Below are 72,089 nucleotides of genomic sequence, written 5' to 3' on the forward strand. Positions count from 1 at the left end.
AAGAAAGAAAGAAAGAAAGAAAGAAAGAAAGAAAGAAAGAAAGGAAGAAAGAAAGAAAGAAAGAAAGAAAGAAAGGAAGAAAGGAAGAAAGAAAGAAAGGAAGAAAGGAAGGAAGAAAGAAAGAAGGAAAGGAAGGAAGGAAGGAAGGAAGGAAGGAAGGAAGGAAGGAGGAAAGAAAGAAAGGAAGGAAGGAAGGAAGAAAGAAAGGAAGGAAGGAAGGAAGAAAGAAAGAAAGAAAGAAAGAAAGAAAGAAAGAAAGAAAGAAAGAAAGAAAGAAAGAAAGAAAGAAAGAAGGAAAATGGAAGGGAGGGAGGGAGGAGAAAGGAAGGAAGGATGGAAGGAAAGAAAGAAAGAAAGACGGAAGGAAGGAAGGAAAGGAGGGAGGGAGGAGGAAGGAAAGAAAGAAATAAAAAAGGAAGGAAAGATATAGAGAAAGAATGAAAACACCTACACTGAGTCTGATCATATCAGGGAATGTTTGATGGTTTGGTTGCTGAGCTATTGGACTGGCTTCAACTTGATTGTTAGATTTCAGCGTCCTGAGTAAGTAAGATTCCTAAGTGTGGAACCCCACTGTCTTGTGTGCCTCAGGTGGGGGTGTAGGTGGTGGTGGTGGTGGTCCCCCCTCACAGCTTCAAAAAACAATAGCCATATATTACTTCTTTTATTTTGCCAGACTTGGGACTTGAACCCAGTGTGTGGGCACTGTCCTTGTGCTTTTTTTTGCTCAAGGATAGCTCTCTACCACGTGAACCACAGTGACCCTTTTCTCTTTTTCTGTTTGTGTGCTGCTTAAGCATTGAGCCTAGGGTTTTATGCATGGTAGGCAACCAGTCTACCACTAAGCCAAATTCCCAGCCCAGGCCATTAACTTCTATGATATCACAGCCACCTTTCCCATGGCAACAAATAGGTGTCAAGCACTAATCTTGTCCTATAGTGGACTCAGCTACCCAGAGAGGCAAAAATAATGAGAGGAAATGACAGCTAGCTACCAGACTACAGCTTGATGAGTTGTCCTGACTGGATTCTAAGATTACCAGAGCTGAATCAGCTTCAATTCCACAAAATTCTCCTTTGATCTAAAAGACCAGGGACTACTGCTGTCTTTGGAGAGACAAAAGTGAGTGAAGTGCCTCCATGCAGCTTTCACACTGGAGAAGACAAACAGAAATCACTATGATAATTTCTGTAAATCACAAGCATGAGGTTAGTGATGTGGTGGGAATAACTTCACAGTAGGGATGAGAAGAGACATCCCTGAGGAGGAGACATTTGATCTGAGAGCAAGGCCATCATCCATGCAATTATTCAGGAGCAGGTTTTCCAGGGAGTGAGAACAGCAAGTAAAACCCCAATGAGGGGAATGGACCTGACTTGCTTCACAAAAGGTAAACAGCACTGACATGCTGAAGCTCACGAAGCAAGAAAGGAATGGTACAAAAGAAAGAAATAGAACAGATGTGAAGACAGGAATAAATTAGATAGATATTGTATGCTACAAGTTACAAGGAGAAACAATTGATTTTGTTCTAATTGTTTTGTTACCCACTGCAGCCAATGTGCTCAAATGGTAGCCACACATATCAGAAAAAACTAGAGAGTACTTTTTAAAAAATTTTATTGTGAAAATAGGGTACAGAGGGGTTGCAATTAGTTGGGCAATGTAATGAGGACATTTCTAATCAAGCATTGTTGCCTCCTCCTTTGTTTCCTTTTCCCATTCCTTCCCATCTCCCATCCCGCACCCCCACCCCCCCCCACCCCCACCCGACACCTGGCGAAAGTTGTAAAGTTCGTTTTTCCACATAACGACTGTACCTCAGATTGCTGCAATGGGTCCATCTACATTCAATGTGATACCTATCAATATCCCAACCTCATTCTTCAAGGAAATAGAAGAGGCAATCCAAAAATTCATATGGAACGATAAAACATCCCTAATAGCAAAAACGCTCCTCAACAGAAAGAACAGTGCTGGAGGAATATCAATACCAAATTTCAAACTCTACTACAAAGCCATAGTAATCAAAACAGCTTCGTACTGGCACAAGAACAGACCTCACGACCAATGGAATAGAATTGAAAACCAAGAAATGAACCTAAAGACATATAGCCATCTAATCTTCGGTAAGGGAGCTAAAAAAATAGAATAGAGAACAGTTACAATGTGATTCTAGCCAAGTTAACGTACCTCAAACCTGGAATCCCACCTACTCAGGAGGCTGATATCTGAGGATTAGATTTTCTTTTTGGCGGGGGGAGTCTGGTCGTGGGGCCTGAACTCTGGTCCTGGGTGCTGTCCCTCAGCTCTTCAGCTCAAGGCTAGCATTCTACCACATGAGCCACAGCGCCACTTCCGGCTTTTTTTCTTTTTGCTTATGTGGTGCTGAGGAATCGACCCAGAGCCTCATGCATTCAAGGCAAGCGCTCTACCACTGAGCCACATTCCCAGCCTCCTGAGGATTAGAGTTGAAGCCAGACCAAATAGGAAATTCAATGAGAATCTATATTCAATTAAACACCAAAATTTTGAAGTGGAGTTATAGTTCTAATAGTAGAGAACTAGCCTTGAGCAAAAAAAAACAAAAAAAACAAAAACAAAAACAAAAAGTCAGTGACAGTTCCAGGGTCTCCGTTCAAATTCCAGGATAGGGATGAACAAACAAAATGTGACTCTGATTCCTTATGCTTGGGGGTTCTAGTTCATGAGCCCTGGAAATGATATCACTACCAAATGCTCTCCTCCCAATCCTGCTTCACAGACACTTTTCAAGGCTCCAGCATCACCACTGTCTCCTGACAGTTAGCATTAGCAGTCTACCACTGAAAATTGGAAGCCACAGCACCACTTCCATTTTTCTGGCAGTTTGATGGAGATAAGAGTCACAGGGTCTTTCCTGCCAAGGCTGGCTTTAAACTGTGATCCTCAGATCTCAGTTCCTGAGTATCTCATATGACAACCATGAGTTACTGGCACCAGCCAAAGATACTTTTCCATGCTTTCATCCTATCTCCTCAGGAGACTAAGATCTGAGGACTACAGTTGGATGCCACCCTTGGCAGCAAAGTCCATGAGAACTCTTTATCTCCAATTAAACACCCAAAAAAGTTGGAAGTGGAGCTGTGGCTCAAATGGTAGAGTGCTAGCTTTGAGCATCAAAGATAAGGGATAGGACCCAGTCCCTAGTTTCAAGCTTTTTCTATCATACACCCACCCAAGAAAAGGAAGCAGATGAGCACACGGGAGCTCAAAGCTCACACATAATACTTAAGCCACCTAGAACAGACCCCATCCTGCTCTGATTCTCTATATTCTATGTCCTATATCATGGCGGTCTTAGATGGGAAAGACCATGCACCAAGTTAGGACGTTCAAGTACAATCTCATACTGAGGATCCCCTGACCTTATCAAAGACTCAGGATTTCTCATTGTCCTGCTTGGACACTGGGCAGTGATGTGAGGTCTAGTTATCCAACCACAGGATGTGTGAATGAAAGGATTTCTCAGCCAATGGACGCAGATTGGAGGGCTCTAGGTCCCTCTCTCTCAGGAAGGAGAAAAGGGCTGATCCATCCCAGCAATGATCCTGGGTTGTGAGTATCCTCAAAGAAACAACCCTGCTCAGAGCCCAGGGCCTCTTGTTTTCCCACCAGCCTCTACCCAACCCTTCCCCACCTTCAGTTGGCCCTCTCTGCATCCCAGATCTGCCATCTAGACTAAAGGCTGAGCCAGAAAAGAGACCCACCTATGCCTCTGAGAATGGCAGTTAAGGGGTCCTAGTGGCTCCTAGAGGAAGTCTCGGGGATACACGGGTCCCGACTCCTGCCCTCATTCCCTGGCTGCCCTGTGCCAGTGGCACACTTACCTCTGTCTCTGGTGGAGGAATGAACACCGGTGGTGTTGTGAAGCCTAATTCAGGAATCCTTACCAGAGACCGTCACCAAGCCAACGGTTACAACACTTTTTATACACTTTTTTAGGGAAGGCAGAGTTTTGCATACATCATAATTTCTTGTAACATATCACTATAAACCACGGGAAAAATCATAAAACAACTCTATAGTATGATTGGCGCACTACAAAGTGGGAAAGGACCAGAAACAAGTTGTTGGTTAGGTCATGGGTCCCGATGTTCTTTAAACTGTGGCTTGCACCACCGGGGAGTCTCAAGAGGATACATGATAAACTGCAGAGCTCCTTTCTTAAACGAACACCACCTGTGGCCTGACTGCTGGTTCACCAAGCCCTCCAGCACCTGCCTGCCTGTGGTTTTACCAAGGATTGTTTATGTTACTAGTCACCTGGGAATTGCTTCTTCCCAGGTAGGGTTCATGGTCAGCTGCATAACTCATACCTCAGAAGATGCTCATTAACTCAAGATGGAGTCACCCAGGCCTCAGGCTTCTCAAGGTCATCTTCAAATTGAGCTTGGGAAAGTCCAAGTCCCCAAGCATCCTGCAGCAGATGACAGCCGGGTGGTCAATGGTGAACCCAAGGTGCCAGGACTTTTAATACCCATGTGGCTGGGTTGAAGGCTCTATCAATAAAGGTCTAGGTTTCAGGCAAGGTCATGGCTCCAATATCCTGACACACCTGACCTGGGATTGTCCTCCCTCTTCATCTTCCTGCTTGTGCCTTGCCCCACCCCCCGCTTGACACTCCCTCACCCCAAAACCTCCCTAGCTCTTGGACCAGAAAATAAACTTGTTGGGGCTAGGGATGTTCAAAACCTAGAGACACACTCTGAGCTCTAGGGTCTACCTGAGGCTGCTTCCCTCTGCAGTCGGTGACCACAAAGCTCTTGGATGTCATGAAGTTGCTGAGGGGTCAGTGGCTTTGTCCTACATACTGGCTTTAGGCTCTGAAACTGTCCCCACAGAGATTGTGAATGGTTGGCTCCCTTGATACAAGGACTCCAAACCAAGGCTCGTATACTCCTTTCTTCCTTCCTTTCTTCTTTTTCTCCCACCATCCTTCCCTCCTCTCTCACTCTTTCCTTTCTTTCTCTGACTCCTGTGCCTTGAACTCGGAGCCTGGTTGCTGCCCCTGAGTCTTTTTACTCAAGGCCAACAGACTACGGATTGAGCCACACATCCACTTCTGGCGTTTTCTTTTTGGCAGTTAGTTGGAGATAAGAGTCTTACAGGCTTTCCTTCCCAGAATTTAAGCCTCAATCCTCCCATCTCAGCCTCCTAAGTAGCTAGGATGACAGGCATGAAGCACCAGCAGCCAGCTCAAACCAAGTTTTCTTCATGTGTTGTGGAACCAGCACTGGAAATTTTCATCATCTATGACTCCCTGGAGCCTGGTGCACACTGTAACTCTGTTGGATAAATAAATGAGCATCTATCTACGACAATACTACAAAAATGTCCCATCCAATTCTGGCAAGCATCTTGTGTGGGGGCAAAGCCTCATGTAGCTCTCCCACATTTCTCCCTACTCCCTCTTCCCGCCTTTCTGGTGCTACTGCACTTAACTTTTTGACTCCGAGGACATAAGCCACGATGTACTCACTGGATTCTGAGGCCTCTTGGATGCCTGTCTTCCCAAAGATCTCTGTCCAGCGGCTGAGTAGCTTTGTGGCACTCAATTCCCCACTCAGGTGTGAACAAGTTTGCTGTGAGCTGAACGCCTGGCTCAAGGGGCCTCCTTTCCGCCCCTGGGGCCAGACAGGATGGTCCACCATATCCGGTTCCCAAGTTTCATGTTGCAGAGAAAGGATCCTTGAGGCATCCCGGGTCTCTGAACCTCCCAGAGTCCAGTACAGGTGCAAGGAATCATCTCTGCTCAGAGCTGGCAGGCTGGGGAAGGTGAGGTCACAATCTCTGCTCCCCATGATGTCCTTGACTGCGGTGGTCAACCTAGAGAGGGCCAGAGGCTAATCAGTAGCTGCTTGAGAAAGGCAGTCAGGGCACAACGTTCATAGCAGGAGAGCATCTGGCTTGGGAACTCTGCCTGTGCTGCTTTGAACATCATTGTTTGGCAGCTGAAATGGTCGGTCTAATTTTACCCATAATCCCAGGTGTTAGTGGAAATTGCCAACTTCAAGAAAAAAACCCTGGAAAAAGTGGCATTTCACTTTTCCCAATCAAACTTTAAGGGTTGCAAAGTCAGTGGGCCCTTTTCCTTCCAGACAGCCCTTCAGCAGGCTACAGAAACTGGCATTCAGAGAGTCCTAGCTAACTGCCATGTCCTCATACTGCGTAGGCTCCAGCAGGGAGAACGCACTTGCCTACCACTGCCCAGCTGGAAATGGCCTATTCGGAACACAGATTTGAGTCTACAGGACTCCAGGGAGGACTGCTCAGGAGTGCACTGACACAGAAGGGAATCCACACCACCAGTGGGGGCCTGGAGCCCCCGCCCAAATGTCCACGGACAACATTAATGCCCTGGGTAAGGTTCCCCTCTCATCCTCTGTTGTGGTGAACCATCTGCCATATCACACCATTCGCCACTTCCCAGACCCTCCTAGCTGCACAGCCCCTGCCCTACCCCCTCCATCTCATTCCATAATTATGTTTGGCAGACACATTCTCAACCCTTGAATTAGTTCCAGCTATACACAGGAGAGCAGAGTGTCTGACTGGAAGAGTGTGGCTGTGGTCACACTCACCTCATGAGCCTTCTGGCTGAAGACAGAAGGACAGGTGTCCAGTCTGGTCTGCGGTTCACACAGGCCACCTATGGGAGAACCACACAGGCCCAGCAGCTACAGTGGGCTATGGAAAAGGGCTAGAGGGAGGTGGAAAGAAATGGAAAGGAAATCTACTGAAAACTTCCCCAAAGGAGCCATAAAACTTTGAAGGAGAAAACAAATTGTGGCTGGGCTTGTACTGGGTATTCATAAAAAAGAACAACAAACACACACATACACAGAAATAAAACCCTTTTGCTCTTTTTAGACATGGTGACTTAAATATATTTTCATTGTTCTCATCTCCCTACTCTCCCAACACACACACACACACACACACACACACACACACACACAAATCTAAACCGGTGACAGAAGACTCATGCAGCACCTGCCATTTGCCAACTGATCATTTACCTGAGCACAGTCAGGCTGTGATCTCTCTCTCTCTCTCTCTCTCTCTCTCTCTCTTTCTCTCTCTCTCTCTGTCTCTCTCTCTCACACACACAGACTCAGATAAGTGTCTCTCCCGAGTTAGTTGGTTCCTCATCTGGGAAATGTACAAGCTTGAGCTTGGGGGTTCCCTTGTCAGAACCAGAGCTCCTACCCAAGGGGAACATTGCTCTAATAACGCAGAACCACACTGCCTTGCCCTTTCTCCAGGGTCAGACCCTACCCCTTGGGAGCAACCAGCTTTGACTCCCCATTCACTAAAACCCTAGGCCAGGACGCTGGGTGAAGGAGTCCCGAGACAGGTGGCTCCTCAGAGCTGGGAGAGAAAACAAAGCAGGGGGTCATGGTGCCTCCAGAGGGGTGTCTGACCTGGACTGGGGGCATTGTTGGGGAATTTGATAGGGTCCTAAATGCTATATACATGGATGTCCTGCCTACTTCCATCCTAGGTGCTTCTAGGTGACTTTGTGGATTCTTGGGGAGAATGAGGAAACTAGATGGACTAGCAGAGATGGCAGAACTGGGAAATGTGATCACCCTGTGAGAACTGTTAACAGCTGGAGTGGGGGGTGAACAGGACAGGTGTATGTGTGTCGGAGAGGGTGTGTTCCTCTCAAATATTCACTTCCTATCTAATCCAGAGTGCCTTTACCTCCCCACTGGGCTCTTCTGGGACGCTCCTCAGGTGAAAATATGACTGAGCAAAGAAGACAAGGGCTCCTAAAGCAACGGGGGCTCCATGGCGGAGTCCTCTACGTGGTCAGGAACCCTGACCTCTCCTTTGGCAGTTTCAAAACTGTCTTGAAGTTGCAATTCTTCAAAACCTTTCTGCTCCTCCCTCCTTTCACCCATTTCGGAGCCTGAAACATCTGAAGTGGCCGTGGTGTCGGGGGGCTCAGCCTGTGCTGGCATCTGGAGCATGCTGTCCATGCCTTCCCCTGCAAGGAGCAACAGCAGCTCCCACAGCTCTCTCTTCTTCTCCATCTTCTCCTAGGAGAGCTGGCAAACGTGCTTAGCTTTCTCCTGACACAGCTCAACCAGGACAAACATCTGCTCTTTACACGCCACGATGGACTCTGCTATGATGCAAATGTGTGCCAACAGCTATCTGCATGTATGGTGGAGTTCATCCGCTGGACTATGGATGTCCACCTCATCATGCAGGTTATGAACGAAGAAGATTTTCTTTTCAGATGTCCACGTGTGCCACATCCTATCTCCACCCTTGCTGTGGTGGAAGCTCACGGGGTAGGGCGCCTGTGGCTCCAGCTCTGTCTGGCACTGAGCTGCCTGGTGGGCCCGGCACCTACACCAGTGTCGCTGCTACTGCATCAGGAGTTTCTGCCTGTGGATCTCAGCCTTTGAGAGTGCTTGCAGAGCCATGTCACTCTAGGTCTGGGGCATGTCTCCAAACTCTGCGATGGTTACGTTGGGAGGAGTCACCTTCTCACATTTTGCTTCTCCAGGGCTCACACCTTCCCCTCTCCAGGGAAAGCCAGGAGGCTCAGTTGGGCCTGCAGGTGCTCCTCTTGTGGTCTGGTCACTTCCAGGCACTTGAGAGTGTCCTGCCACTTTCGGGTCACCATCTGTTCCCCCCAGTTGCTTGGGCCCTGCACTTGCTTCAGCTGCAAAAGCAGATGGGTCTGCCTCTGCAGGTGCTATTGCAGGGCCTCCTTCTCAGAATTCAGCCACATATTGGAGGCAATGTGCTGCTCACAGGTGGCTCTGAGCTCTGGTAGGTTGACCAGGGACTGCTCCTGCCACTCCTGCAGCTCCCAAGCCACTTGGCTCTCTCTCTCAGCCACCTCTTTCCATTCCTCTATCTTCTCCTCTGGGTAGTCTAGCTGTTCCAACAGATGTTTCTTCACCTGCTAATGTGAGTCCAGGATGCTAACGAGCTCCTCCTTCTCAACGTTCACACTGTGGAGAGCATCCCACAGAAGAGCCAGCTGTTCCTCTTGCTATGGGTTGCACACACATGCAAACGTGGGATCTCCAGGATCTCCTGCAGATCCTTGACCTTCTCCTCTAGTCTCCATAGTTGCTACTGCTGCTCTGCATTCTGGAGACAGAGTCTCTGGTTTTCCTTGACCTGGATGTGAAGTTGTTCCTACAGGTTTTTCAACTCCACCTGCGTGTGGTAGGCCTGGGGCAGCCACTGCTGCTTGGCCTGAGATGGTTCTGCCGCTTCCTTCTTAGTTCCCCCAGCTCATTCTCTTTGTCCAGCACCTGCCTCATCCTTCGCTGCTTCTCCTCTGTCAGTTGGTTTACCTGGTCGGTGAGCCACTGAACCTCCTCCTTCCATGCAGACCTCTCAATGCTCAGATCCTCCGTGATGGTTTCTCTCTTCAGATTTGCGGAGGTCACCATCCAGCTCATGTTGTCCAATAGTCCCTTCAGTACACATGTCTCGCCAGCACTTGTTGGAATTTGCAAATTATGTTCTTCCTGTTACTCTTCTCTGTCCAGAACACTTCCAGCTTCTCCTGCAACTCTGTATTCACTTGCTCCAGGTCGTCGAAACTTTCAGTCTTTTCCTAGAGCTGAAAGGTCACATCTTTCAGTTGTTTGAAGAACATTTCTATCTCCTTCTGTTCAGTAGTGACCACAGAAGCCGCCATTTCCAACTCTGCCATGCGCCACTTTGAGACCTGCAGGCAGCTGGCAAGAGCTTCTCGCTCCATTTCTCTGCCATTGGCAGCGTGCTTGACTTGGGCCGGTGCAGATTGTAAATCGCTTTCTGCTGAAAGCAAACTGTATGGGTGGCTTGTGGATCTCTAGCTCTGATTTTGGTGCTTTGTGCACCGGAGCTATCTTCTCCCTCTCTTTCTCCAGTCAATCCCACAGGTCTGTCTTTTCCTGCTTCAGTGGTTGGATCTTGGCACAGAGTGCCTGGTTTCTTTTGCTGCAGTCCAGGGTGGGCATCACGTGTCGCTAGCACCTCTGCAGATCCTTGGTGGTATCGGGAATATTGACACTCTGGACCCTGGTGTCTGTGACTGTGTCAAAAGGCAAGGGAGGCCCGCAATCAGGATCACCTTTGGCCAGACCCTCCATTGAATCACGCTCCCCAGTGGTGTTTGTCTTGGGATCCCTCCCTTTTTCATGTTCTCTGTTTTCTTGATTGTTGCAGGTCTGATGGGAGGATTCTTCCACTGGTGTTCTGGCAGTAGTTTCTTGTCCCCAGCTCTCTCATGGAGTCTTGTTTCAGACATCTGAGCACTGGAAAGATGGGCTGGCCACATTCCCAGGCTCTGGGAAATCCTCTATTCTCCCACTCACTGACTAGGACATCAATTTCCAATTCTAATCCAAAGTCTCCTCGAGTCTCCTGCTCCCCTCTACCTTCCTCAACTGCTGGTGGTAGTGTCAACCAACTGAGGGAATCCTGGTGGTGGGCAGCATGGAATGTGGGCATGGCTATGATTCTTGTATCACATTGATCAGAAAGATCCATGAAAGAATGGGGGTGTGGCCAGAATTCTGTGATGCAAGCACCATGGGCGGAGTCAAGCTGACAGCGCCTTCCCCAGTTCCTTTCCCAGGGAACTCGGTCCAATTCAGTTGGGTACAAGAGGGTGACCTGCTTTAGACGGATGGCTGCACAGATTGTTGTATATATCTGTTTGTTGCCAGTCCTGGACCTTGAACTCAGGATCTGGGCACATTCCTTGAGCTGCTTTTGCTCAAGGCTAGCCCTCTACCACTGGAGCCACACAGCTCTACTTCTGGCTTTGTTGGCACTAAAGTTGGACAGGGGTCTTAAGGACTTTCCTGACTAGGGTGAATTATACCATGATCCTCCTATCACAGCTTTATAAATATCAAGGAGGACTGCTGAGAGCCACTGGTGCCTGCCTAATCATTGATCTTGCTGTTCTTGGACATACCAGTGAGTACCCTATCCTCAGGTTTAAGTGGTGGGAGCTGGAGCCCACAGTTGGAATCCTGGTCCTGCCACCACCAAATGGCAGGAGAGCCATAGAATCTCATTTCTATCTATATGAATACCAGTGGAATGTGATGTTTGTTATGACTGAATAGGCAGTTCTTGAATTATTCTAGAATAAAATTATACACAATTTTATTATAGGATACTGATTGAGTTCAATCAATACTTTATGAAGCATTTAAACAATCACATTCATTGAATGTAGGCATAATGAAATACCTAAGAATTGGGTGTCACATAGTAAAAAGGTGCCAATTTTTTCTGCCAGAACTGGGATTGGAACTCTTGGTCTGCGTAACTCTGTTGCACTGTGTGGGTAGGGGAAGCTCGCTTCCTTGATGTCAAGAAATTTATGTGTGCTCCTTAGATCTGAAACGATCCCCAGCAGTAGATAACATCCTATTCATATACATTTTAAATATATGATATATATTTACACACGTATGTTGACTCCATATTGCATTCAGTGTATTCATTTTATGTTTCATTTCATTCATGTAGTGACTGTTTATTTTATTGATTATTATAGCACATAGAACATTGATTACATTGATTACATAGGATATAGGTCTGCATATGTATTACAGTTATACCTGACACCAAGGACTTTCACAGGAAAGGACAATATGTGTCACCATCAGCTTCTTACTCCACGATTCATTGTTTGAACTTATGGCCTATAGGGCTAAATTCATGAATGGGTGAGTGTCAGCATGCCATTCTTGGATAAATTGAGCTGACAGGCAGTTCCCAGGACCTGAAATAGAGCCCCAGGGTTTGACAAAATATGAACAGATTGACATTCAGATTGCAGTACACTAATAAATATATATGTTTATAGAGTGCCAGAGATGTCTATACATTATTCAGTTATAGAGACTATATTCCTACCAATTCTTGGGTATTCATTATGCCTCCATGTAATTAATGTTATTATTTTCATCCTTAATAAACTATTAAGTAAATTAGTGTCCTGAAATTATTGCATTCCTGTGAGAATTAGTATTTTTAATACTTCATAAGATAATTAAATAAAATCAGCCAACTGATATCACAATGTCTAATTTTATATGAGTATCATTCATGAGCAACTTATTCAACCGTGACATTGATAACATTCCATAGTTATTCCTGTGGATGGGAACGAGTCTCTTAGGATCCCCCACAATCCAGAAGTGACATGACTGGGATTCGAACTGTAGGGCTATGTTGCCGTGCGGGACTATGGCTTCCCCAATAGCCACAATTAAAAAAAAAATTTAGCTCCCTGGTTCAGAATTCGTGCAATTTTTTCTGCCAGGCCTGGGATTTGAACCAAGGTCCGGGTAAATATGCAGCACTGTGAGGGAAGGGAATCTGACAATTCTTGAAGACAAGAAATTCAGGCCTGTTCCCTAGGCCAGAATTCAAACCTCCGGCCTGGAAAACATACTCCTTATATCCAATTTATAGATAGGATTTATACTTCCATACAGATATTCAGTCCATATCGTGTTTGGTGTGGTTATTCATTTTATTTCTTGTTTTATTCATTTATTTACCATTTATTTTATTGAATCTGATGACACCTCTACCATTTATTACATTGTTTACATCCTATCACATAGCATCCAGATTTGTAGATATGTTCTTCATCATGCCTGACACCCAGAACTCTCCTAGAAAAGGAAAACATGTGTCACACTCGGCTTCTTATTCCAAGATTAAATTTTTGGGAGTGCTGGGATCTGAATTCAGTGCCTAGCAGGCCCAATTCATAAATGGATGAGTGTGAGCATGGCAGCCTCTAGCCAATGAAGCTGTCGGGTGGTTCCCAGGTGCTGACATCCAGCCCCAGCTTTGGCCAAAACAGTGATACATGGATATGCAGAGGGTGGTAACAAATAAATATATATGGGTAAAGAGCACCAGAACCGTCTATCTATGATTGAATGACACCTACTTCGTTCCTACCAACTATTAGGCATGTATTATACGACCATTGAAGGAATATTATTCTTTTCATGGTTAATAAACTATTAATTAGGATCAATCAGCTTCCTAGGATTATTGCATCCAATTTTAGACTATAACAAAGCATGACCTACTCTTTCAATTGGTATTCCTATGCATAGGAACAAGTCTCTTGTTATCTCCTGACATTGGTAGGACCAGGATTTAAACCCAGGGCCTATGTTCACAGGTTGGCCTACGGCTTCCCTAATAGCCCTCCAACTTCAGCAATGGTAAGTCAGGTCCACTTTGTAACTTTGTCATCCAGACCCAGGATGGTCACTGCAAAGAATACAACGTAAAACCCCCAGCCTTCTGCAGTTCACCACGTTTTGTTCTATACTACTTTTTTTCTTCCTGCAAGCCCTGTGGGCTTAGGATCCCAGGATTGGCTATGGGTCCAGAGGCTGCACTCCAGCCTAGGGAGATTGAAACTGAGGCAGAGTTGCCACTAACTGAGTTCAAGCCCCTTGTTCGCAAAATAAAGAATAAATTAAAAATTAATTCATTATTTAACTAAATTAAAAAAGAAATAAAAATCCCTGGTTGGGAATTTCTGCCAGTTATGTTTCCTAACCTGGGATTTGAATTCAGGGTCTTGGTAAACATGTAGCAGTGTGTGGGAAAGTGCAGAGTTGCCACTTCTTGAGTTCAAACCCGGTGTAAAGCCAACAATAAAAAATTAACTCACTGAGTTCAGCAGGGGGAATAGATGTGGAGATGGGAGGAAAGGGGTGGTAGGTGGAAAACAAAGGAGACAACAATGCTCAAAAGGAACTATACTCATTACTTTGCTCATTTAACTGTAACTAACCCCTTTATACAACATTTTTACTATAAAAAATGAAAAAAAGTAGTGCTCAGAGAAGCAGTTCGGGGGTAAGGGAAAGACATCTGAATAGATGTACAAAATTCTACACTGCTTTTATTTTAATGTTCAGTATGGAACTGAATAAGCATAACTACTTCCATTAAAAAAAAATAAGTCTCTGTCTTGGAACTGGGGCCAGAATTCCGGTCAGTGCTGGGATTTGATCTCATCATCCAGTTAACATTTTTGCACCTTGGGTGAAAGCAAACTCACTGTCCTTGAGGAAAAGTAATTCAAGTTAGAGTTACCAGGGTCTGAATGAAGGCCCTGCAATGGAAAAATATTTCTATATATGTGTAATATATGATATATTTACGTATGTATGTTTATAACATATTATGATTTGTATTATTGAATTTGTATTTATTTTAGTTTTTACTTGATTCATTTATTTTAGTTTTTACTTGACTCATTTATTTATTGTCTATTGTATTTAGAATTATTATTTTTTGGGGGGGGTCCGGTCGTGGGCCTGAACTCTGGACATGGGCGCTGTCCTTCAGCTCTTCAGCTCAAGACTAGCACCCTACCACTTGAGCCACAGCACCACTTCTGGATTTTTTTTCTGCTTATGTGGTGCTGAGGAATCAAACCCAGGACCTCGTGCATTCAAGGCAAGCGCTCTACCACTGAGCCACTTTCCCAGCCCCAATTTAGTATTATTGTACACATAATATTTAATACATTTTGCACATCTATTATAAAATTATACAGAATAATATAGGACATTGACTCATTTTTTATTAATACTTTTTAAGTGTTGAAACATGATACATAATTAAATGGAAGCATTTGCCACAGTCTTCACATGTTTAGAGTCCCTCCCAAATATAAGCTGTGTCTTCTGTATATTTGGACACTTTCCTATAGGGATTTCTTTAAATGATTTATACTCAGAAGCCTTTTCTTGAGGACAGGCAAGCTGAGGGATAAAATTGTAAGGGAGGGGCTACAAATGTGGCTTAGTGGTAGAGAACTTGCTCAGCATGTATGAATACCAGGGTTGAATCCTCAGTGCCACATACAAAGAAAAAGCCAGAAGCTATGGAGTGGCTAAAGTGGTAGAGCGCTAGCCTTGAGAAAGCGAAGCTAGATACAGTACCTAGGCCATAAGATAAAGCCCCATAACTGTCAAAAACAATAGGCCAGATGCCAGTGGCTCACAACTGGAACACTAGCTTCTCAGGAGGCTGAGATCTGAAGACTACAGTTCAAAGACAGCCTAGTCAAGGAAAGCCTGTTAGACTCTTACCTTCAATGAACCACCAAAAGACCTATGTGGTGTTGTGGCTCAAGTGGTAGAGTGTACGGCTTGAGATGAAGGGCTCAGGGACAGTGCCCAGGTTTGAGTTCAAGACACACAACTGGAAAAAAAAGAGGGTTAAAGTACTTTTTTTCTATTTTCTAAATAGGAGAACATTCTCTGGAAAATGAATGCTGATGTACACCAGAATTGGAGTCAGAGCTCAAGGTTAAAGTGTAGCAGATCAAGATGCCCAGCCTCTCAGACTGTAGCATTATAACCTTGTGTCCTACAGGGTTCTGAAAGATCCAATGTTGAAAGGGTTAATATACTCCCCAAGCCCATTGTGATGAGTAGTTGACTTGTATTGTCCATGACATTACAGTTTTGAACCTAGCAGAGCACCAGTAGCTCATGCCTGTCACCCTAGCTCAGGAGACTGAGGTCTGAGGGTCACAGGATGAAACCAACCACGGACAGAAAGTCTATGGGACTCTGACTTCCACTTCTGAAAAGTCAGATGTTCAAGAGCTTCCTGGGTTTCCCTTGGTGATATGTTATTTGCACTCTAAATGTTCTTAGACTTCTTAAGCTATAGAAGCAGGAATGAAACATTATGTACCAATCCTGGGTTCAAATGAGGTTCTCAGGATCTGAGTCCTAGCCCTATTAGCAGGAAGAACTCCGGTGTAACACTGTATTTGAAGGACAGGAAACAGTTTCAAAATCCAGACTAGGAGAAGAGACCCAGGCCTGCAGGATTAGGAGGCAGAATGTACACACTTAACAGGGAATTGTGCTACAAAACCACTTCATTCATTCCAGGAACGCCAGCAATGAGGGGAAACCTGAAACATTTGTTAGAGTTACACCACGGTCAGGCTTATCTCAGCCTCTTTAAACAATGACTAATTAACCTTTCTCCTTCAGGTGAAGGGAGCCTCAGGCTATCTTTGTTAACAATAGACTTGGAAAAAATTATATTAAGTGAAGTAATCCAGGCCCAAAGAAACATAGGTTCCATGGTTTCCCTTATTTGCAATAAAGTAGTATATGTCCCAGTAAAGCAGTAAAGGTCAGATAATTTGATGTTGTGGAATGAACCCCAAGATAAGTATTCAAAAATTTTTTTGTTTTATTTTCTTTTCACGCATTTGTTTCTAACATATTTATAAGATGATTTCTATGTTGCTTTGTATGTTCCTCCTCCACGGTACATACATATATTTACATACTTTATAGAATAAGACAGATGTCTATATATAATTAAATATACCTCATGTGTCACTACCAATTATTAGGTATTTAATTATGACTCCATGCAAGTTTTATTCTGTTATTGCTTAATAAAATATGAATAAAACTTAATACACATCCTATAATTATTGTGTCTCATTTTATCTAGAATGATTCACTAATTCAACCATTCATCATTTATGGTAGTGACAATTATTCCACCTATGACATTTATTACATTTATGACATCCTATTACATAGCATATAGATTTGCATCCTAATTATACATCCTACCTGACACCGAGGACTTTTGAAGAAAAAAAAATGTGTCATGTTCGGCTTCTCACTCCAAGAATACATTTTTGGCAGTGCTGGAATCTAAACTCAGGGCTTAGAAGTTCACGAATGGGTAATTTTCAGAGCATCAGCCTCTAGCCAATTTAGCTCCTAGGCAGTTCCCAGGCCCTGAGATGGAGCCCCATATGTTGACTCCATATTGTGCTTAGTGTAGTTATTCATTTTATTTTTGTTTTATTCATCTATTTACCATTTATTTTATTGACTGTTGTTACACATGGAATATTTATTACATTTATTACAGAAGTTATAGATTTGCCTATGTATGAAACTTCATACCTGATACCCAGGACTTTCACAACAAAGGAAAACATGTGTCACCATAGGCTTCTTACTCCATGATTCAATTTTTGGGAGTGCTGGCATCTGAACTCACAGGCTACAAGGCTCAATGCATGAATGGGTGACTGAGCCTGGTGAATATTGAGCTGACAAGTAGTTCCCAGCACCTGAGATCGAGCTCCAGGTGTTGAGAAAATGAGAACAGATTGACATGCAGATGGTAGTACACAAATAAATATAGATCTTTATAGAATGCCAGAAATGTCTATACAATATTCAGTTATATATGCTACATTCCTACCAATTCTTGGGTATTTATTATGCCTCCATGTAATTAATATTGTTTTCATCCTTAATGAATTATTAATTAAATCAACCACTGTCCTGGAATTATTGTGTCCATGTAATTAAAAGTATTCTTTTAATGTGTCAAAAATATTCAGTAATATCCATCAGCCTCCTAAAATCACTCTAATTTTATAATAGTATCATTCAGGAACAACTAATTCAACCTTGACATTCATAAACTTCCATTGGTATTCCTATGAATAGGAACAAGACGCTTAGGATCTCCCACCATTGGTAAAGGTCAGGACCGAGCTTCAAACCCAGGGCCTATTTTGTCCTGTTGGCCAATGGCTTCCCTGGAAGCCCACCAGCCTTCAGCAATGCCAGGTTACCAGCACTTTTCATGTCAATCAAACCCAGGAAGGTCACCTTGCAAAGAAAACAAATGTAAAACCTGCAGCTATCTGCAAGTTGCTGGGGTTTTTTTTTTTTTCCTGTTTTGTTTTATTTTATTTTTTCCTGTCAGCCTTTGGGCCCAGAATCCAGGTTCGGCTGTGGGTCCAATGGCTGCACTCTAGCCTAGAGTTATTGAAGCTGAGGCAGAGTTGACACGACCTGAGTTCAAGCCCTGTCTTTGACAAAATAAAAATACATACAAAAATACATACATACATTTAAAATATTTTTAAAATTTTGAGGCTCCTTGGTTTGGAATTCATGCCATTTTTTTTTCTGCCAGACCTGGGATTTGAACTCAGGGTTGGGTAAATCTGCAGCATAGTGGGGTAAGGGGAAGCTCACCGTGCTGGAAGACAAGAAAGTCAGGCCTGCTCCCAGGGCCTGACTTCAAGTACTACCACTTGTATACATTTTAAATACATGATTTATATTTACATACACATGTTTACTGCATATTTCAATTAGTGTATTTATTCATTTTATTTTGTGTTATATTTATGTATTATGTATTTTAGTGAGTATGATTACACATATAATATTTTTTACATCCTATTTCATAGGACATAGATTTGTATATGTATTATGCATCATTCCTGAGACCCAGGACTTTCACTGATAAGGAAAATAAATAGGACAGTTGGCTTCTTCCACAAGGATTAAGTTTTTGGCAGTTCTGTCATTTGAACACCAGGCCTAGAAGGCCCAATTTATGAATGGGTCAATGTTATCCCACAAGTCTGATGCAAGTGAAGTTGTTGGCAAATTTGAGGACTAGAGATCAAGCCCTAAGAGTGGCCAATATATAAACACATACATGTGTAGATTGCAGTGTGTGTGTATTTACATGTGTATATGCATATATAAATGTATACAGAGACAGATAAACATTTATGTAGATTCTAGTGTATAACTCTATATAAAGAGTGATGTCTATATTTTATTTTCATATATTCTATTACTACCAATTATTTGGTCTAAAATTATGCCTCCATTAATTAATCACAGTAGAAGACTTAATAAATTATTAAATTAATCAATGACCTGTATTATTGCATACAATCTTATATTAGAATGACTAGCTAAGTAGTAATTCAATTAGTACATTTCAAACATTCTATTAGTGTTCCTATACATAGGAATGAGTTTTCTAGGATCTTCAGCAGTGTGTAGGTGCCATTCCCAGGATCCAACTCAGGGCCTAGGTTTGTGAATTGGGCTCGAGCTTCACTGACAGCCCACCAGCATTCAGCCAGGCAAGGTCACGTTCTATTTTCAAGCTGAGTCATTGAGACCCAGGATGGTCAAGTTCAAAGGAAACACAGGTAAAACGGTTGTGTAAAACTTCTTGGTTTTTTTTCCTTCTCCATTTGTGTTGATTTGATGATTTTATGCCAGTTTTGGGAGTGGAACTCAGACCCTAGGATCCCCGGATCATCTGTGGGTGTAAAAGCTGCATCCAAGCCTAGGGTAATCATAGTTTAAGACACAATAAAATGCTTCCTTTAGCAAAAAGAGCTCACGGAAAATGTCTAGGCTAACAGTTCAAGCCTCAGGACCTGCCACACAAAAATAGAACCAGTAACTCCATATGTCTATGTATGCATGCATGCATTTCTATTGGTGAACATCCAGAGTCTCTCTGAAGAAAGCCACCCAGTTCGGAAATTTGCTTTGAATAGAATGATTTCATAGTACAGAGAGTGCTTTCAAGACAGTGCATGTTCGGGGCTCCCCTCACTGTTCCCGGTATAGCCTGAGTGTTTCCCCACACCTCAGGCTGCTGGAGGAAGTCTGCCTCATTGTTGGAACAGACAGACAAAAAGCCTCACTCCTGTACAACTGTGTAACAAACAATTCATCCAGGGGCAATTAGTGAGGATGAATGTGGGTGGGCTCTGAAGTCCAGGAGATAAAGGCCTCTTTGTACTCCAAGCTCTTTCTCTCCCCAGTGCTCTGTTTTGACAGGAAGCCTTCATTTATGTCACCTTCCATGGCAGGCCAAGTTCCTTGTACTTATCCTGTCTTTGTTAGACTATGTCCCATTGTTGAAACAAACTGCTACAATTAATTCAAGAGTCCTTCTGGCAGACAACTGGGGAGCTGAACCTAATGAAATGATTCACCATTGGCAATGGTGCCTCACTTGGTTTCCAGAAGCTTGGTAAATCTAAGTACATGTGTAATATCACAATGCTTCCAGTCATCTAGGGCTGGTGAAGCTCATCAGGTTTTGAAACCTTTGACCTCTCCTAGTTGGGCCCTGGGTGGCTAGGTTTTGAGGTTGAGCACAGGGCCAGGGTGCTGACCATGAGCTCCAAGCAGAAGCTCTTTGCTTTACCATTTGGTGTCACAGTTTCATTTCTGGTATCCTTATCTGTGTGTGTGTGTTTGTGTGTGTGTGTGTGTGTGCATGTGTGTTGTGTGTGTGGTGTGTGTGTGTGTGTGTGTGTGTGTGTGTGTGTGTGTTTGTGTGTGTGTGTGTGCACCAGTCCTGGAGCTTGAACTCAGGACCTGAGTATTGTACATGAGTTTCTCCTGTATGAGGATAGCACTCTACCACTTGAGCCACAGAGCCACTTCAGGCTTTTTTCCCCCTAGGGATGTGGTACTGAGGATTCAAACCCAGGGTTTCATATATGCAAGGCACTCTACCCCTAAGACACATTCCCAGCACTCCACTTCAGGTTTCTTGCTTTATTTTCTTGTAAGTTAAAGGAGTTGAAGTCTGGGCCTGGGTGCTGTCTCTGAGCTCTTCAGCTCAAATCTAGAACTCTGCTACTTGAGCTACAATGCCCCTTCAGCTTTCTGGTGTTTCATTGGAGATAACCGTCTCAAGGAATCTCCTGCCTAGGCTGGCTTTGGACCCTGATCCTCAGCTCTCAGGCTCCTGAGTAGCTAGGATGAGAGGTGCAACTCACCGGTTCCCAGCTTCCACTTTAAGTTTCTAAGTGGTAAATAGGAGATAATAGTCTCATGGGACCTTTTGTGTCTGGGATAATGTTGAACCCAGATTGTTAGATCTCAGCTTCCTGAGTAGGCAAGATGACAGACCTCAGCTACAGATGCCAAGGGTCGTTGGCTCCATGTGATAAGACACTAGCCATGAAACCAATAGGGAAGGGTCAGTGCCTAGGCCCTGAGTTCAAAATTTACAACCGGAAAAAATAAACCAAGACAATTGTCTGCAGGAGACAACTCATTAGATTTCAGAACATCCAAAATTTTGGCCCTGACATGGGACATATTTGAGCCTCAACTTTCTCATATGCACAATCATCTTACATGTGGAGCTCTTACAAGGACCAGATGAAAGAATGCACCACATGAAGGAATCAGCACATAACACCTCATGAAGGACTAATCACATAGCTCTATCCCACAAGCTTTCATTAGAATTAGGGTGTTTTCATCAGTATCGCCTTTTTTTTCAGAAACACATCACAAACTCCACTAACTTCACATCTAATGGTTTAATGGGGTGAGGTTTTTTAGGGGGAAGTTAGCCACGAAGATTGCACTCAAAGGTTGGGGCTACTGTCCGAAGATTTTAGCTCAAGGCCAGAGCTCTTACACTTTGAGCCACAGCTTAGAGTTTCACAGACTTCCTGCCAGGGCTGGGTTTTAAAACCACCAGTATTAGATCTCAGCCCCGGAGTATCTTGGATGATAAGGGTGAGTGAGCCAGCAGCATCTGGTTCCGTGGAGCTAGGTTGCAGCAGTTTACCTCTGGCTAAATCAGGTTAGATGGCAACTGTCAGCACCAGACTCCCAGCTTGCTCTGTGATGAGATATTTGCAGTCCTATCCTTATATCGTTGAGGTCAGACCATTCTTTTTTTTCTTTTTTGGTGCCAGTCTTGGGTCTTGAGTAAGGGTCTAGACACAGTCCTGAAGCTTTTATGCTCAAAGCTAGTGCTCAACTGCTTGAGCAACAGCACAACTTCCGGATTTTTCTGTGCATGTGGTAGCCAGAAATCGAACCCAGGGCTTTGTACGTACTTGGGGAGCAGTCTACCACAGAGCCCCAGGAGTAACAAGTGTATAAACAGATAAATGTGTAGATTGGTAGATGGATAGATAGATAGATAGATGTATATGTATAAACTAAGGGAAATTTCTATATTATGAAATTGCATATATGTTATTACTACTAATTATTGGCAACTAAATTTTTCCTTCCTTTTTTAAGTATCATGATTGAATACATAATAAAGTATTAATTGAAAATTAGCCAATGTAGTATAATTGTGTATAATATGAAAATCATACACTACTAATTTGTTACTTTTATAACAATCCATTTGTATGGATGTATCATCAGAATGTATTTCTTAGAACCTCCCACCATTCATTAGTGACAGACCCTGGATTAAAACTCCAGGCCCAAGTTGCCGGTTTTGGCTATGGCTTCCCTAATAGCCTGCCAAATATCAGCAATGCAAGGTCATGTGCACTTTCTGGGCCTTGTCATTTAGACCCAGGATGGTCACAATACCAAAGGAAAAAAAAAGTAAAATCCCTTTCTTGAACTTCTCAGTTTTATGCTTCTCCTTGTTTTTGTCTTTTATTTTTGCCAGCCCTGAGATTTGAACTTGGGTCCTAGGATCCCTGGGTTGGTTGTGGCAGAGGTGCCAAGACCTAAGTTAAAGCCCTGTGCTGGGTCAAAAAAGAATTAAATAATAATAATAAGGCCCTGGCTTGGAATATGCACCATTTTTCTGGCAGGCCTGGGATTTACACTCAGGGCCTGGGTAACTCTGTGACATTGTGGGTGAAAGAGAAGCTCACCATCCTTGAAGACAAGAAATTCAGACCAGTTCCCAGGGCATGAACTCAAGTCTCAGCACTTGGAAAAAATAATATTCATATATTGTATCTATTTACATACATGGGTTTACTGCATATGACCTTTATTACCCTTATTTATTTGGTATTATTACACATATAACACTTCATTTATTACATCATATCACCTAGAATATATTTGCATACGGATTATACATCATACTGAGACTTAGGACTTTATAAGAGAAGGAAAAAAAAATGTGTCAAAATTGGCTTCTTACTCCATGAATAAATTTTTGGCCATGCTGGGATTTCAACTCCCTGCCTGCTATGCCCAATCCATACATGGAGTCACAGTATTAACACACCAGCCTCCAGCAAACTGAGCTGCCAGGAAATTCTGAGGACCTTTGATCAAGCCACAGTAGTTACCAATATATACATTGATAGATACGTATATGTATATGTGTATATACATATATATATATATATATATATATATATATATATATATACACATACGCACACACACACACACACACACACATATATATATTCCTTCTCATATATATATATATATATATATATATATTATATGAATGAGAAGGAATGTGAGGATATTAATTTATATATATGTATATTATTACCAATTATTTGTTATTACATTATGGCACCATTTAATGAAGTATCATGGTTGAATACATATAAAAGCATTAATTAAAAATTAGTTAATATCCTTCCATTAGAGGAATCATACCATGGTGCTAAAATGGAAAATAAATCCAATAATATTTGTGTGGCAATTCTAAAATAGAATCATGAATTAACTGCAAATTTAATTATTATTTTATAGCATTCCATTAGCATTCACACGAGTAGGAATGAGTTCGTCAGGATCTCCCTCCATTTTTAGGTAGCAGTCCTAGCATTCGAACTCCAAGCCTGGGTAGTTACTTCGAATGCAAACAATTAGAATGACACCATGAATATTTTAGATTGTCACTATTAAAAAAATAACAACAAGAAGAAAAGAAAGCCAGGTGTCAGCAGCTCCTGCCTGTAATCCTAGCTCCTCAGGAGGCTGAGAATGTAGAGAATGCCAATTTGAATTCAGCCAGGGCAGGAAAATCGGTGACACTCTTATTTCTAACAGATCACAGGAAAAAAAATGAGTGGGATTGTGTCTCAAGTTGCAGAGTGTTACCCTTGAGCAAAAGGAGCTCAGAGACAGAGCATAGGCTCACAGTTCAACCCCAGACTTGCCTCCCCACCCCCCCCACCCCGAATAAAAAAGGCAGCAGTGACTTCATGTCTCTGTGTATGAAAGGATGTTGTCTGGATGATGGGCATTCAGCAGGTTGCCCATGCTCAGCCCACCCATCTTGAGCAAGCTGGGACAAGCCCTCAGAGTTCCTAGGCTGTAGGAGTGGTGGAAGGTTCTGGATCCATATTCTCTATCCCTAGACCTCTAGGGCCTGGTGGCTCTCACTCATTCATCATTCCTCATTGCAGAGTCAAAGACTGGTTCCAAATCTAGGCAAATATATGAAATAGTCAGCAATTTCTATGCCTGAAGGGATAAGCCAATAAATCTCACCCTCATAACTACTGTTAAAAGTCAGCCTTGGGCTGCGAATGTGGCTTAGTGGTAGAGTGCTTAGCTAGCATGCACGAAGCACTGAGTTCGATTCCTCAGTAATACAGAAACGGAAAAAAGGCAAAAGTGGCATCATGGCTAGCCCTCAGGAAAAAAAATCTAAGGAACATGCCCAGACCCTAAGTTCAAGCCCCAAGACTGGCAAAAAAAAAAGTGAGCCTGGTGAGACATATTCTTCTGGGACTCAAGAGGGCTGAGGTTATAGGTAAGAGATAGAGGGCAGCTACTTGTGGCTCACCCCTGTAATCTCAGCTACTCAGAAGGCTGAGATCTGAGGATCATAATTACAAGTAGGAAATTCTATATGAAAAACTTTTCTCCAATTCAACACCCAGAAGTAGAGCTATGTTTCAAGTAGTAGACTGCTACCCTTGAGCAGAAAAGCTCAGGGATAGTGAATTCAAACCCTAGGACTGGAAAACACACACACACACATACACACACACACACACACACACACACACACACACACACACACACACCAAGATAGAGCATTTGCCAGTAAGCCTGCAAAAGTTCCACCTCAAGAGAGAGAAAGGAAGGGAAGACTTGCTCCAGGAGGTGATATAATCAGTGCCAAAATTCCACAGGAGTTCTAAGGTGTGGAACAGGATAGAGAGCCTCAGGCAGAAGGTACAGAATAGGCAAAAGTCCTGAGGTGTGGTATAGAGCAGGTGGTGTGGGTGGAATGTAGGTTTTGTGGCTTCAGAAAAGACTGGCAGGGCATTCAAGGCTGGGTCAAGGTTTGTACTTGAGTCACAGGTTTGGAAGAGGGTGGAGTCCCAGAATGGGGCCCAGGGGGAAGATTAGCTTGGCTTTTCACCATGGACCCCAGCCATTTCCTGTGGCTGGAAGTCTATTTTTCACAGCTCCTGACCATTGGGCCTCCTTTACATTGAGGAGTCAGGGCAAATGCAGGGAAGAACCCTTGCTTAAGCAAAGCTTCTGGGCTGGGAAGGTGGCTCAGTAGTAGAGCACTTGCCTTGCATCCATGAGGCTCTGGGTTCGATTCTTCAGCACCACAAAAGCAAAAAGGAAAAAGCCAGAAGTGTCGATGTGGCTCAAGTGTTAGAGTGCTAGCCTTGAGCTGAAGAGCTGAGGGACAGTGCCCAGGCCCAGGGTTCAGGCCCCAGGACCAGAGCCCCCCCTCCAAAAAAGAAAAGAAAAGAAAAGTTTCTACCCCAATGCCACCATTAGCTCCCTCCCTTTAGCTACTCAGGAGACTGGGATCAGAGATCATGGACCAAAGCCAGCTGAGGAAAGGTATGTTAGTGAGACTTTTCTTGCCAGTGAGCTACCAAAAGCCAGAAATGGAACTGTTGCTCAAGTGGTAGAGTGCCAACCTTGAGGGAAAAACTTAAGTGACTGGAACCAGACCCTGAGTTCAAGGCCAGTAATGACATAGAAAAAAAAAAAAAAAGAAAAGAAAACTGTCAGGAGCTCCTAGTTCACTGTGGTGAATGGCCAGATCAGCTGGGCGCCGGTGACTCACGTCTGTCCCCCTAGCTCCTCAGGAGGCTGAAATCTGAGGAGCTTGGTTAAAAGCCAGCCCCGGCAGGAAAGTCTGTGAGACTTTGATCTCCAAGGAAGCACCAGCAAACTGGAAGAGGCACTGTGGCTCAAGCGATAAGCTGAAGAGCTGAGGGGACAATACCCAGGCCCAGAGTTCCAGTCCCATGACCAACTCCCCTGGCCTGCTTGGAACTCACTCTTTGGCTCTAGCCAGAGTATTTTCCAGTGGGCCCCTGAGTTTCTCCCAATGTCTAGGTGTCCTACAAGTCTTGAGAGCAGCCCATTTGGAAGACTTTGCTACAGAGCAGGCCACATTATCAGAGAATTTTCCAGCCTTGGGGAACAGAGGTCATTGGCTGGGTCATCAGAATGGCATCTGTCATGGGTGCAGTGTGGATCTGAGCAGGTAATCAACTTCTCAGACCACGGGTTTGGGGCAAGGAGGGCCAGAAGTTGGAACTGGCATGGCAGGTAACAGCCGCTCAAACGGGTATCACAAGAGTGCGAATCTGTCAGGCACACCTCCAGTGGGTGTTGAGTTGGGCTAATGAAAGTCTTGTAGGCTCACAAATCCACAGCCAGCTAGCTGGCTGCTGCTCGTAGCAGTCGCTATCGCAGGAGTCCCAGGGCTCGGATCCCTGCTTTCCTCACCAGTGCTCAGGGCTCAGTCTGCAAATGGGGGCCAACTACAAAGTTGCATACACAGTGTCCTTTCCCTTGCTCCTGTGGTCCCATGGATGGTGGAGGTCAGGAGCTCTAGGCTCCCACTCATCATCCTGGATATTCGGGAGTCTGAGGTCTGATGGTCATGACTCAGAGCCAGCCCGGGCGGGAAAGTCCATGAGATTATTATCTCCCATATACCACCTGTCCCGCCCCCAACCCACACACAAAAAAGCCAGATATGGTGCTGTGGCTCAAGGGGTAGAGCCTCAGCCTTGAACAAAAGAAGCTCAGGAATAACACCCAGGCCCTGAATCCAAGCCCTAGGACTCACACAATCATAATAAAATAAATGAACAGTGTACACATTTTATCTGACTACCAAGAAAGATGAATTCAGTCTTTGATCTGGTTGGTATTTTTAGCCAAAGTTAAGGGGCTTCCCTTGATGTTCCCCTAAACCTCTCCTTCTCTCCTTTATCTGTCCAGCCTTCATTTGTAGGACAGAATTCGGATCATCCCCCTGGATGTGACCTTAAGTACCCTCCCCCATCCACCTTCCTTGGGGTCAGGATACTGGATGCACTTCCTGCTGGGAGGATGAGGCACCGCAGAGAGGACGGTAGGTATCCCCGACACTTACACACAACACACACACACACACACACACACACACACACACACACACACACACACACACACCCTAAGGCCAACTCAGACTAGCCTTTTCCAAAGACACTTTAGTGACACAGCTCCTGATCCACAGCCCACATCCAGAATGAGAGGGCCACCTTGGGTTCCAGCCACATGGGGATGCTAGGCCACCTCTTCCAGCACCCATTCAAACAGTTCCAGTTCCAGAGAGAGAGAAAGAGAGGGAGGGGGAGAGAGAGAGAGAGAGACAGACAGACAGACAGACAGACAGACAGAGACAGAGATAGACAGAGACAGAGACGGAGAGGGAGAGGGAGAGAGGGCCAGAATTACACTTAAGCCAGTTGCTGGTGACTCAGGCCTATAATCCTAACTACACAGGAGGCTGAGATGTGAAGATCATGGTTCATGGGTGGCCAGGGCAGAAACATCTGTGAGACTCTTATCCTCAAAGAACCACAAGAAAAATGGAAAAGACATTGTGTCTCATGAGGTAGAGTGCTAGCCTTGACCTGAGGAGCTTGGGGACAGCATCCAGGCCCAGAATTCAAGCCCCACGAATGAAAAGAAGTGGACTTCACACCACAAGAAGTGGACTGAATAATACCCACTGTCCTAAGGAGCATGGCAGAGAAGTCAGGCTGAGCTTCCTGTCAGCTGGGGGTCATGAGTAGTTCACCCAGCTTCTCCATGCCACGTTTTCTCCAGCTGCACAACTGATTACAGTGAAGGATCCCCTTCCTCATGGGGATAGAGTAATAATGAAAGACAGCCATGTTTAGTTTCATAATCCCACACGTGTTGCACAATTAATAACAGGCCCCATCTGAGCCCTTTCCGAGTAACTTCCTGTCATATGCTCACAGAATTGCTCACATCCGTATCTGACAGCCGCGCCATTTGTGGCTGGCCCTGCTCAGGAGATCCCTCTGTATAAGTTCCTTATTTTTCTCACAACTCTCCCGTGAGGAGACTGAGGTCCGATGGTTGACGTCCAACCCAGAGCTTCACCTGGGTTCAAGAATCAGCTGCCATGGACTAAGAGTTTGGGACAATCCATCTAAACCAATGACTGAGCATGGCACTAATGCCTACCATCCCAACCCCCCCCCCCCCCCCCCACACACACACCTCCACAGTCCTTTGCAGGCAAAGATATTGTACTTTCTTTTTGTTGGTTGTGGTGCTTGAACTTTGGGCCTGGGTGCTGTTCTGGAGCTCCTCAGCTCAAGGCCAGCACTCTACTACTTGAGCCACAACACCACTTCTGATCTTCTGGTGCTTTGTTGGAGAGAAGAGTCTGAGGGTCTTTCCTGCCCAAGCTTGCTTTGAACCGTGATCTTCAGATCTCAGCTCCTGAGTCCTTAGGATGACAGCCATTAGCCACTGGCACCCGGCCAAAGATGCTTTTCCATTCCTGTCATACTATCCCCTCAGGAGGCTGAGATCTGTTGCCTGCAGTTGGATGCCACCCTTGGCAGCAAAGTCCATGAGCACTCTTATCTCCAATTAAATACCCAAAAACCTTGCAAGTGGAGCTGTGGCTCAAATGGCAGAGTGTTAGCTTTGAGCATAAAACAACAGATGAGACCCAGGCCTTAATTTTAAGCTTTTTCTAGCATAGACCCACCCAAGAAAGGGAAGCAGGTGTGCACACAGGAGCTCAAAGCTCACAAATAATACTCAAGACTCACAGAATAGATCCCATCCTGCTCTGATTGTCTGGATTCTATGTCCTAGATCACAGCAGTCTTAGATGGGACTGACCATGCACCAAGTCAGGATGGTCAAGTACAATCTCATAATGAGGATCCCGTGACCTCATCAAGGACTCAAGATCTCACTGTCCTGCATCGACACTGAGCAGGCAGGTGAGGTCTAGTTATCCAACCACAAGATATGGGAATGAAAGGATTTCTTGGCCAAGGGATGCAGACTGGAGGGCTCTCGGTCCCTCTCTCTAAGGAGGGAGAAAAGGGCCGATCCATTCCAAGAATGTTCCTGGGTTGTGAGTATCCTCAATAAAACAACCCTGCTCAGAGTCAGTGCCTCAGTTTTTTCCACCAGCCTCTACCCAGCTCTGCCCCACTTACAATCAGCCCTCTCTGAATCCCAGATCTGCCATCTGGACTAAAGGCTGAGCCAGCAAAGTGACCCAACTCTGCCTCTGAGAATGGCAGTCACAGGGCCCTAGAGTTCCCTAGAGGAAGTCTCGGGGCAACACGGGTCTAACTCCAGCCCTCATTCTCTGGCTGTCCTGTGCCAGTGGCACACTCACGTCTGTCTCTGGTCAAGGAATGAACACCGGGGGTGTCATCTTCAGATAGAGCCAGCAATAATCCCAGTCCCCAAGGATGTACCACACAGGCATCCTGCATCGGATGACAGCCAGCTTGTCAATAGTGAAACCAAAGTGCCAGGATTTTTAACAGCCATGTGGCTCGGTCGAAGGCTCTATCACTGATGGTCTAGGTTGTCAGGTGAGGTCATGGCTCCAATGGCCTGACACACCTGACCTGGGATGGTCCTCCCTCTTCATCTTCCTGTTTATCCATTGCCCCCCTCCTCTTGACACTCCCTCAGCCTATACCTCCCTATTCCTTGGACACTTTCTTCTTATCTGACCAGAAAATAAACTCGGAGGGCTTGCGGAGACTGAAATTTGGTGACGCATCCTGAGCCCTAAGGTCTACCCGAGGCTGTTTCCCTCTGCAGTCGGCGAACACACAACTCCTGGATGTCATGAAGTTGCTGAGGGGTCAGTGGCTTTGTCCTACATACTGGCTTTAGGCTCTGAAACTGTCCCCACAGAGATTGTGAATGGTTGGCTCCCTTGATCCAGGGATTTCAACCAAGGCTTGCATGCTCCCTTCTTCCTTCCTTTCCTCCTTTTCTCCCTCCATCCTTCCCTCCTTTCCTTTCTTTGTGTCACTTCTGGGCCTGAACTCAGATCCTGGGTGCTGTCTCTGAGCCTTTTTACTCAAGGCCAACAGTCTACAGTTTGAGCCACTCATCCATTTCTGGCATTTTCTTTTTGGTTGTTTGTTGGAGATAAGAGTCTTACAGGCAGGCTGGGAAGGTGGCTCAGTGGTAGAGCACTTGCCTTGCATGCTCAAGGCCCTGGGTTCGATTCCTCAGCACCACATAAGAAAAAAGAAACAAGAAGGAAGTGGCGCTGTGGCTCAAGTGGTAGAGAACTAGCCTTGAGCTGAAGAGCTGAGGGACAGTGCCCAGGCCCAGAGTTCAGGCCCCACGACCAGACCCCACCCCCCCCAAAAAAAAGAGTCTTACAGGCTATTCTGCCTGGGAATTAAGCCTCAGTCCTCCTATCTCAGCCTCCTAAGTAGCTAGGATGTCAGGTGTGAAGCACCGGCATCCAGCTCAAATCAAGATTTCTCCATGTGCTGTGGAACCAGCACTGGAACCTTTCATCGTCTATGATTGCCTGGACCTGGCACACACACTGTAACGGTTTGTTGGACAAATAAATGAGCATCTCTCTATGACAATATTATAGAAAACTCCCATCCAACTCAGGTAATTATCCTGGGAGTGGAAGGATTGGTGGGGGAGGTGTCAAAGCCTATGTAGTTCTACCACAGTTCTCCCTTGTCCCTCGTCCTGCCCTCCTGGTGCCACCGCACTTAACTCTGAGTTTTGGCTCTGAGGATGTGAGCCACGATGTACTCGCTGGATTCTGGGGCCTCTTGGATGCCTCTCTTCTCAAAGATCTTTGTCCAGCAGCTGACCCACACTTTGCCACTCAGTTCCGCCCTCAGGTGTGAATGAGGTTGCCATGAGGTGAACACCTGGCTCAAGGGGCCTCCTCTTCTCCCCCTGGGGCCAGACAGGATGGTCCACCACATACGGCCCCCAAGTTTCATGTTGCAGAGAAAGGATCCTTGAGGCATCTGGGGTCTCTGGATCTCTCAGATTCCTGTGCAGGTGCTGGGAATCATCTCTGCTCAGAGCTGGCAGGCTTGGGATGTGAGGTCACCGTCTCTGTTTCCCATGTTGTCCTTCACTGTAGTGGTCACATTAGAGAGAGCCAGAGGAGGATCAGCCTCTGCTGGAGGAAGGCAGTCATGGTATGATATTCATGACAAGAGACGATCTGGCTTGGGAACTCTGCATGTGCTGCTTTGAACCTCATAGTTTGGCAGCTGAAATCCTCCATCTAATTTGACCTATAATCCCAGTCATTAGTAGTAATTGCCAGCTTAAAGAAAAAACCCTGGAAAAACTGGCATTTCAGTTGTCCCAATCAAACTTAAAGAATTCCAAAGTTGAGGTGATGTGTCTGCTGTGCCAGCTCCATATGCTCTGGGCTCCTGGCCAGGACCTTCACTTCAATTGAGACCTCAGACAGCCACTGAAGCTGCTTCCTCTTGTGCATGTGCTCGCTCCTCTCTGCTCTCTCTCTGTCTCTCTGTCTCTCTGTCTCTCTGTCTGTCTGTCTGTCTGTCTGTCTGTCTGTCTCTCTCTCTCTCTCTCTCTCTCTCTCTGCCTCCAGTCCTCTTGTGGGCAGCCTAGCCCCCTCCATGCATGCGTGCCTACCACTGAGAGACCCTGGCCACTGCTGCCACCTGGTCCATGCCTCCTCCTCCCCTGGGCCCCACCCCCTCCTCTCCTCAGCCCAGCCCCCCACCCTTGACTACAAGAGCAGCTCTGACTGGGCCCTAAGGCTTCCAGGCCATGGGAATTTCAACCTCACTTCAGCTCAGCACTCCCTGCCAACCCTAGCAATTGCTCGGGAGATCGAATCTCCCCTCAGCCCCACCTCTGTAGGAGACTCTCCTCCATTCTTCTCTACTCCACACATCAAGCAGGTGCACAGTGACCCCTGTGTGTGTGTGAGAGAGAGAGAAAGTGAGAGAGAGAGAGAGAGAGAGAGAGAGAGAGAGAGAGAGAGAGAGATTGTTGGGGATAACTACCTCAGAACATAGCACCCTTTGGGATGACTCAGCACACAGCACACTTCAGAAACCAGCACAAAGCACCCTGCGTAAAAGACTCAGCACAGTGCACCCTTTGAAAGACTTAGCATATAGTAACCTTTGGGATGACACAGCACACAGCTCCCTTTGAAGGAGGAAGTCCATAGCACACAGTGTATAGGACACAGTGCATGGCAGGCTTTGAAAAGCCCAGCACATAACACTCTTTTCCAGAACTCAGTACATAGCACCCTGTGTGAAGACTCCACACACACACCACTCTTTGAAGGGCTGAGTATGTAGCACCTTGTGTAAAACATTCAGTGCACAGCACCCTTTGAAAAACTCAGCACATAACACAGTTTTGAAGGACTCACACATACCACCCTGTGAAAGGACTCAGCACACAGCACCATTTGAAGGACAGTACAGAGCAACGTGTGTAAAAGACTCGGCATACAGCACTCGAAAAACTCACCTTGTCCCACTCTTCTCAAGGATGCAGCACATTGCAACCATTGGAATGATTCAGCACACAGCCTCTTTTGAAGGACTCAGCAAAAGTACCCTGTGTAAAAGACAGCCCACAGAAACCATTGAAAAATTCACCTGTCCCTCCCTTTTCAAGGGCTCAGCACATAGCACCTTTTGGGATGAATTGGCACACTGCACCTTTTGACGGACTCAGCATAAAGTACATTGTGTAATGGACTCAGCACACAGCACACTTTGGAAAACCCAGCACGGCCCACTGTTCTCAAGGACTCAGAACATAGCACCCTTTGGGATGACTCAGTACACAAAATGCTTTTTGAGGACTCAGCACAAAACCCTCATGTGGGAAAGACCCAGAAAACAGCACCCTGTGAAGGACTCAGCACATAGCTGTATGTCACAAGTTCAGCTGTAATTAGAATTAGGGTGCTTTCTTCTGTATCACCGTTCTTCAGAAACACTTCACAAATCCTACTAGCTCACATTTAGCTAACCTATGTTTTATGGGTGAGGGTCAGCTGGGGGTCTTGAACTCAAAGCTTGGGGGCCCTGTCTCTGAGCTCTTTGGTTCACTGTTAGAGCTCTACCACTTTGAGCCACAGCTCCAATTTTTTGGGGAGGTTGTTCTTTGACAGGCATTACGGGGATCAGGAAGGGCAAGTTGGGGTGTTCGTGGACAAAGGCTCTTAGCTGGGCCTGAAGCTGACCTCTCCCTTCCTTGTGCCCCTGGGAGCTGGGCCTCCTAGAGTTCTCTTGGCCTAGGGTGGAACAGATCTGCTCTGGAAACAGCATTCAGGGTGGGCAAAAGTCAGCTTGGCCCTGGTCACTTCCCCCAATTGAACTCTACAGGACAATAGTCCCCGACAATGGCATGAGGCCACATGTCCCACATCCAGCTACAAGGGCACAGGAGTCTCCCACCATAGGGATTATACCTGCAAGTTGTGTTTACTCTTGCTTCCCTGAGGCCACCATTATGCTTCAAAGCCACCCTGGACAGGAAAATCCTTGAGATTCTTACTTACAATTAACCATCGAAAAGCAATTGGGGCTGTGGCTCAAGTGGCAGAGCACTAGCCTTGAGCAAGAAAACTCAGGATAGAGCCGAGGCCCTGAGTTCACATACACACACACACACACACACACACACACACACACACACACACACACACACACACACACTACACACACCACATGCATGCAAAATCAGATTTCTCCACTGCAATCTTTGGATATTCTCTACCTTTCTCCACTAAGCCTTTTGGCGTTTGATCTAGGTGTTTCATGCATACAACACCAGGTGACATCTTTAATTTTGGGGAACAGAATGGCTAGAATATCAGCCTTCCCCCATCCCAGCTCCTTGATTGAGTCAAGGTCTATCCAGGCCCTTTGGAGCTCCTTTTACAGACTTGCCAAGAAGCCTTCAAAAGGTATCACATGCTGGGCACTGATGATTCATGTCTGTCATCCTAGCTACTCTGGAAGCTGAGATCTGGAGGATCACAGTTCAAAACCATTCTAGGCAGGAAAGTATGTGAGACTCTTATCCTCGATGAACCATCAGAAAACAAGAAGTGGCACTGTGGTTCAAGGGTAGAGTGCTAGCCATGAGAAAAAGAACTCAGGGACAGTGGCCAAGCCCTGAGTTCAAGCCCCAAGACTGGAAGAACAAATCTTTGTTGGAGGCATGTTTTCCCTTTGAAAACAATTCATTCTTTGTGATAAGCATAACATGGGCTTCTTCCCTGGCCACCAATCGTCCATTAGATGGTACTTGAATATGGACCGCCTCCTGGCAGCCTCTGCCCTACCCGACCCGCAGTTTACCCTTCCCATCACCTGTCAGATAGAGGCCTGAGAGAAGGGCACCTGACCACCTACTTGTGGTGGCTGCTGAGGCTTTTGAGAGTCAGTATGTCACATAGAGGGTCATCATCCACATCTGTCTACAGAAGAAAGGGAGGGAGTGCTCTTCACCTGAGCCCTCGAACTGTGGGCGATCTGGATGTGGTGCTTCTGTGGCAGGATGTGCTCCAAGGGGGAGTCCTCTACGGGGTAGGGGACCCCGACCTCTCCTCTGGAAGTTTCCACACTGTGTTGAAGTGGCAATTCATAAAATCTTTCTGTTCCTCACTCATTTGACCACCCTGGAGCCTGAGGCGTCTGAAGTGGCGATGGTGGCGGGGGACTCAGTCTGTGCTGGTGTCTGGTGCCTGCTGTCCATGCCTTCCTCCTAGAGGAACCACAGCGCCTCCTACAGCTCTCTCCTCTTCTCCACCTTCTCCTGGGACAGCCAACACATGTACTCAGGTTTCTCCTGACACAGCTCATCCAGGACAAACATCTGGTGTTTAAACGCCACAAGGGAGTCCTCAATGGTGCTGATGTGTGCCAACAGCTGGCTGCATCGATGGTGGAGCTCATCCTCTGGACTCTGGAAGTCCACCTCATCATGCAGGTCGTGGATGAAGCAGATTTTCTTCTCTGGCGCCCACGTGTCCCAATTCCCATCCCCATGCAGGCTGTGGTGCCAGCCTGTGGCTCCAGCTTTCTCTGACACTGAGCTGCCAGACGGGCTGGGCACCCACAGTAGGTCTACCACTCTTGGCACAGGAGTTTCCCCCTATGGATTTCAGCCACCGAGAGCGCTCACAGATCCACATCCCTCTAGGTTTGGGGAACGTCTCCATCCTCTGCGATGGTCACGTTGTGAAGAGTTGCCTCCTCATCTTTTGCTTTTCCAGGGCTCTCATCTTCACCTTCCCCAGGGAAAGCCAGGAAGCTCAGCTGGGACTACAGGCACTCCTCCTGTGATCTGATCACTTCCAGGCATTTGAGGGTGTCCTGCCACTTTGGGGACACCATGTGGTCCTGCCAGTTGGTGGGGCCCTGCATTTGCTTCAGCTGCTACAGCAGCTGGGTCTGCCTCTCTAGGTGCTGCTGCAGTGCCTCCTTCTCGGAGCTCAGCTGCTCATTGGAGGTGATGTGTGGCTCACAGGTGGCTCTGAGCTCCTGCAGTTGGGCCAGGGACGGCTCGTGCCGCTCCTGAGCCGCTTGGCTCTCTCTCAGCCATCTCTTCCCATTCCTATATCTTCTCTGTGTGGTCCAGCTGTTCCAGCAGGTGTTTCTTCACCTGCTGCTCTGAGTCCAGGATGCTGGCAAGCTTCTCCTTCTCACTGCTCACCCTGTGAAGAGCATCCCGCAGCAGGGCCAGCTGTTCCTCCATCTGTCCACTGCACACACATGTGCATCGTGGAGTCTCAGGGATCTCTTGCTGATCCTTGGCCTTTTCTTCCTGTCTCCACAGTTGCTTCTGCTGCTCCATTCTGGAAACAGAGCCTCTGGTTTTCCTGGACCTGGATGTGAAGTTATTCCTCCAGGCTTTTCAACTCCATCTGCATGCAGTAAGCCTGGGCCTGCACCTGCCGCTTGGCTGGAGATGGTCCCGCAGGGGGCCGTGGTTCTGCCTGCTTCCTTCTCAGTTCCTGCAGCTCCTCCTCTAGGTCAAACACCTGCCTTGCTCCTTGATCCTTCTCCTCTGTCAGTTGGTTCATCCACTGGATCTGCCACCGGGCCTCCTCCTGCTGCACGGACTTCTCAATGCTCAGGTCTTCCATGAAGGTGTCTCTCTCTAGATTTGCTGCAGTCACCATTCAGTTCAGGTTGTCCAGTAGTGTCTTTAGTAACTCATGCCCCACCAGCGCTTGTTGGAGCTTGCAGATTCTCTTCTTCATGTTGCTCCACTGTGTCCAGAGCACTTCCAGCTTCTCCTGCAACTCGGAGTTCACTTGTTCCAGATCATTGAAGCTTCTAATATTTTCCTCGAGCTAAAGGGTCACATCATTCAGCTGTTTGAAGAACATTTAGGTCTCATTCTGTGAGTAGTGACCACAGACGCTGCCATCTCCAGCTCCACCAGCCTGCAGGCAGCTGGTGAGAACTTCGTGCTTTCTTCTCTGTCATTGGTCACGTGCTGCAAGTGGGACAGTGCATATTGTAAATAACTTTCTGCCAAACCGACCTCTGTATGGGTGCCTTGTGGATCTCTAGCTCCGTTTTCAGTGCTGTGTACAGCTGGGCTATCTTCTCCCTCTCTTTCTCCTGTTGATTCTGAAGGTCTGGCCTTTCCTGCTTCAGTGATTGGATCTTGGCACAGAGCGCCTCTTTACTTCTTTTGCTGAGATCCAGGGCAGGAACCTCGTGTCAATAACACCTGTGTGGATCCTTGCTAGTATCGGTACCATCGACACTCTGGACGCTGGTGTCTGTGACTGTGTCCATAGGCAGGGGAGGCCCATGGTCAGCATCACCTTTGGCTGGACTCTGCTTTGAATCACGCTCCCCAGTGGCGTTTGTCTTGGGGATCCTTCATTTTTTGTGTTCTTTGTTTTCTTGAATGTTGCAGGTCTGTCTGGAGGATTCTTCTGCCAGTGTTCTTGTGGCAGTTTCTTGCCTGCAGCTCTATCATGGAGTCTTGTTGTTTCAGATATCTGAGCACTGGGAAAGATGGGCTGTCCACATTCCCAGGCTCTGGGAAATCCTCTATTCTCCAACTCACGGACTAGGATGTCAATTTCCTACTTTAGTCCAAAGTCTCCTCAAGTCTCTTGCTCACCACTGAGCCACCTCTACCTTCCTCAACTGCTGGTATTGGTGTCAACCAACTGAGGGAATCCAGGTGTTACCGGGCAGCATGGAATGTGGGCGTGGGCACCATTCTTATTTCCCATTGGTCAGAAAGAACCATGAAAGAATGGGGGTGTGGCAGGAATCCTGTGATGCAGGCAGAATGGGCAGAGTCAAGATGACAGCAGCCCCTTTCCCAGGAAACTCAGTCCAATCCAGTTGGGGACAAGAGAGTGCACTGCTTTACCTGGATGGCTGCACAGATTGTTGTGTATGTCTGTTTGTTGCTAGTCCTGGACCTTGAACTCAGGATCTGGGCACAGTCCTTGAGCTGCTTTTGCTCAAGGCTAGCCTCCACCAGTGAAGCCACATGGCTATACTTCTGGCTTTGTTGGCACTGAAGTTGGACAGGGTCTCAAGGAGTTTCCTGCCTAGGGTGACTTTGACCATGATCCTCCTATCACAGCCTTGAAAGTGTCAAGCAAGACTGCTGAGAGCCATTGGTGCCTACCTAATCATTGGCCTTGCTGATGTTCTGGCACAGACCAGTGAGTTCCCTATCCTCGGGCTGAAGTGGTGGGAGCTGGAACCCACAATTGGAATCCTGGTCCTGCCACGTCCAAATGGCTAGAGATCCTAAGAAACTCAATCCTATCCATATGAATACCAATGGCATGTGATGTATGTCATGATTGAATGGGCAGTTCTTCAATGATTCTAGTATAAAATTGTACACAATTATATTCTATGAAACTGATTGATTTTAATTAATAGTTTATGAAGCATTTAAACAATCACATTCATTAAATGGAGGCAGAATGAAATACTTAAGAATGGGGCATCACATAGTATAGAGCTGCCATTTTTTCTGTCAGAACTGGGATTGGAACTCATGGTCTGGGTAACTCTATTGCACTGTGTGAGAAGGGGAGGCTCACCTCCTTGAAGTTGTGAAATTCAAGTCTATTTCTTAGACCTGAAATCGATCCCTAGCACTAGAAAACATCCTATTAATATACATTTTAAATATATGATTTATATTTACATACATAGGTTGACTCCATATAGCGTTCAGTGTATTCATTTTATTTTTTGTTTTATTCATGTATTGGCCATTCATTTTATTTACTATTATGGCACACAGAACATTGATTACATTGATTCCATAGATATAGGTCTGCATATGTGTTCCACTTCATACCTGACACCCAGGAGTTTCACAAAAAAGGAAAACTTGTGTCACCATCACCTTCTTATTCCACGATTCATTTTTTGGGAATCCTGGAATCTGAACTCATGGCCTACAAGGCCCAATTCATTAATGGATGACTGTCAGCATGCCATCCTGGGGCAAATTGACCTGACAGGCAGTTCCTAGGACCTGAGATCGAGCCCCAGGTGTTGAAAAAATAAGAACAGAGTCACACGCAGATTGTAGTATGCTAATAAATATATATCTTTATAGAGTACCAGAGATGTCTACACATTATTCAGTTACATAGACTACATTCCCACCAGTTCTTTAGTATTTATTATGCCTCCATATAATTAATGTTATTGTTTTCATCCTTAATAAACTATTAAGTAAATCAGTGTCCTGGAATTATTGCATATCTGTAAGAAATAGTATTCTTTAAATGCTTCACATTGAATGGAATCAGTCTACTGAAATCATGAAGTCTAATTTTATATGAGTAGCATTCAGGATCAGCTCATTCAACCGTGACATTGAAAACATTGCATCATTATTCCTATGGATGAGAACGAGTCTCTTAGGATCTCCCGCCATCTGGAAGTGGCATTACTGGTATTCAAACTCTAGGCCTGCGTTGCCGTGCAAGACTATGGCTTCCCCAATACCCTGCCATCCTTCAGCAATGCAAGGTGAAGTACCCTTTGGAGCCATGTCATTCAGTAACAGATGGTCACGGTGCAAAGGAAGAAAATGTAAAAACGCAATCCTGTCACGTTCCTGTGCTCTTCAGCTGAAGGCAAGCACTCTACCACTTGAGTCACATCACCACTTCCATTTTTCTAGTGATTTCTTGGAGATAAGTGTCTCACTGACTTTCCTGTCCAGGCTAGCTTTGAACCAAGATACTCAGATCTCAGTCTCCTGAGTAGCTAGGATGACAGGTGTGAGCCACGGGCACATGGTTCTACCACCTTTTTTTGTGGGGAGGGGTCTAATCGTGGGCTTGAACTCTGGGCCTGGGCCTTGTCCCTCAGCTCTTCAGCTCAAGGCTAGCGCTCTACCACTTGAGCCACAACACCACTTCCGGATTTTTTATTTTTGCTTATGTGGTGCTGAGGAATCAATCCCAGGGCCTCAAGCATGCAAGGCAAGTGCTCTACCACTGAGCCACCTTCTTAGCCCTATTTTTTTCTTCCCACCACTTTTTTTCTGTGCACATTTTTTCCCCACACAAGGCCTGGAGATCTAGAATCCCAGGATCGGCTGTGGCTCCAGTGGCTGCACCCCAGCCTAGGGTGATGGAAGCTGAGGCAGAGTTGCCACGACCTGAGTACAAGACCTTGCTTTGCAACACACACACACACACAGACACACACACACACACACACACACACACACACACACACAATTTAGCTCCCTACTTTCAATTCTCGCCGTTTTTCCCACCAGGCTTTGGATTTGAACTCGGGGTCTGGATAACTGCAGCACTGTGGATGAAGGGGAAGCTCAACATGCTTGAAGACAAGAAAGTCGGGCCTGGTCCCTAGGCCTTAATTCAATCCCAGCCCTGGAAAACATACTGTTTATATACATTATAAAGATAGGATTTGTATTTACCTATAGATGTTCAGTTTATATCCTGTTTATTGACTGTATTTTTGTTTTATTCATTTATTTACCATTTATTGACTGTGATGACATATGATATTCATTCCATTTATTATATTGATGACATCCCATCACATAGTATCTAAATTTGTAGACGTGTTCTCCATAATGTCTGACACCGAGAGAAAAGGAAAACAGGTTTCACACTTGGCTTCTTATTCCACAATCCAATTGTTTGCAGTGCTGGGATCTGAACTCAGGGCCTAGCAGACCCAATTCATGAATGAGTGTGTCAACACGGCATCCTCTAGCCACAAAGCTGCCAGGCAGTTCCCAGACCCTGAGATTGAGCCACATGGGAGGACAAAATAGCCATACATGGATAGGCAGGTGGTAGTATATCAATAAATACATATTTGTATAGAATTTCAGAGACATCTACCTAGGATTCAATGACATAAACTACATTCCTACCAACTCTTAGGAATTTATTATGCCGCCATTGAAGGAATAATATTGTTTTAATGCTTAATAAACCATTCATTAAGATCAATCAGCATCCTGGGATCATTGCGTCTAATTTTATACTAGACCGATGCCCGCAGAAACTTCTCATTCAATCATGAGTTTGCTCACATTCTATTGTTATTCCCATGCATAAGAACGAGTCTCTTGGGAAGTATCTGCATTGGTAGGTGTCAGCACCAGGATTAAAAATCAGGGCCTACAATGACATATGGGCCTGTGGCTTCCCTGATAGCACGCTAGCCATGGCCAATGCAAAGTGAAGTACCCTTTATAGCCATGTAATTCGGACCCAGATTGGTCACCATGCAAAGGAAGAAAATTTTAAATATTCATCCCATGGCTATTTTTCTGTGTGGGTTTTTTTTTTTAACTCTTGCAAAGCCTCAGGGCCTAGGATCACAGGACCCACTATGGGCCTGTGGCAGCCCACCAGCCTAAAGTGATCGAAGCTGAGGCAGCGTTGCCATGAACTGAGTTCAAATACCTTGGTGAGCAAAAACAAAACTAAAAAACTAATAAAGCACCCTAGTTCAAAATTCACACCATTTTTCTGCCACAGCTGGGCTTCCAACTCAGGTTTAGGTAACACTATAGCACTGTTGGAGAAGACAAGCTTACCATCCTTGAAGACTACAAGGTCAGGTCTGCTCCCAGGGCCTAAATTGAAGCCCCAGCACTGGCAAAAATCATATGCCTACCTATTTTAAACATAGGATCTCTATTCACATACATTCATTCAGTGTAGTTATTCTTTTTATTGTATGTCTTAGTCATGTATGATTTTGTTTATTGGGCATGATGACAGATATAACTGTGCTGACATGGATGACAATCTATTCTCATGTCTATAGAATTGCTTAAGCCTTCTCCATCATATCTGAGACCCAGAACTTTCACAGGACAGGAAAACAGGCGGACGGATTGGATTCTCACACCTGCATTCCTCTTTTGGGAGTGTTGGGATTTGAACTCAGAGCCTAACAGGCCCAATTGGAGAAAGGGTCAAGGTGAGGACACCATGATGTGTGACCCACCATGGTCACTGTGCACTGGGAACTTGGCTGTTTCCAGGACCTATATTGAGCCCCGGGAGTAGGGCAGGTGGAGAGCAAAATAGTCTTCCATTCATAAGCTGAAGATAGTATGCATATTTGTATAGAATAGAAGAGATGGCAACCTGTGATCGAATCCAATCTACCCTGTGACTACTGATTGTTGGATCTTTCCTGATGCCTCCATTTCATGACTGTGATGATTATGGTCATGCTTCATCAATTCTTCCTTAAAAATAATTGATACCCCAGGAATCTTGCCTATCATTTCCTAGTCACATCCTGCAGGAACTACTCATTCAAGGATGAGATTGATCACATTTCACGATTCTTCCTAGATCCTGAAATGTGTATCTCAGGATCTCCCACCATTCCCTCAATGAAGGGGGCTGACCGGGATTTGACCTCGGGGCCTCCGTTGCCCGGTCGTCCTGGGCTTCCTCAACAGCTTCAGGCCTTCACCAACTCTAGGTCACCTTCACTCTGTAGGTCTCCGGGTTCAGACCCACCATGGTCACTGTGCAAAAGAAAATGAATGTAAAAGCACCAGGTGGAACTTCCCACCGCTCTTTTTCCCCTCGTGGCTTTTTTATTGTCCTGCAAGCCCTGGGGTCCTAGGATCTGAGGATGGGCTGTAGGCCCATAGAACACAGGCTAGGATGATCAGAGCTGAGACAGAGTTGCCACAACTTGAGTTCAAGCACCGGGTCTGGTTAAAAAAAAAAAAAAAAAATATATATATATATATATATACATACATACATATACATGTGTATATATATACACATGTATATATACATATATGTATACATATACATATATGTATATGTGTACATACATATATATACGTATATATGTATATATATACATATATAAACGTATATATGTGTGTATATATGTGTATATATACATATATGTGAAGCACCCTAGCTCAGAATTCACACCATATTACTGCTAGATCTGGGATTTGAACTCAGGTCTGGGAAACATTGTTGCACTGTTGGGGAAGGAGAAGCTCACCATCGTTGAAGACTACAAATCAGGCCTGGTCTCAGGGCCTGAATTGAAGCCCAAGCACTGGCAAAAATCATATGTCCACCTATTTTATACATAGGATCTCTATTTACATACATGTGTGGAATGCATCATGTTTTCAGTGTAGTTATTCTTTTTATTGTGTGTCTTTATCAGGGATGCATTTTGTATTTTACTGCATGTGATGACAGATATAACTGTGCTGACATGGATGGGAACGGATTCCAATGAGTATAGAGTTGCCTATATAGCATACTGCAACCTAGCTGAGACCCAGAACTTTCACAGTACAGGAAAACAGGTGCAACTCTGGGCTTCTCACACCAGCATTCATGTTTTGGCAGAGTTGGGATTTGAACTCAAAGCTTAGCAGGCCCAATTGACGAAAGGGTCAAGGGGAGGACACTGGCCTGTGAGAAACTGAGAAGGTAAGCCTGTCATCGAGCACCAGGGAGGGCCAGGATAGGCATAAATTCATACTTGAAACATAGGATCTGTATTGACATACATGTGTGGAACCATCTTGCATTCAGTGCAATTCTCCTTAATTTGTGTCTAATTCATGAAGGTATTGTGTATTTCACTGAGTATTGTGGCAGGTATAACTGTACTGACATGGATGATGACGTGTTCCCATGGTTATAAGCTTCCTTATGCATACATTCTCCATCCTAGCTGAGACCCAGGACTTCCACACGAGAGGAAAACAGGTGCAACGACTGGCTTCTGACATCAGGATGAATCTTTTGTCAGTTCTGGGATTTGACCTCAAGTCTGGGTAACCCCATTTCCCTGGGGGGAAGGGGAAGCTTTCCATCCTTGAAGACTAGAATGTCAGGCCTGGTCCAGGGCCTGATTTGGAGCCCTAGCACTGAACAAAATAAGAAGCCCCCCTCTTTTAAACATAGGATATCTATTTACATACAGGTGTGGTATGCGTTATTTTCTAATTTTGAGTCTTATTCATGGATATATTGTGTATTTTATTGAGTATGGTGACAGGTATATCTGTGATGCCATGGATGACAACCTATTCCCATGACTATAGAGTTGTGTATATAGCATTTTCCATCCTCTCTGAGGCTCAGGACCATCACAGGACAGGAAATCATGTGGATCCATTGGTTTCTCACATCAGGATGACTCTTTTGGATGTGCTGGTTTTTGAACTGAGAGCCTAGCAGGCAGAATTGGTGAATGGGTCAAGGTGAGCACACCAGCCTGTGAGCCACTAAGATGCTAGGCCGTTCCCAGGGCCTGAGGTAGTGCCCTGCAGTGGCCAATATATTCATGAATTCAGAATTTAAACAGAGGATCTCTATTTCCATACATGGGTGGGCGGCATATTGTTTTTGGTGTAGTCATTGTCTTTATCTGGTGTCTTATTCATTCATGTATTTTGTGTTTTCTTGAGTATAAGATGACAGATATAAGTGTGGTGACCTGGATTACAACCTATTTCCATGAGTATAGAGTTACCTAATCATTCTCCATCCTAGCTGAGACCAAGAACTTGCACAGCACAGAAGAACAGGTGCAATGAATGGTTTCTCACATCAGGGTGAATTTTTGGCAGTGCTCAGATTCAAACTCTGCCTAGGAGCCCCAACTGCCCAATGGGTCCTCATGAGCACACCAGCCTGTGAGCCACTAAGGAACTGGGCCATTACCAGGAACTTAGATCGAGCACGAGTGTGGTCACAAGAATCCTCAATGCATCATTGAAACATGGGATGTATATTCACATCCATTGTGTGGACTGCCTCGTGCATTGAGTGTAGTTATCCTCTTTATTTTTGTATGCTATTCATGGATGTATTGTGTATGTTTTTGAGTATATATGACAGGTGTAACTGGGCTGACATGGATGAAAACCTTTTGCCATGGCCACTGGCCATGGCATCATAGCTGGGACCCAGGACTCACATAGGTAAGGAAAACAGGTGCAACATCTGGCTTCTGACAGGATGAATCTTTTGGCACTCCTGGGATCTGAACTCACCACTTAGCAGGCCCAGTAGGTGAATGGGTCCATGTAAGCACACCAGCCTTTGAGCCACTAAGGAGCTAGGGCGTTCCCAGGACTTGAGATCTAGCCCCGGGAGTAAGGCAGGGAGAGCACAATAATCATCCATTCATCAGCTGAAGGTAGTATGCAAATAAGTACATATCTGTATAGAGTAGGAGAGATGGTGATCTGTGATGTAATCCAATCTATCCTGTGACTACCAGTTCTTGGACCTTCCCCGATGCCTCCATTTCATGACTGTGATGATTATAGATACACTTCATCAACTCTTTATTAAAAATAATTGATACCCCATGAATCTTGACTATCATTTCCTACTCACATTCTCAGGAACTACTCATTTAAGGATGAGATTGATCTCATTTCACGACTCTTCCTAGGTCTGGAATCGAGTATCTCAGGATCTCTTGCCATTCCCGCAATGTAGGGGGGCTGACTGGGATTCAATCTTGGGGCCTCCATTGCCCGGTCATCCTGTGGCTCCCCTGATAGCCAGCAGGCCTTCAGCCACACCCGGTCACCTTCAGTCTGCAGTCTGCCGGGTTTGGTACCACCATGGTCAACATTCAAAAAAAAAAAAAAAACCTAAAAGCGCCAGCTGGAACTTCCCACCACTTTTTTTTCCCCATCGGCTTTTCTTTTTCCTGCAAGCCCTGGGGTCCTAAGATCCAAGGATGGGCTGTGGGTCCAGAGGCTGCAGCCTAGGATGATTGGACCAGAGGCAGAGTTGCTACAACTTGAGTTCAAGCCCTGGGTGTGGCAAAAAAAAATTAAAAAATTGAAAAATTATAAATGAAGCACCCTAGCTCAGAATTCACACCATTTTATTGCTGGAGCTGGAATGTGAACTCAGGTCTAGGTAACTCTGTTGCACTGTGGGGGAAGGAGAAGCTCACCATCGTTGAAGACTACAAATCAGGCCTGGTCCCAGGGCCTGAATTGAAGCCCCAGCTCTGAAAACAATCATATGCCCACCTATTTTACACATAAGATCTCTATTTACATACATGTGTGTAATTCATCATGTTTTCAGTGTAGTTATTCTTTTTGTTTTGTGTCTTAATCAGGGTTGCATTCTGTATTTTATTAAGTATGATGACAAATATAAATGTGCTGACATGGATAGCAACCTATTTCTATGGCCATGGAGTTGCCTATGCCTTCTCCATCCTAGCTCAGATCAAGGACTTTCACAGGACAAAAAAACAAGTGGACCGATGGGCTTCTCACATCAGGATTCATGTTTTAGCACTGTTGGGATTTGAACTCAAGACCTAGCAGACCCAATTGGCAAAAGGGTCAAAGTGAGGACACTGGCCTGTGAGCAACTGAAGAGCTAGACTGTTCCCAGCACCTGACATCGAGCACCAGGGAGGGCCAGCATAGTCATAAATTCATACTTGAAACATAGGATATATATTGATAAATATGTGTGGACAGCATTTTGCATTTGGTGCACTTCTCCTTAATTTGTGTCTAATTCATGAATGTATTGTGTATTTTACTGAGTATGGTGACATGTTAACTGTGCTAACATGGATGACGACCTGTTCCCATGGTTATAAGTTTGCCTATGCATTCACTCTTCATCCTAGCTGAGACCCAGAACTTCCACACGAGAGGAAAACAGGTGCAACGACTGGCTTCTGACATCAGGATGAATCTTTTGTCAGTGCTGAAATTTGAGCTCAAGTCTGGGTAACCTCATTGCACTGTGGGGGAAGAGGAAGCTCATCATGTCAAGCTTGGTCAAAGGAAGACCTAGCAGTGGACAAAATAAGAAGCCCACCTCCTTTAAACATGGTATCTCTATTTACATACAGGTGTGGTATGCATCTTGCATTCAATGTAATTAGTTTTTAATTCTGAGTCTTATTCATGGATGTATTGTGTATTTTATTGAGTATGGTGACAGGTATATCTGTGCTGCCATGGATGACAACCTATTCCTATGGCTATAGAATTGCCTATATAGCATTCTCCATCCTCGCTGAGTCCCAGGACTTTCACAGGACAGGAAAACAGCTGTAAAGATTGGCTTCACACAGCTGGATGAACCTTTTGGCATTGCTGGGAGTTGAACTCCAGGCCTAGCAAGCCCAACTTTCTAATGGGTCCACATGAGCATACCAGCTTTTGAGCTATTAAGGATCTAGGCTATACCCAGGACCAGAGATTGATCCTTTGATTGGGGTTTGTGCACCATATACATCCATTCATAAGCTGAAGCTAGTATGCTAATAAATACCTATTTGTATAGAGATGTGGCAAGTTGTGTTGGAATCCTATCTAACATGTGACTACTAAATCTTGGATCTTTCCCAATGCCTCGATTTCCTGAAGGTAATTATTATTGTCACACTTCGTGAAGTCTTAATTAAAAATAATCATTTTGCCAAAGTTCTTGTCTATCATTTCCTATATGAATCATGCATGAACTTCTCAACTCTTCCCTAGACCAGAATTCAAGCACTAGCCTGGAAAACGTAACATTTATAGACATTTTAAATATATGCTTTGTACTTACATCTATATATTCAGTCTATATCGTGTTTGCTGGAGTGATTCATTATATTTTATTATTGACTGAATGAATTAGCATTTATTTTATGGACTTGAGTGCACCTATATCATTTATTACATTTATTCCAATCTATTCCATAAAATGTAGCTTTGCACACATATTATGTATATCATACCTAACACCCAGAACTTGCACAGAAAAGGAAAACAGGTGTCACACTTGTAATCTTATTCCAAGGTGAAATTTTTGGCAATGCTAGGACCTGAACTGAGGGCCTAGAAGGCCCAACTCATGAATGGGTGAGTGTCAGCATGGCAGCCTCTAGCCCATTCAGCTGCCCAGTGGATCCTAGGACATGGGATGGAGCCACATGTTTAGCCAAAATAGCAATACCTTTCTATGCAGACGGTGGAATACAGGTAAATATATATTTAGATATTTTGATACTGCCAGTGATGTCTATCTAGTATTAAATGACATATATTACGCTCATACAGGTTCTTGGGTCTTTAGTGAGGACTCCATTTAATGAATAGTATTCTTTTAATTCATAATAAACTATGATTTAATGCATAATAAACTGTGATTATTGGGTCTAAATTTATATTAGACTGATTGATGAACTACTCATCCAACCATGACATTGATTACATTTCTCTGGTGTTCCTATGGACAGGCAATAGCTTCTTAGGCTCTCCAGCCCTTTGTAAGTGGCATGACTGGGATTCAAACTCAGGGCATAGGTGTCCAGACTGGCCTATGGCTTCTCTGCCAGCCTGCCAGCCTTCAGCAATGCCAGGTGACCTACAGGTTGCAACCATGTCATTTAGACCCAGGACAGTCAACATCCAAGGAAGGAAAAGAGAGAATCTGCCAGGTGACTTACAGGTTACAGCAGTGTTATTTGGACCCGGGATGATCACGATGCAAGGAGGGAAAACCAAGAAAACACCATCCATGGTCGGTTCTTAGCTTTATTTTTTTTTTGGTGTTGTTTTCATTTAGTTTTCCTGTCAGCCCCTGAGGCCTAATATCCCACGATCCGTTGTCGGTCCAGAGGCTGCACCATCCCAGCCTAGGGTGACATTAGCTGAGGTAGAGTTGCCACCCTATGAGTTCAAGCTCCGTGCTGGGCAATACATAAATAAATAATAAATAATTTAAAAATATTAAAAATAGTTGGGCACTGGTGGTTCACGCCTGTACTCTTAGCTACTCAGGATGCTGAGATCTGAAAATCTCTGTTCAAAGCCAGCCTGGGCAGGAAAGTCCTTGAGACTCTTCTCTCCAATAAACCACTAGAAAACCGGAAGTGGTGCTGTGGCTTAAGCAGTATAGTGCTCGCCTTGAGCTGAAGAGTGCAAGGACAGTTCCCAAGGCCAGATATATATCAAACTAATGCTCCCTGGCTTGGAATTCATGCCTTTTTTTTCCTGCCAGGCCTGGGAATTGAACTCAGAGACCGGGTAACTCTTATGCACTGTGGGGGACAAGGAAACTCACCCTCTTTGAAGACAAGTAATTCAGGCCTGTTCCCTAGGCCTGAATTCAATCCCTAGCCCTGTTAAAGTAATATTCATCCACATTTGAAATAATTAATATCTACATATTTATGTTTATTGAAATTGCTTTGAGTGTATTTATTTTATTTTTTGTATTGATTCATTATTTTTGTTGACTATTATTACACTTATGTATTAAATTGATTATATCTTATGAGAACTATACAGATTTGCATATGTATTATGTATCTTACTTCAGACCCAGGACATTCACCGAAATTCTATAGTATATCATCCCATGCTTAGAAAAACAGAAAGATACACCAACCAAAGTCTAATTTATCCCTAGGCACCCCAGTGGCTCACATCTGTAATCCCAGCTACTCAGGAGGTAAGAAGTAGAAGATGAAGTTTCAAAGCCAATCCACGCAGCATAGCCTGAGAGACATCATCTCTAATTAACTGGCAAAAAGCCAGGCTACAAGTATGGCTGAAGTGGTAGAAAATCAGCTATGAACAACCAAGCCAAGAAAGAGCAAGCTGAGTTCAATTGCGGGGAGAGGGGGGGTAGGGGGATAAAGGGAAGAGAAATCCTCCAAAAACAGAGAACTAAACAACACACAAATCCCACCTAATTTATGGTACCAACAAACTGAAAAAAAAATCAAGCTTGTGCAGTTATATAAATTTACATGAGCACATATGCTCTTAGGTACACTTCAAAACCATGTTTTTAATAATATATGTATATATAAAAATTAATAATGTATATATATGAATAAACTAAGAAACCAGCCAATGAACAAATGCTTCTGAATTAGTGCCTTTCTATTTATATTAGTGGCACTATAAATTATTTGTACTAAAAGTATATTCCAAGTTTCTTTCTGCAGAATCAATTTTAAAATGTTTCTTCATTCACCAGGCTTCAGTGGCTTATGCTTATAATACTAGCTACTCAGGAGGCTGAGATCTGAGGATGGCAGTTCAAGGCCAGCCCTTGCAGGAAAATCCGTGAGAGTCTTATCTCCAATAAACCACTAGAAAACTGGAAGTGGCGCTGTGGCTCAAGCCGTAGAGTGCTTGCATATTGCTATAGAGTGCAGGGATAACACCTAATCCGAGTTCAAGCCCCACCACAGACAAAAAAAAAAAAAAAGACAGAAGTTTGTTCATACAAAATTCTAACATTCTGAGCTTTAGGAAACTTTTCTTCCAGGGTCTTATGCTCTTCAGGCAACTACTCCATTACTGAGCTACATCTCAGTACCAATGTTTTTGCTTTTCATTTTACAATCCAGTTTATTCCAAAAATGCTTACAAGTACTACTGTCCTCACAGAAGTGAGTTTATATTGAGAAACCCAACCTTTTGTGGTATGAAGACTCCCCTAGTGTATTTCGTGGTAGGCACTGAGGAAAACTCACACGACACAATTGCAGACATTTTATAATTATAGAAATAATTCTAAATAGAAATAACATAAACTATTGGGCACGGGTGGCTCATGCCTGTAATCCTAGCTACTCAGGAGGCTGAGACCTGAGGTCTGTGAGACTCTTATCTCCAATAAACCACTAGAAGCCTGGAAGTGGTTCTGTGGCTCAAGTGGGTGAGCACTTGTCTTGAGCTGAAGATCACAGGGACAGTGCCCAAACCTAGAGTTCAAGCCCCACGACCGATGAAAAGAAGAAGAAGAAGGAGGAGGAGGAGGAGGAGGAGGAGGAGGAAGAGGAGGAGGAGGAGGAGGAGGAGGAGGAGGAGGAGGAGGAGGAGGAGGAGGAGGAGGAGGAGGAGGAGGAGGAGGAGGAGAAGGAGAAGGAGGAGAAGGAGGAGGAGAAGAAGAAGAAGAAGAAGAAGAAGAAGAAGAAGAAGAAGAAGAAGAAGAAGAAGAAGAAGAAGAAGAAGAAGAAGAAGAAGAAGAAGAAAGAAGAAGAAGAAGAAGAAGAAGAAGAAGAAGAAGAAGAAGAAGAAGAAGAAGAAGAAGAAGAAGAAGAAGAAGAAGAAGAAGAAGAAGAAGAAGAAGAAGAAGAAGAAGAAGAAGAAGAAGAAGAAGAAGAAGAAGAAGAAGAAGAAGAAGAAGAAGAAATAACATCAACTGTCCCAACCTTCTAGGGAGAAATTATATCCTCATTTTCATTCTCACTCTTCATGGCAGATGGTCAAAATAGAAAAACCAATGTGCTATGCTGAAATGTAAAAGTTTAAACCCCCTTTTTAAAAAAAACTCTCATGTTATAAAATCAAAATGTTTCAAATAAAGGCAAAGTGAGCTTAAAACAGTATTAAAAATGCTAATGAAGCTCCTTGGCTTGGAATGTGCCATTTTTTCTCTTCAAGGCCTGGGATTAGAAATCAGGGTCTGGGTAACTCTGTTGCACTGTGGGGGAAGGGGAAGCTCACTGTGCTTGAAGACCTGAAAGTCAGGCCTGTTCCCTGGGCCTGAATTCATGCCCCCATCATACTCCTTATATACATTTTAAAGATAGGATTGAACTTCCGTACAGTTGTTACGTCTATATCATGTTTGGTATGGTTATTCATTGTATTTTTTGTTTTATTCATTTATTTATCGTTTGTTTTATTGACTTTGATGACATCTAACCATGTATTACATTGTTTACATCCTATCCCTTAGCATCTAGATTTGTAGACTTGTTCTCCACCATTCCTGACACCCAGCACTCTCCCAGAAAAGGAAAACAAGTGTCACACTTGGCTTCTTACTCCAGGTTGAAATTTTTGGCAGGCGCTGAGATCAAACCCCAGAGGTGGCCAAAATAGCTATACATGGATAAGCAGGCGGTAGTATACCAATAAATACATATTAGTACAGAGTGTCAGAGCCGTGTATCTAGTATTCAATGACATCTACTAGGTTCCTAACCAGTCTTAGGTATTTATTATGCCTCCATTGAAGTAATATTATTCTTTTCATGCCTAATTAACCATTAATTAAATGCAGTCTGTGTCCTAGGATTATTGTGTCTAATTTGATACTAGACTGCTACACAGACTACTCATTCAATCATGAGTTGGATACTATTCCATCAAAACTTTTATGCATGGGCAGGAGTCTCTTGTGATCTCTTGCCATTGGTAGGTGTTAGGACTGGAATTTGAACTCAGGGACTCTGTTGCGGGGTTGAACTATGGCTTTTCTGACAGTTCGCCAGCCCTCAGCAATGACAAGTCACATGTGCGTGGCAGCCATGTCATTCAGACCCAGGATAGTCACCGTGCAAGGAACCACAGCCAAGAAACCACTTACCATGTGCAGCTTGCAGCTTTTTTTTTGGTGACATTTTCATTTTGGTTTCCTGTCAGAACGAGGGTCTTAGGATTCCAGGATAGGCTTTGGTTCCTGAGGCTGCACCCCAGCCTAGTGTGATGGAAACTGAGACAGAGCTGGGACGATTCAGTTCAAGCCATGTGCATGGCCAAAAAAAAAGAAAAGAAAAGAAAAGAAAAAAATACAAAATTAAAAAATTAAGACAATTAAAAATATAATAAAATGATTACTTATCTCCCTGGTTTGCAATTCGTGCCATTTTTTTTCTGCCAAGCCTGGGATTTGAACTTCAGGTCTGGATAAATAGGCAGCACTGTGGGGAAAGGGGAATCTCACTATGCTTGAAGGCAAGAAAGTCAGGCCTGTTCTATAGGCCTGAATTCAAGCCTCAGTCCTGGAAAACATACTCCTTATATACATTTTAAAAATAGTACTTATACTTCCATTCAGATATTCAGTCCATATCATGTTTGGTGTGGTTATTCATTTTATTTCTTGTTTTATTCATTTATTTACCATTTATTTTATTGGCTCTGATGACACTTACACCATTTATTACATTGTTTATATACTATCACATAACATCTAGATTTGTAGATGTGTTCTCTATCATGCCTGACATCCAGGACTCTCCCAGAAAAGGAACACATGTGTCACACTCGGCTTCTTATTCCAAGATTAAATTATTGGCAGTGCTGGGATCTGAACTCAGGGCCTAGCAGGCCCAATTCATGAATGGGTGAGTGTGAGAACAGTAGCATCTAGCCAGTGAAGCCGTCAGATGGTTCCCATGCACTAAGATCGAGCGCCAGGTTTGTACAAAACAGCGATACATGGGGAGGTAGACGGTGGTATCCAAAAAATATATATTGGTAAATAGTGCCAGTCTGTCTATGGCTGAATGACATCTACTACGTTCTGACCAACTCTTAGGTATTTATTATACCACCATTGAAGGAATATTATTCTTTTCATGTTTAATAAACTATTAATTAAGATCAATCAGCATCCTAGGATTATTCCATACAATTTTAGACTCGACTGATGCACAAACTAGTCTTTCAATTGAATCTCTAGTGATCTCCTGCCATTGGTAGGTGTCAGGACTGGGATTTGAACCCGGGGCCTATGTAGACAGGTCAGCTTTAGCTTCCCTGATAGCCCGCCAGACTTCAGCAATGTCAGGTCAGGTCCACTTTGCAGCCCTGTCATTCAGACAGGAGATGGTAATCGTCCAAAGAAAAAAGGTAAAACCCCCAGCCCTCTTCAGCTCACCACTTTTTGTGCTTTCCCACTTTTTTTCTTCCTACAAACCCTCTGGGCCTTAGATGCCAAGATTGGCTATGTGTCTGGCGGCTGTACCCAGGTTAGATGATTGAGGCTGAGGTAGAGTTGCCACGACCTGAGTTCAAGCCCCGTGGTTGGCAAAAAAAAAAAAGAATAAATTAAAAAAAACTAAGTAAGTAAGTAAGTAAATTAAAAAAAAATCTCCCTGGTTTGGCATATCTGCCAGTTTTCTTTCCTAGCCTGGGATTTGAACTCAGGCTCTTGGTAAATCTGTAGCAATGTGAGGGAAGGTGCAGAGTTGCCACTACTTGAGTTCAAATCCCATGCCAAGCCAAAAATAAAAAAAACTAAGTCACTGACCTTGGCAGAGGGAGAAGTTGTGGAGATGGGAGGGAAGGGATGGTAGGGGGAAACAAAGAAGGAGGCAACAATGCTCAATAGGAAATGTACTTTTTACCTTGTTCATGTAATTGTAATCCTCTGTACAACATTTTTACAATAAAAAGTGTACAAAAAAAGAAACAATGTAATGCTCAGAGAAGCATTTTGGGAGTAAGGGAAGGATGTCTGAATAGCTGTACAAAATTCTACACTGCTTTGTTTTTTAATGTTCACTAAGGAACTGAATAAACATAACTGCTTTTATTAAAAAAATTAAGTCACTGTCTTGGAACTGGGACCAGTATTTCTGCTATTGCTGGGATTTGAACTCATCTTCCAGGTAACTCTTTTGAACCATGTGTGAAGGCAAGGCTCACTGTCCTTGAGGAAAAGAAATTCAGGCTAGAGTTCCCAGGGACTGAATGCAGGCCCTGCAATAGAAAAAATATTTCTACATATGTGTAATATATGATATAAACTTACATATGTATGCTAACTACATATTATGATTTTTTATTATTGATTTTGTATTTATTTGTTATTTGATTCATTTATTGTTTATTGTATTTAGTGTTATTATACACATATTTATTACATGTTGTACATGTATTTTAAAATTATACAAAATAATTTATGACATTGACTCATTTTTCATTAATACTATATTGTGTTGAAACATGATACATAATTAAATGGAGGCATTTGTCACAGTCTTCACATGTTTAGAATCTCTCCCAAGTATGAGATTTGAATTCTTTTTCTATGGACATCTTCCTCTAGGGATTTCTTTAGATGATTTATACCCAGAAGCCTTTTCGTGAGGATAGGCAAGTTGAGGGATAAAATTGCAAGGGTGGGGTTAGAAATGTGGCTGAGTGGTAAAGAGCTCGCTCAACATGCATAAATGCCAAGGTTTGAATTCTCAGTGCCACCTACTCAGAAAAAGTCAGAAGCTGTAGAGTGGCTCAAGTGGCACAGTGCTAGGCTTGATAAAAAGGAGCTCAGAGACAGTACCCAGGCTCTAAGATCAAGCCCCATGACTGGCAAAAACAGTAGTCCAGATGCCAGTGGCTCACACCTGGAACCCTAGCTTTGCAGGAGGCTGAGATCTAAAGACCACTGTTCAAAGACAGCCTAGGAAAGGAAAGATAGTTAGACTCTTTTCTCCAATGGACCACCAAAAGACCCCACATGGCGCCATGGCTCAAGTGGTATTGTTCACCTTGAGCTGAAGGGCTCAGGGACAGTGCCCAGGCATGAGTTCGAGAAACAAAACAGGAAAGAAGTGGAGGATAATCAAAGTACTTTTCTTATTTGCTAATTATGAGAACATTATCTGGAAAATGAATTATAATGTACACCAGAATTGGAGTCTGAGTTCATTGTTCAAGTGTAGCAGATCCATATGCTGAGGCTCTCTATCTCTAGCATTATAACCTTGCGTCCTAGAGGGTCTGAAAGGTCCAATATTTGTGATAAGCAGTTGACTTGTATTGTCAATGTCATTACAGTTCTGAACCTAGCAAACCACCAGTAGTAGCTCATGCCCATTGCCCTAGCTCAGGAGGCTGAGTTCTGAGCATCACAGGGTGAAGCCAGCCAGGGGAAGAAAGTCTATGACACTCTGACTTCCACTTCTGAAAGATCAGATATTCAACAGCTTCCTAGATTTCCTTTGGTAATGAGAAGTTATTTGCCCCTAAATGTTCTTAGAGTTCTCAAGCTATAGAAGAGGATAAAAAAACATCAATGACCCATCCTGGGTTTAAATGAAGTTCTCAGGATCCAACCTGTAGCCCTGTTAGCAAGATGAACTCCAGTGTAACACTGTATTTGAAGGACAGAAAACAGTTTCAAAAGCCAGGCTAGGTGAAGAAACCTAGGCCTGCTGGACTAGGAGGCAGAATGAACACACTCAACAGGGAAGTGAGCTGCAAAACCACTTCATTCATTCCTGGCACAGCCAGCAATGGGAGGAAACCTGAAACATTTTTTAGAGTTACACCAGGATCAGGCTTTTCTCAGCCTCTTCAAACAATGACTAATTAACCTTCCTCCCTCAGGTGAAGGGAGCCTCAGGCTATCTTTAGTTTAACAATCGAGAGCCAGTTTAGAAGGGTATAGGGGAGGAACAGAGTAGAAAACCCTGCTCGCTGGTTTTAGGGAGTGGGTTTTTGACTCTCCATCTGTCAGATATAAAGGCCCTTCTAGCTCTGCCAGTGTTTTTTCCTTCCTTCATTCTCCACATCATTAATGCAATTCCCCAGTCCAAGGAGAGAGGTAAGGCTATTTCTTTTCTGTCTCTGAGCATCTGAGTTAGAACCTGGCTCTGCCTTCTTGGCTCTGGAGCCCTCGGCTTCCTGAGAAGTGGGACAGATGCAGTCTTCCTGCTCTGTGGTTGTGTGAAGGCGATGCTGGTTGCATGGCACACTGCAGAAGGCCTCATCACTGGAAAGTATTCCCTTCTTTACTCCTGACATCCAAGACCAGGTTCATCTATCTATCTATCTATCTATCTATCTATCTATCTATCTATCTATCTATCTATCTATCTATCTATCTATCTATCTATCTATCATCTATCTATCTATCTATCTATCTATCTATCTATCTATCTATCTATCTATCTATCTATCTATCTATCTATCTATCTATCTATCTATCTATCTATCTATCTATCTATCTATCTATCTATCTATCTGTCTATCTACTTAGGTATCTAGATACCTACCTAGCTATCTCTTTGCCAGTTCTTGGGTTGAACTCAAGGCCTGGGCACTGTCTCTAGCATTCTACTACTTGAGCCATACCAATTCTGACTTTTTCTGTGTATGTGCTACTGAGGAATCAAACCCAGGGCTTCCTGCATCTTAGGCAAGCCCTCTCTCAATAATCCACATTCCCAGGCCCTTCATCTTTTTCTTAGTGGTAGCTTTTACATAATTATGCTACCAGCCTACATCTCCAAGTTTAATTTTCTGAATACAGGATATTTCTACAAAACTTATCCTTCTCTTCCCCTACCTGATTTGTGACTGTACTGGCCTTCGCCTCATAATAAAATGTAAATAAAGGCTACTGTGAGCTTAGGTGGGTATCATATAAGGACACATGCCTGGAACCCTGGAAGAGAAAAGCCATGGTCCAGAAATGAAGAGAATGATGCAGTATGCACAAGAGCACATCTGAAAAATAAATCAGTAAATAAAAGCAGAAGCAATTCATACGGTCTGTTTGCACTCAGGGAGGTAATATACACACATTAGTAGTTAGGGCTCTCATTTTTTTTAAATTTTTTGGCCTTCTCTTTTCGAATTTTTTTGTGGTCATCCCAGGGCTTAAACTCAAGGCCGGATGCATTCTTCAGCAGTTTTGCTCAAAGCTGAGGCTCTATCACTGCCACAACTCCACTTACAGCCATCTGGGCGTTAATTGGACATAAGCGCCTCCCAGGCTTTCCTGCCTGGTCTGGACTGTATCTATTACTTGGCTTTATCAAAGCTGGAGCTCTACCCTCTGTGCCACTGCCCCACTTCTGGTTTTCTGGGGGCTTATTGGAGATGAGACTCTCATAGTCTCTCCTGCTCAGGCTGGCATTGGATTGCGATATCTTGAGGAGGCTTCAAGCGGCTTTCCTCAGGGATTCACCAAGAGCAGATTCACAGAAACCCTTAGTCTAAATCTCGAGTGCAACTAGAGGAAAACAGACACATGAAGATGCTTCTAGTGTGTTCTAGATAATTAAAGTGGGAGACAAAAAAACTCTCATAATTATTAGATCATTTTATAGGCAAAAGGAGCAATGCAGACAGCATGAAGATTGCTCCAGTTTTCGGTCCTCTCATCCTGAGACAGTAAATTCACTGCAGCTCAATGCTAAGTTACAGAACTGGTATGTCTTGTGGACATTTGCTCCCAAATCCTGCGACACTGATTTCTCACTTTTGGCTTCCAACCTGTGACCAGAGGAGAAGATGATGAGAGAGATTCCTTCTCAGAGAAGTATCTATAAAGAACATTGGGTAGTTTACTTATAAATTCAAACCATTGGAATGACCTTGTGAAGAAGTCAGATTGTCCAGATTAAAAAATAAAGAAGAAAAGGAAGGCAGGTGCCAGTGGCTGCTTGCTGTAATCCCAGCTCCTAAGGAGGCTAAGATGTAGAGAATCTGAGTTTGAATCCAGCCAGCATAGGAAAGTCTATGACACTCTTATTTCTAAAAGATCAAATTAAAACACAGAAGTGAGGCAGTGACTCAAGGTTAATGCAGGACCCTTGAACAAAGGCGCTCAGGGACAACCCCTAGGTCATATTTCAACCCCAGGACCTGGCCCCCCCAAAAAAGAGCCTTACATCATGTCTTTTGTATATATGGATGTATTCCTATAGGTGAAGCTCCAGAGTATCTATGATGATTGGCACCAAGCTAGGAAATTTGTATTCAATACAATTATTTCATAACACAGAGACTGCTTTCATGACAGTACATATTTCAGGCTTCCCTTCTCTGTTCCCAGTGTAGGCTGAGGGTTTCTCTGCCTCCAAGGCCTGCTGGAAGAAGTCTCTCTCATTGTCTGGATATGCAGACAAAAGGCCTCACTCCTGTACAGCTGTGTAACAAACAATTCCACCTGGGCCACTTAGTGAGGAGGAGTGTGGGAGGGCTCTGAAGGTAAGGAGAAAAAGGCCTCTTTGTACCCCGAGTTATCTCTCTCCCCAGTGCTCCGTGTTGACAGGAAGCCTTCATTTGTGCTACCTCCTGTGGCAGGCCAAGTTCTATTCACTTATCCTGCCTTCGTGAGACAATATAACTGGTGTTCAGATACAGTGCTCAATATAATTCAAGAGTCCTTCTGGCAGACAACTCGGGCAAGGGGCCTTATGAGATGTTTCACTGATGGCGATGATGGGCCTATGACATCCCTTCTAGGTTTGCTGAAGCTTGAGAAATCCAAGTGTATGTCAGACATCACAACGTTCCCTATCATATGAGACTGGTGAAGCTCATCAGGTTTTGAAATCTTTGACCTCTCCTACTTGGGCCCTGGGTGGCTAGGTTTTGGGTTGAACACAGGGCCTGGTTGCTGAGCATGAGCTCAGTGCAGAATCCTAGTGCTTTACCATTTTGTGTCACAGCTTCATTTCTGGTCTGCTTGTGTGTGTGTGTGTGTGTGTGTGTGTGTGTGTATGTGTGTGTGTGTGTGTGTGTGTTGGTGTGTGTGTCTGTGTGTGTGCATATCCATGTGTGTGCACACTTACACCAGTCCTGGAGCTTGAACTCAGCACCGGAGTACTGTACCTAGTTTCTCTTGTACAATGATAGCCCTCTCCCACTTGAGCCACAGAGACATTTCAGGCTATTTTTCTAGTGATGTGGTTCTGAGAAATCATGCCCAGGGTTTCATGTATGCAAAGCACTCTATCTCTAAGGCACATTCCTAGCCCTCTACTTCAGGTTTGTTAGTTGGTTTCTTTCTTTTTTGTTGTTGTCAGTTGCATGAGTTGAAGTCTAGGCCTGGTGCTGTCCCTGAGCTCTTCAGCTCAAGTCTTGTGCTTTACCACTTGAGCCACAGAGCCACTTCACATTTTCTGGTGGTTCATTGGAGCTAAATGTCTCAAGGACTTTCCTGCCCAGGCTAGCTTTGAACCATGATCCTCAGATCTCATCCTCCTGAATAGCTAGGATGACCAAAATGAGCCTCAAGCACCCAGCTTCCACTTCAGGTTTCTTAGTGATGACTTGGAGATATAATCTCATGGGACCTTTTGTATCTGGGATAGTTTGGAACCCAGGTCCTCAGATTTCAGTTTCCTGAGAAGGCAGGATGACAGACATTGGCTATAGAACCCTAGGCCATGGCACTCTGCTGCAAGGGGCTCATTGGCTCGAGATGGTGGAGTGCTAGCCATGAGCCCAAGAGGTAAGGGTCAGCACCTAGGCCCCGAGTTCATGATTCATTACTGAGGGAAAACAAAACAAAACAATTGTCTGCAGGAGACAACTCACCCACTCTTTAGTAATACATAATTTCGTCCCTGCCATCAGGACATATCTGAGCCTCAATATTCTTGTCTACATAATCATCTCAGTTATGGAGCTCTTACAAAGACCTGATGAAAGAATGCACCCTGTGAAGGACACAGCACATGGCACTCTTTGCAGGACTCAGCACACAGCATCCTGTGAAAGACTCAGCTCACAGCACCCAATGCAGGACTCAGCACACTGTACCCTGTGAAGTCTCAGCACATAGCACCCTGTGCAGGACTCAGCACAGAGCACCTTATGAAGGACTTAGCACATATCTTTATTCCACACATTGTCATTAGAATTAGGGTGCTTTAATCAATATCACCATTCTTTGAGGAACATTTCACCAACACACAATTTTACATCTAATGGTTTATTGGGTGGTTTTTTTGGGGGGGGGGGGAGGTTTACCCATGGGGTTTGAACTCAAAGCATGGGGATACTTGAGCTCTAGCTCAAGGCTAGAGCTGTAACACTGAACCATATTTCAAAGAGTCTCACTGACTTCCTGTCAGGGCTGGGTTTTATAGCCCCCGAGCAGCTGGGATGATAGGAGTAAGCCAGCATCCTCTAGTTCCATGTAGCTGGGTTGCAGCGGCTTACATCTGGCTAAGTCAGGTTAAGTGGCAGTTGTCAACGACAGACTCCTAGCTTGCTTTGTGATGAGGTATTTGAAGTGCTGCCCTTCTGTAGTTGCAGTTAGAACACTCTACCTTTTTTTTGCGACAGTCCTGGGCCTTGAGTAAGGGCTTTGACACTGTCCTTAAGCGTTTGTGCTCCAGGATAATGCTCAATTGATTGAAAGACAGCAGAACTTCTGGGTTTTCTGTTTATATGGCACTGAGGAATCTAACCCAGGGCTTTGTGCTTACTAGGTGAGCACTCAACCACCGAGCCCCAGGAGGTATAGAGATTGCATAAGAAGAGAGATGTCTGTATATTATTAATTTATAGATAATTACTACCATTTATTATGTATTAAGTTATGTCTCCTTAATGATTTGTCTCTGTAGAACAATTAATAAATCATTAATTAATAATTACTTAATATCCTGTTATTGTTTATAATGTATGTATATACAACCATACATATAATTACATATTTTATAGAATGAGACAGATGTCTATATATAATTAAATTATATACTATATATATAATTTATATATATAGTATTATGTATAAATAAATTATCATGTGTTACAACCAATTATTAGGTATTTAATTATGTCTCCATGTAATTTTTATTCTGTTAATGCTTAATAAAATAGTAATTTTACTTAATTCATGTTCTATAACTATTGTGTCTAATTTTATCCCAGAATGATTCACTAATAATTCAATTTGTTTTTCATTTATTATAGTGACAATCCTTCCGCCTATGACATTTCTTACCTTTATGACATTCTCTTACATAGCATCTAGATTTGCATCCAAATTATACATCCTACATGACACTGAGCACTTTCAAAGAAAAGGAAAACATGTGTCACGCTCGGCTTCTTACTCCAAGATTACATTTTTGGCAGTGCTGGGATCTAAACTCAGGGCCTAGAAGACTCAATTCATGAATTGGTGACTGCCAACACAGCAGCCTCTAGCCATATTGCACTTAGTGTACTTATTCACTTTATTTTTATTCATTTATTTACCATTAGTTTATTGAATGTTATTACACATGGAATATTTACTACATTTATTGTATAGGATATAGATTTGCCTATGTATGAAACTTCACACCTGACACCCAGGCTTTTCACAGAAAAGGAAAATGTGTCACCCTAGTCTTCTTACTCTACGATTCAATTTTTGTGAGTGCTGGCATCTGAACTCACAGCATACATGGATCAATTCATGAATAGGTGAGTGTCAGCACTCCAGCATGGGGCATATGGAGCTGACCTGAGATCCAGCCCCAGGTGTCGACAAAACAAGAACAGATTGACATGCTGATGGTAGTACACAAATAAATATATATCTTTAAAAAGTGCCAGAGATGTCTACACATTATTCAGTTATATAGGCTACATTCCTACCAATTCTGGGGTATTTATTATGTCTCCATGTAATTATTGTTGTTTTCATCCTTAATGAATTATTAATTAAATCAACTGCTGTCCCGAAACTCTTGCATCCATGTAATTAATAGTACTCTTTGAATGTGTCAAAAAGTATTCATTAAAATCCATTGGCCTCCTAAAATTACTCTCTAATTTTATACTAGTATCATTCAGGAACAACTAATTCAACCTTGATATTCATAACCTTCCATCCGTATTCCTATGAATAGGAATGAGACTCTGAGGATCTCCCTCCATTGGTAGGGGTCAGGACCGGGCTTCAAACTCAGGTCCTATGTTGCTGTGTTAGTCTATGGCTTCCCTGGCAGCCTGCCAGCCTTCAGCAATGCCAGGTAACAAACACTTTTCAGCCATGTCATTCAGACCCTGTATGGTCAACTTGAAAAAAAAAATGTAAAACTGGTAGCCATCTTCAAGTTGCTGGGGTTTTATCTGTGTCATTTTATTTATCTATTTATTTCCTGTCAGCCTTTGAGGCTCAGAAACCCAGGCTTGGCTATGGGTCCAGTGGCTTCCACACAGCCTAGAGTGATCAAAGCTGAGGCAGTGTTGCCATGCCCTGAGTTGAAGACCTGTGCTTGAAAATAAAAATACATACATATATACATACATACATACATACATACATGCATGCATGCATACATGCACGCATATATACATACATTTAAAATATTTAAAAAAATATGAGACTCCTTGGCTTGGAATTCATGCCATTTTTTCTGCCGGACTTGGGGTTTGAACTCAGGGTTTGGGTAAATCTGCAGCACTGTTGACGAAGGAAAAGCTCACCATGATAAAAGACAAGAAAGTCAGGCCTGTTCCCAGGGGCTGAATTCAAGCCCTAGCACTCGAAAAAATAATATTCATATACATTTTAAATACATGATTTATATTTACATACACATGTTTACTACATATTGCAACTAGTGTGTTATTCATTTTATTTTGTGTTTTATTTATTTCTTATATATTTTAGAGAGTATGATTAAATGTATAACATTTTTTACATTCTATTACAAAGGACATAGATTTGACTATGTATTATACATCATCCTCAGACCCAGGACTTTCACTGATAAGAAAAACAAGTGGGATCATTGGTTTCTACCACCAGGATTAACTTTTTGGTAGTTCTGTGATTTGAACTCTGGGCCTAGAAGGCCCACTTCATGAATGGGTCAAAGTTAGCACACCAGTCTGATGCAAGTGAAGTTGGCAGGCAAATTTGATGACCTGAGATCAAGCCCTAGAAGTGGCTAATATATAATCAGATAGATGTGTAGATTGCAGTGTGTATGTGTGTGTGTGTGTGTGTGTGTGTGTATTTACGTATGTATATACATCTATAAATAAATGTATACAGAGACAGATGAACATTTAAGTAGATTCTAGTGTATAACTCTATATGAAGTGATGTTTTATATGTTCTATTACTATAAATAACTTGGTCTAAAATTATGCCTCCATTAATTAATCACGGTAGAAGACTTAAAAAGAATTAATTAAATTAATCATTGACCCGTATTTATTGCATACAATCTTATTTTAGAAATATTAGCTAATTAGTAATTCAATTAGTACATGCCTAACATACTATTAGTGTTCCTATAGAGAGGAACGAGTTTTCCAGGATGTTCAGCCATGTGTAGGTGGCAGTCCCAGGAATAAACTAAGGGCCTAGGTGTCTGGGTTGGGCTCAGGGATCATCGACAGCCCGGGAGCCTTCGGCCATGTAAGGTCACATACAATTTTCAAGCCGAATCATTGAGATCCATGATGGTCACAATGCAAACGAAACAAAGGTAAAACGATTGTGTAAAACTTACTGGGTTTTTCCTCCTCCATTTTTGTTGGTTTGATGCATTTTTGAAAGTGCTGGGAGTTGAACTCAGGTCCTAGGAAGCCTGGATCATATGTGAGTATAAATGCTGCACCCCAGCCTAGGGTAATCATAAGTTAAGACACAATACAGTGCTTCCTTGTGCAAATGTAGCTCAGGGACAGTGCCTAAGCTCACAGTTCAAGCCTCAGGACCTGCCACAAAAAAAGAGCCAGTAACTCCATGTGTCTGTGTATGTATGCATGTATTTTTATCAGTGAACATCGAGAGTTGCTATGAAGATAGGTTTGAATAGAATGATTTCATAGCACAGAGAGTGATTTCAAGACAATGTATGTTCCAGGGCTCCCCTGACTGTTCCCAGTGTAGCCTGAGGGTTTCTGCGCATCCCAGGCTGCTGGAGGAAGTCTGCCTCATTGTTGGAACAAGCAGACAAAAGGCCTCACTCCTGTACAGCTGTATAACAAACAATTCATCCAGGGCAATTAGTGAGGATGAGTGTGGGCAGATTCTGAAGGCCAGGAGAAAAAGGCCTCTTTGTACCCCAAGCTATCTCTCTCCCCAGTGCTCTCTTTTGACAGGTAGCCTTCATTTGTGCCACCTCCTGTGGCAGTCCAAGTTCCCTGCACTTATCCTCTCTTTCTTAGACTATGTTCCAGTGTAGAAACAAATTGCTACAATTAATTCAAGGGTCTTTCTGGCAGACAACAAGTTAGCTGAACCTAATGAAAAGATTCTTAATTGGCAAAGGTGCCTCCCTAGGTTTCCTGAAGCTTGCTAATTCTAAGGACTTGTGCAAAATCACAACGCTTCCTGTCATCTATGGCTGGTGAAGCACATCAGGTTTTGAAACATTTCACCTCTCCTAGTTGGGCCCTGGGTGGCTAGGTTTTGTGGTTGAACACAGAGCCAGGGTGCTGACCATGCGCTCAGAGCAGAAGCTCTTCGCTTTACCATCATTTGGTGTTACAGTTCCACTTTTGGTATCTGTGTTTGTGTGTGTGTGTGTGTGTGTGTGTGTGTGTGTGTGTGTGTGTGTTTGTATGCACGTGTGTGCAAACACCAGTCCTGGAGCTTGAACTCAGTACCTGAGCACTGTACCTGAGTTTATCCTGTATAAGGATAGTGCACTACCACTTGAGCCACAGAGCCACTTCAGGCTTTTTTTCTAGGAATGTGGTACTGAGGATTCAAACCCAGGGTTTCGTACATGCAAAGTACTCTACACTACTATATTGAAGAGTAGTGGAGAGAGTAGATATCCTTGTCTCATTCCTGATTTTAATGTCTTCATGCATCCACCGTTAGGCACATGCTAATTATCTCTTTGTCATATACATCTCTGTATTATATCGAGGAAAGTTCCATGCATTACTAGTTTCTCAGACCTTTTAATCATAAAGGGGTATTGGAGTTTGTTAAAAACAATTTCTATATCCGTATAGGCAATCATGTGCTTCTTCTTCCTGCTTCTGCTGATGGTTTGTATTATGTTTATTGACAAGTATAGTGAATCCAATTTTATCCTAGAATGAATCTTGCTTGATCATACCATCGATACCAACTGTTTTTTCCATGAACTACCTTGTCTTCTCAGAATTTATTTATCTTTGTTTGCAGTCTCCATGAGTTATTTTGCTAATCTTTGGTTGTTATCATCTTATTTACAAATTTCCTTGTAAAGGTTTTGCATGTTTTCATTAATCACATTTTTCAGCAGTATTTGTAATGTTTTTTGAAAATTATCTTCCAGGTCCTTGATTGTCTGTTCTAATGCCTGTCTATTAACTGTGTGAATTATACTACCTTGACATCATTTTTCTTGTATTTTTCTGATTTGTTCTGTCCATTTGGAGGATTTCTTCGTTCTCATTTGGAGTATCTATGATCTTAATATGTGACTCTATGTTCTTGGTTGATTTGCCAGGTGTTAGTTTGATCTTCTGTTGTTATTTGTTGTTCTGGAATTAGGTTTTTGTTTAGATCATTAAGTGGAGGAGTAGAGGTCAGTTGTGGTGAGATGTTGTGATGTTAATATTTGTGGTTCCAGTGAGAGTTTGGACTGTCCAGTGGTATGGTGAATTTCTCTGTGTTTGGATGTAACTCTGTCTTGTCCACTTTTGTTCCTTCTTTTGTCCCATGTGGTCCTTTTATTCCACACTTTAGTTGTGTTTTGAATATGTTGACCAACACAGTCAAAACAGTCACCTGCCTGACTAAATATCTTTTCGTACATTTTCATTTTCTTTTGAAGACAGTATAAAATCTTCTTTTGAATTGTGTATCTATATATAATTGTAGCTGCCGTGGTGTGAACCTCTAGAAATGTAGTACCTGCTAGGACACTAAATCTCTGATTGATTAGAGAGAGCTAGAGTAATTTTTTGTTGTTATCCTGCCATTGATTTTCCTCTTCCTCAGGTTTATTTTTTATATTGTCGATTTTTTCATATAATTTAGGATTGGTGATATTGTATCAGGTTATTTTTGTTTTTCTGTTTCTGTTACTTTGAAATAGTGATTTCAGGCTTGTATAAAGTGAAAGAATATGAAATGTATCTTATTACATTGAAGGAAAGGGAGTAAACATTTAAAACAATTTGCTACAAGTAAATTAATATTAAGAAAGCTAATTAAAATAATTACTTATTTACTCTTCAGAGGATGAGTATAGTACTCTTGGATATCTTGGAGGAAAAGACTTTAGACTCATTACAACTGATGCCTTACTTTGAAATTACTGGCTAAACTTTCTTATTCAGAAAGGGGAAAGTGCCATTTCTTTCATATTAGTATTATAAAATCACAATAGCTGTATGTTGATTGTTTTCCTCTACTATTTTCAATCCCATTCTTCATTAGCTATCTAAGGCTTTGAATGACCAATTCCTTAAAATATCACTACTGCTTATATTGTGATGTAAATCTCAGTAATATTAATATGAAAAAATCTCTGAGTCTCATCTTGAGCTACATTCATAAGAAATTTATGCAGTCTCAAGGAAGAAACCTATTTTAGTCTTTTCTATGTTTTAATCAATAAATCCATTCTTTTTAGAAATATGTTCTCATCTTTTATATTGCTCCAGTAAACATCATGTATTTCAAGTACTTTTACTGTAATAAATATAAAGTTTGTAACAGGAAGACAAACCCTCCCATTATCACTTTAAAGTAAATCCTTGGAGACTATTTTATATATTAAAATAAAAAAGTGTAATGCACATGTTTATACATGATTAATCTAATGATTAAGTCAATTAGACATAAGAACAACCCAAGTCTCAATTTACTTAAAGGCACAAAAATATTAGTGTTCATGAATATCACTCATTTTTAGAAAATGACTAGTCAAAACAAAGTTTGTATTATATTTGAAATTTTAAAATTGAAAATTACACCCAGATTTGCTGTGAATATCGTTTCCAGGAATATATTTATTCAGCAAACAGAGAAAGAAAAAATATAAAAGTTTGAAACATAGAATGAAAGATGTAGAAGCATACTGTCGTTAAGATGATAACATTCAAAAAGTGTGATTTATCCATTTATCTATTGAGGGATATCTGGGTTTGCTATGGTAAATAATGCTGCAATAAATATAGACGTGCTGGTTGATTTAGTATAGTCTTGTTTGTGATCTTTTGGGTGAATGCCCAAAAGTGGGATTGCTGGGTCATAGGGGAGCTCTATGTGGAATCTTTTGAGAATCTTCCATACTGCTTGCCAAAGTGGTTGAACACATTTACACTCCCACCAACAATGCACTAGGGTTCCCTTCTGTCGACATCCCCTCCAGCATCTGTTGTTATTAGAGTTCTTGGTTATAGCCATTCTAACTGTAGTGAGGTGATATCTCAATATTGTTTTGATTTGCACTTCTTTTATGGCTAGGGAGTTTGAGCATTTCTTCATATGTCTATTGGCAATCCTTCTTTCCAATTCAGAGAAGTTTCTCTGTCAGTCTTTAGCCCACTTCTTATTCATACACAATGGAATTCTATGCCTCCATCAGAGAGAATGACATTGCCCCATTTGTTAGGAAATGGAAACACTTGGAAAAAATTATATTAATTGAAGTACTACAGGCCTAAAGAAACATAGGTCCCTTGGTTTCCCTTATTTGCAATAACTACTATATGTCTGAGACAACCGGAAACGGTCAGATAAATTGATGTTAGGTGAAATGATCCCCAAGATAAGCACTCAAATGATTTCCCTATCTTGCTATTCTTTCTAATATATTTATGAGATGATTTCTTTGTTGCTATGTATGTCCGTCCCCCACGGTATATTCCCTGTTTTCACTATATTTGATGTTGATATAATTTGTGGAGGGGAAGGGAAAAAACAAATTGTTTAAATAAAGATACGGGTGGATCCATCGCAACAATGAGATGTACAAGACATTATGTTGAAAAATGTACGTTACAACTTTGAAATGGGGAAGGTTGGGGTAGTGGGGAGGGGAGGAGATGGGAAGGAAATAGAAGATGCAATCCAAAAATTCATATGGAACAATAAAAGTCCCCGAATACCAAAAACGCTCCTCAACGGAAACAATACTGCTGGAGGAATATCAATACCAAATTTCAAACTCTACTATAAAGCCATAGTAATCAAAACAGCTTGGTACTGGCAAAGAACAGACCTCAGGACCAATGGATACAATTGAAAACCCAGAAATGAACCCACAGACCTATAGCCATCTAATATTCGATAAGGGAGCTAAAACAATAGAATGGAACAAAGATAGCCCCTTCAGTAAATGGTGCTGGCAAAATTGGTTAACTACTTGTAGAAAACTAAAGCTAGATCCTTACATATCACCCTGCACCAGAATCAACTCAAAATGGATCAAAGACCTCGAAGTCAAAGCAGACACTCTGAAAACATTACAGGATGGAATGGGAGAAACCCTAGGTCTCCTTGGTGCAGGCCGAAATTTTCACAACAAATTAAAGAAAGTTTGGACAAATGGGATTGCATAAAGTTGCAGAGCTTCTGCATGGCAAAGGACATAGCTAGCAAGATCAATAGAAAGCCCACGGATTGGGAGAAGATCTTCACTAGCCGTAGAACAGACAAGGGTCTCACATCTAAAATATACTTGGAACTCAAAAAATTAAATTCCCCTAAAACAAATCCTCAAAGAAACAACTGCTCAATAAATAAGTGGGCTAAAGACTTAAAGAGAAACTTCTCTGAAGAAGAAAGAAGGATGGCCAATAGACACATGAAGAAATGCTCAAAATCCCTAGCTATAAAAGAAATGCAAATCAAAACAACATTGAGATACCACCTCACCCCAGTTAGAATGGCAAAAATCAAGAACTCTAACAACAACAGATGCTGGAAGGGACGTGGACAGAAGGGAACCTTACTTCATTGTTGGTGGGAATGTAAACTTGTTCAACCACTTTGGAAAGTAGTATGGAGATTCCCCAAAAGACTTCATATAGAACTCCCCTATGACCCAGCAATCCCACTTTTGGGCATTTACCCAAATGTTTACAAACAAGACCACACTAAAGCTACCAGCACAACTATGTTTATTGCAGCATTATTTACCATAGCTAAGATATGGAACCAACCCAGATGACCCCCAGTAGATGAATGGATCAAGAAAATGTGGTATATATACACAATGGAATTCTATACCTCCATCAGAAAGAAAGACATTGCCCCATTTGTTAGGAAATGGAAAGACTTGGAAAAAATTACATTAAGTGAAGTAAGCCAAGCCCAAAGAAACATAGGTCCCATGGTTTCCCTTATTTTCAATATCTAGTACATGTATGAGTCAAGCAGAAAAGGTCAGATAATGTGATGTTAGGAAAATGAACCCTTAGATATGTATTTGAATGCTTTTTTTCTTTCTTGCATTTGTTTCTAACGCATTTATAAGATTATCACTTTGTTGCTTTGTATGTCCCTCCCCCATAGTATAACCCCTGCTTTCACTATATTTGATGTCAGTATAACTTGTGGAGAAGATGGGGGAAAACACGTCATTTAAGGATACAGGTGGACCTGTTGCAACAATGAGAAGTACAAGTTGTCATGTCAAAAATGAGCTTTACAACGTTGGTGTGGGTGGGGAGAGGGGGGAGGATTGGGTGTGGGTGTGGGTGGGGAGGCTGGGAAAGGATGTGAAGTGTAAACAAAGGAGGAGGCTGCAACACTTGATAAGAAATGTACGCATTATCCTGCCCATGTAATTGTAACCCCTCTGTAAGGTATTTTAACAATAAAATGTGATTTATTCAAAAGTACTATAAAAATTTATAAAAGGATTTGTGATCAGAAGTGATAGGTAAGAAAAGTAACTGTAACTATATATGTAAATTGAGCTTTCAATATAGGATGACAAGTTTTCAATAAATGAGCCTATAGGATATGATTTTTGTATCTCTAACGCACATCCAGTATTCTACATTTTCCCTCATTGTCTCGTTTTCTTACCTCTATTCCTGATCAATATTCTACTTTCATGATATCAATTGCTACTAAAATAACAAGTTGGATTTTTTTTGGTTTCTAGATCCAATAAATTTTAGTAATTTGGAATAGTATCATAAATTCATAGAGTTTGACTTGAATGTCAAGTTTGAGGATACTGTATTCAGGGTACTGTGAATTGGCCTGAAGCAGCCAGGAACATATTCTGAATACACATAACCCCCAGGACCCCCAGCTAAACAGGCCATAGCCAAGAGAGGAGATGGGGCAGTTCCCGTCCTCAATCTTCTTTCTCTGGCACCTGCTATAGCATATGTTCAGCTCAACTTGGTGGAAGGGAAGGGAGGACTGGCAGATGGTATGGAACCTGGAAAAGGGGGTGGGACCAAATTATCTCAAAATAGGGCTGTCCTGGAATGGCTGCCACAGGGGTCAGAGTTGAAAATGGAAAATCAAGGAATGAAGAACAGGGTTCTCACTTACTTCGTGATGTCCTCTGAGGATGGCTCCAACAGCTGGGCCCACACTTAGCAGGAAGGTCATGTGGTATAGCTGAAGATCACTCAGGCTTCCCCAGCTGCTGTGGCAGGCATAAAACCTGTTGAGAGAAGGAGGCAAGGGCTACACCTCAAACCCCATAAATGCCAGTGAACATAGAATAAACAAGTAATTCTGAAGCTCTACAACCCTTGCTGGGAGGGGAGGCAGGGAAAACTCCATTCTTCATCCATTAGGTATCTAGGGCAATTCCTTAAAATACCTATATTGCTTATATTGTAATGCAAATCTCAGTAATATTAATATGAATATATCTCTGAGTCTGCAACCACCACAACTGGGTTCAGACCAGTTTGGCACCACTTCTGTGTGTTGTGTGTGGACACAAACACACACACACACACACACATTCCCTCACCTGAACATGTTCCCACAGGAGGGGTTGAACCAGGAAGTGGACAGGGAAGAGAAGAGAGAGTGGGACACTGGGGTCTAAGGTGAATGGGGTTGAGGGTGGTCAGGGAGAGGGGATCAGCTGGGAGGAGTTATGCCCCACTTACCTAAATTCATGGCTGTCCAGGGATGGCTCCTGGAGTTGGGTCCACACTCACGAGGAAAGTGGAAGTCCTCCATGTTGACATTGAAGAGTCAGCAATATTAGCTCCAGTACCAGCAGATGCAGTGGAACTGAGCAAACAAGCATGTTACAAAGTGGAATGTTGGACAGGAAAGACTCTGAACCCCTGCTTTCCTTCTCCAATGATTATTTTGCCTTGGTTCAGTCCAATTGCATCACATTCATATGTGCATGCCATGCACATCCTCTCACTCAGAAGGGGAAGGAATGGGGGAAGGATTGGAATGGGTGGCAGAGGAAGCAAGGGATGGAGGATGGAGTGAGGAAAGCAAAGGTTAGGGAAGCAACTGGAGTGAGGAAGCATGGTTTGGGGTGGGCAGGTGAAACAATTGATTGTGGGAAGGGGAAATATGGGGTGGGGGTGGGGATAGCAGAGCTGTAGTGAGGAAGAAGGACACAGGTGGACAACCTGGCAATAGAAAGGAGGAGAAGAAGACAGGTTCAGCCCACTTAACATTTAAGAGCCGTGTCCTAGGGATGGCTCCTGCTGAGGAGCAGAGGAGAGAATGGAGAAAAGGGTAATGGAGGGGGGTGAAAGGTGGCACTCACTTACATTGACTCTGGGTCTTTGCTGATTGCTCCAGCAGTTGACTCCACAGTGACCTTGAAAGTGGAGATCAGCTGGCTGGAGAAGCCAAAGAGGGCCTGGGGAACCACGTCCCTCTAACAGATGCAGCACCAGTTGGGAGAGGTGGCATCTTCGTCACCTCCAACTGCTGGAGGCGCAGCAGTTGCTTCATAGCAACCGTGACTACTGGGGGCTAACCAGAAGGGGATGGGGTTGAACTCTAAGCTCCTATCTTCCTTCTATGGAGGAGCTACATCCTCTCACCCATGAATTTTCCTACACTGAGAGGGGTGGGGCCGAGTTGAGGGTGAGGTTCAGACCTACAGGTGTGGGGAGGAGGAGACTGGTGGGAGTGGGGCCCTATTACATTGGAACTGGGTCCTCTAGGGTTGTCTCTGGCAGCTGGGTCCACACATCCCTAACCCAGTGAA

Source organism: Dipodomys spectabilis, unplaced genomic scaffold, assembly GCF_019054845.1.
Source record: "Dipodomys spectabilis isolate Male_0828 unplaced genomic scaffold, ASM1905484v1 ptg000547l, whole genome shotgun sequence".
In the NCBI taxonomy this organism is placed as follows: domain Eukaryota; kingdom Metazoa; phylum Chordata; class Mammalia; order Rodentia; family Heteromyidae; genus Dipodomys; species Dipodomys spectabilis.